The 60,948-nt window shown below is 40.9% G+C and overlaps 1 protein-coding gene and 2 pseudogenes across 2 annotated transcripts; 1 reads left to right on the forward strand and 2 right to left on the reverse strand.

The window, feature by feature from the left end:
• Window positions 1-3,799: 3,799 nt before the first annotated feature.
• On the forward strand, window positions 3,800-60,507 carry Virma (vir like m6A methyltransferase associated). Of its 2 annotated transcripts, none has more exons than XM_005066197.4 (24): window positions 3,800-3,945; window positions 11,637-11,752; window positions 17,745-17,831; window positions 19,694-19,742; window positions 23,741-23,909; window positions 24,929-25,051; window positions 25,834-26,106; window positions 29,001-30,141; window positions 32,631-33,119; window positions 34,704-34,858; window positions 36,242-36,324; window positions 40,332-40,425; window positions 40,568-41,112; window positions 41,615-41,850; window positions 42,501-42,753; window positions 45,060-45,277; window positions 47,690-47,822; window positions 51,606-51,758; window positions 52,166-52,326; window positions 53,705-53,801; window positions 54,764-54,930; window positions 55,509-55,840; window positions 58,423-58,566; window positions 59,365-60,507. In XM_005066197.4, exons 1-24 carry the CDS (start codon window positions 3,883-3,885, stop codon window positions 59,517-59,519), a joined length of 5,436 nt encoding a protein of 1,811 aa, XP_005066254.2. In that variant the 5' UTR covers window positions 3,800-3,882; the 3' UTR covers window positions 59,520-60,507. The 2 variants fall into 2 exon arrangements, with proteins under 2 accessions (XP_005066254.2, XP_012965881.2); XM_013110427.3 differs by having other exon boundaries at window positions 25,834-26,100.
• LOC121139062 lies at window positions 44,446-44,564 on the reverse strand (annotated as a pseudogene).
• On the reverse strand, window positions 49,057-49,151 carry LOC121139043 (annotated as a pseudogene).
• Window positions 60,508-60,948: the final 441 nt, after the last annotated feature.

The raw sequence follows: 60,948 nt of genomic DNA on the forward strand, positions 1-60,948 counted from the left end.
AAAGGGGACTTCTCAGTGCTACATCAAAGGGAAAAATAAGGCTATGTAGTGTGAGATCCAGAGGCTGCTGCTTCCGGTCTCAGGGTGAGCAGTGGGGTGCTCTTACCACTGACCCCCAGTGAGAAGGAATTCCTTTCTCTGGGGCCTATTTGAGGCACCCATTATATAGTCTACATATCGAGATTATACAGCCAAATGAAATCATACTCCTGATTTCCTACAGATACATGTACCCAGTAGATGGAATATATATATATATATATATATATATATATATATTTTTTTTTTTTTTTTTTTTTTTGGTTTTTCGAGACAGGGTTTCTCTGTGGCTTTGGAGGCTGTCCTGGAACTAGCTCTTATAGACCAGGCTGGTCTCGAACTCACAGAGATCCGCCTGTCTCTGCCTCCCAAGTGCTGGGATTAAAGGCATGTGCCACCAACGCCCGGCTGATGGAATATTTTCATGAGATAAACACACAGCAGCCATGGGAATCACCCCAAGCTATTCTCAGAGAAGAGATAAGGTGACTCATGGGAGAAATCACGGACAGGAGAAACTGATCTCTTCAGTCAGGGTACTCCAGGCCTTTGCCAGGCCCTTGACAGCATGCCTGCCTGCTTCCTGACTTGATGGTCATGGACTAACCCTCTGAAAGCAAACCACTCCCAGATTCTTTCTTCTATAAGAGATGCTTCACTCATGGTTCTTCACAGCAATAGAACTAAGACATGGTAAGAACAATCCTTCTAGTCATTGAACTATAAAGAGGAACAATACATTTGTGCTAGTTTTGCATGGCAACTTCAATGACAAGAGGTGCAGTGTAATGTAACAACCTAGTTATGCTGGAAAAGACATTACATTTGTGTGCTTAGATATGCAGAAACACACTGCATGTATATGGTGTATCCACTGGAAATCTTGGAACATTTTCTATGAATCAGAGTGTCAATTCTATGTTTATTCTTTTTGGAACTCACTTTGTAGACCAGGTTGGCCTCGAACTCACAGAGATCCGCCTGCCTCTGCCTCTCAAGTGCTGGGATTAAAGGCGTGTGCCACCACTAGCCCAGTCTCTATGTCTATTCTTACGTTGTTATCACACAGTATTTAAAATTTTTGTTTATTTTACGTGTTTGGATGTTTTGTCTGCATGTATGTTTGTGCATCATATGCATGTCTGGTGCCTAAGGAGGACAGAAGAAGATGTCCCATCCTCTGGGACAGGAGTCACAGTTGTCTGTGAGCCACCATGTGGGTGCTGAGTTATCTCCCCTGATCTGAATGGAGATTTTGAAATTCATGTTGAAGAAGTCTTGGTCAAGGAAAAGAGCATGGTGTAAGCAAGGGAATAGGCATGTGAAATACCTCTTCATGTGGATTCAGTCTGTCTGAGAATGGCTGAAACACTTAGGTGGTGAGACCCTGTCTCAGAAAAAAAGAAACCAAAAACTCAAATCCAAACCCAACCAAAACAAACCAAATTAAAACAAACAAACAAACAAAAAACAAGCAAGCAGACAAAAAAAAACTCCATAAAACTACTAAACTCTGAGAAGATGGGGAGAGCTTGGAATGCGTGTTGCTTAGTGATCAAAGCTAGTCTGCAATGGCAGCCTCCTGAACTGTAAAGGCACACTTAGAAACAGTAGAAATAAGGCCTGAGATGGGCGTGGGACTGCAAACCTTTAAGCCCAGTATTTGGGAGAGAGAAGCAGGTGAATTTCTGTAAGTTTCAGGTCAGCCAGGGTTACAGGGTCTACAAACAAACAAACATTTCTCTTAAGAAGAGTCGAATAAAAGGCTTCTAGATTATTCTATAAGCGATTGTATCAGTGGATACATAGCATTATGTATTTGTCAAAACGGTATAACACTAAGTAGTATCAATATCGGCTGTCTGTTGTAATATATATACAACATTAATGCAAGTTATTAATAGTAGGGGGAAAGAAAAAGTGTGGGATCTATACTGTCTGTGCAATTTCTTGCAAAACTCCTAAAACAAGGCAGCTGGATATGGCACATCTCTGTAATCTGGCGTTGGGAGGGAAGGTAGGAGGATTGCACTTGCTTACGTCAGCTTGGGCTATGTAAGAGTTTAAAAAACTGTGGGTTAGGAATCCAGTCCCCTGCACAGTTCTAATCTTTTCAAGGTCCTAGGTTTGATTCCCAGAGCTGGAGAAAAACCAAGGCGTGTGTGGACATTTTTGAATTTGGAGGCATTTCTTTGGGCATATATTCAGGCTTTTTTTCTAGGTTCGGGAGAAGTATATGTGCACACTCTTGTGGAAGCTAGGCATGGGGAAGGGATGTGGGAGAAGGGACCCCGCAGACAGCTCGAGTCCTGTTTCTTGCTTAGGCAGGCAGTCTGCCAGTGTATTGTAAAATCCCTGGCCCCAGCCTTTAATGTGAATCTCCAGTTTTAAAAAGAAAAAAAAAATGTCCTAAGAGAAAGTCATGAGATCAAATGCAAGACCTTGAACAAACCTAAAAAAAAATGAATATGCAGTGTCTGTTTGAAAGCAATGTTGGCAAACACTGGAAAAAGGAGGCATTTCAAGACTGCTGGACGACACACAGACAGACAGACAGACAGGCAGCCAGACAGTTACATAAAACAGTGAGAGCAGGATTGCCCTGACTCTCAGAGCTGATCTATCTCTCTCTGATGGCCTGTTCCTGCTTTTGCGTATGTTTTTGCTTGCCTGCTACAACTTGGTGAATGGTTTTCTGGAGAGTTCTATAATTGAAGGAAGGTCCCCCAACGCCCTCCCTAGGGCTGCGCATAGTTTTAAGTATCTAACACTTGGCAGACTATTCACGAAATTAAAAGAAACACACTTTTTATTTTGAGATAGGTTCTCACTGAGCAGTCCAGGCTGGCCTCAAGCGTAAACTCCTTTGTCCTTGAGTGCTGGAACTGGCAGGCCTCGTGGCAGCCAGCGACGGACTTACACTCTCTCTTTTGAACTCTTAGTGACATTTTTTTTTTTTTTTTTTGTCTTTACGAGACAGGGTTTCTCTGTATTGTTTTGGAGGCTATCGGTCCAGCCCGGCCTCGAACTCACAGAGATCCGCCTGCCTCTGCCTCCCGAGTGCTGGGATTAAAGGCGTGTGCCACCACCGCCCGGCTCTCTTAATGACATTTTATTTGTATACTTTTTTGGGCTTTGTTACAAATTAGTCCTCACAGTCAGCCCCTGGGTTAGGAATCATTCACCATTTTTTTTTTGCATTTTATAAATACGAAAATATTCCTTTCGTTGACTGAGACAAGAATTTTTTTTTCTCTTTCCCCCGTTGTTTTGCGACACGGTCTCATGTAGGCCAGGTTGACCTCCAACTCACAATACAGTCAAGGCTGGCCTTGAATCCTTAATTCTCCTGCTTCCTCCTCCAGAAAGCGGGCTAACACGTGCCCCAGCTCTTTTGTTCTTTTTTAAAAACACTGTCTTTTTCAGATTCACTCCATTGAATATTTTTGCTTGGAGTTGATGCCTCTTTGGAGGCGTACGGTGCTGCTTGCTGTGTGTACAGACTTGGCACAGTTTCTTCCTATCCTCCATCCTGCCAGAGCTCAACGTCCTGCTTCGCAGCGTCGTGGCTCGGCCGCGCTGGCGAGCGACCGGATTTGGACCGCTACAGACGCCGTAGTCCCCTACCCTCTTTTCTCCGCCCCTTTGGGCTTCCAGAGGGCGCCCTCACCCGCGCTGGAGAGGGCGGGGCCTGCGGCAAGATGTGATGCGATAGGCCGAGGCGGGCGGCGACGGCGGCCTGTTTACCGGAAGTGCCGCCGTGTTTCCCTCGCCCGAGCCTCAGCCCGGGAGGTTGGAGAGCTGCCCCGGAAGTCGTCTCCCCGTCCCCCGCCCGCTGCAAACATGGCGGTGGACTCGTCCATGGAGCTGCTATTTTTGGATACTTTTAAACATCCGAGCGCTGAGGTAAGGCTTCGCGACGCGATTTCGGCACGGCCCCTCAGCTCGGGTAGCCCTGCAGTGGAGTCGGGGGTCGTCGGGACCGTGTCCCCCCGCGGTGGTGCTGGGGAACCCTGTGGTCCACACCCCCTCCCCCAGCCCGGTGCGAGCCCCGTGGCCCTGGGCGGCGGCCCTGCCTTTCCCGGCTTTGCTTCGGGGCCCGCGTCTTCGGGCGAGCCAGCCTGGCTGCTGGCCGTGCTTGTTTCGTCCTGGCAGCGTTGAGTCTCGAGGAGGGTCCTGGGTCTCAGGTTCCCTTCAGGTGGGGTTCAGGCGCGAGCTTGGACTTCTGGCTTTTGACAGCAGTGTCGGGTTCTGATGGCTTCAGTGGAGAAACCACGATCCCGAGGCCTTCTCTTCTCTCTCTCGTCTAACTGCAGGCATGTCGCTCAGTTGGTCATAAGACTTTAATACTTTAGGAAGGGATTCGCTTCTTAGGGCGTGACATGCCTACGGGAGTCTCCTTTGCACGGAGAGTCCTTGCGACGCGGGCGGAGTTGTGATAAAGGCTGTCATCAGAAAGCAAGTCTATTGTTTTCAGGGGGAGAAAGGGCTGTTGAGTGAAGTCTTGTGTACAGACTTTCTTGAGCGTCTCCGAATGGCCTTCAGATACTTAAAATGAATGTACTGAATGGAGCTTATTAACGAAGTTTCCAAGAGCCATACAAAAATGAACTTTAAGGAAGTCCACAGAGAAATTCGGGTTGGACAAGAGCAAATGAGCAGGCCTTATATTCTTTGTCTCACTGCAAACTCAGTCATTTAGAGAACCATGCTTTGGAGTTGTTTTGTTTTTATAGAGTGTGCTCTTGTATGATGTTCCATGAGACTCATGTTCTTTCTCAGTTGTATGTCCAGTTTTTAGGAAAATATAGATTGAATAAATATCTGAATGAAATTGTTTAAAATGTTCTCCCATGAAATAATGAAATGGGTTAGTGGTAAGTTTTTTTCCAATATAATGGTTTATAGGCATGTAAAAACCAAGAGTTGGTGCTTTGGGTTATTGTATTCTACTGACAGTGAATTTATTTATATCCTCACATTTCAAGAGGGTCACACAGCACTGTTTAGTGACTATTGAATTTTAATCCAGCTAGACTTGAAGAAAACTCAAAATGGCAAACAATAGTTGTTAACAGAACAAACCTCTTTGTAGAGTAGAGAACAATAAAATTGGAAGAAAGAACCAGGCATGGTGTTGATTTTTTTTTTCCTGTTGTTTTTGTTTTTCAAGACAAGATTTCTCTGTGTAGCCCTGGCTGGAACTCACTCTGTAGCTAGAACTCACTAAATAGACCACATTGGCCTTGAACTCACAGAGACTCGATTGTTCTGCCAGGCTCTGGTGTTAATGTTTTTAATCCCAGTACTTGGGAAGCAGAGGTAGGTAAATCAAAATTTGTGAGTTTGAGACCACTGAGGTCTCATAGCAAGTTCCAGGTCAGCCAGGTCTATACAGAAAAACTTGTCTTAAAGAAAAAAATTTTTTAAAGAAAAAAGCATACATGCCTAGTACTAATCTAATTTAGGAAAATTGTCATTTCTTCATTCACTGTTTTCTTTCTTTCTTTTTTTTTTTTTTTTTTTTTTTTTTTGGTTTTTCGAGACAGGGTTTCTCTGGCTTTGGAGGCTGTCCTGGAACTCGCTCTGTAGACCAGGCTGGTCTCGAACTCACAGAGATCCGCCTGCCTCTGCCTCCCGAGTGCTGGGATTAAAGGCGTGCGCCACCAACGCCCGGCTAGGCTTTTTTCTTAATAACTATTAGGAAGAAATACACCAGTATACATTTTTCCTGACTCTAAAGTGGCACTGCCCTGTTTTGCAGTGGGACTGTGTAGGAAGAAATACACATATGGCACATTATGCAGGAGGGGGCAATACAAGCTTTGCTTTTAAAGAAATTTGCAGCCGGGCGGTGGTGGCGCATGCCTTTAATCCCAGTACTCAGGAGGCAGAGGCAGGCGGATCTCTGTGAGTTCGAGGCTGGGCTGGACCAATAGCCTCCAAAACAATACAGAGAAACCCTGTCTCGTAAAAACCAAAAAAAAAAAAAAAAAAAAACAAAAAACAAAAAGAAATTTGTTACTTGGTAGAGAAGTTTGATTAAACTTCCACAGAGGAATCCGTAAAGGGATACAGATGGTTCTAGATGAATTACAAATGGTAATTTGAACAGGCTGGAAAGATAGCTCATCAGTTAAGAGCATTTGCTGCTCTTGAGAGGATCCAGGTTCACACAGCTGTCTAACTCCAGTTCCAGGGAATAAGATACTCCCTGTGACCTCTTTGGGCACCAGCACATATGTGATGCCTCGAATGTGATACACATACATATATGCAGGGAAAACACTCATATACGTAAGATAAATATTTAAAAGAAAAAACCTAAACTGTGGTTTGTATTGCTACTTCTTTAAAAATGGGCCTGGAGAAATGGCTCAGTGGTTAAGTACACATAACTGAATTTGGCTGCCAGTTCCCATGTGAGGTACAGAACTGCCTGTAACTCCAGCTCCATGAGATACAACATCTTCTCCTTGTATGTGCAAACACATATGATTAAAACTAAAATAAACCTTAAAAAAGTGTGCACTGCTCTTCCACAGGACCCAAGTTCAGGTCTAGGTGCCTGTAGTCACCAGCACATACTCCCCTCAACACATACAAGTATGTGTAGTTTTAAAAAATAAAAATAAGCTGGGTGGTGGTGGTGGTGCATACGTTTAATCCAAGCACTCAGGGGGCAGAGGCAGGTGGATCTCTGTGAGTTTGAGGCCAGCCTGGTCCACAGAGTTCCAGGACTGCCAGGGCTACACAGAGAAACCCTGTCTCGAGAACAAACAAATCCTTTGGGCTGTAGAGATGGCTCAGTGATTAAGAACAATTGTTGCTCTTGCAGAGGGACCAAAGAAGTTTGGTTCTCAGCACTCACATCAGGCAGTCCACAACTGCCTGCAACTTTAGCTTGAGGAATTAGAGAAATGCCTTCCTCTATCCCCCATTGGCACTGCACATTTAAATTTCATTATAGAGGAATTAGAAAATAGAGTGTCAAATGACTCAGTGGATAAAAGCACAGGGCAGGCGAGCTTTACATCTGAGTTCGATCCTGGAGCCATGTGCAAGAGCTGACTGACTGCAGAGTTCCTTGACTTCCATATGCAGGGCATCTGTGTGCACACGCATGCACACTGAAACTAAAACGCTTAACAAGAAAAAAGTACAGAAGCGCATAAAGTTTCATAGACCCAGCTGCCATTAACAGTCTTTTCTCTTTATCTCCTTGATCTTGCCCACAGTTGCTTCCTCACATGAGCAGTTCTGTTTTTGTAAGTCCAGTTTACCGTTTTCAGACCAGGAACTGTTTGATTACTAGGAAATGATGTTCCAATAACATAACAAAACAATATTGCAAATCAAACTGCAAACTCAGCTGGGCATGGTGGCCTGTGCTGTGAGCCTGGCACTCAGGAGGTGGAGGTATTAGGATCAGGAGTTTTAAAATTATATTTGGCTACATAGAAAGGTTGAGATCATCCAGGACTATATGACACACAAATTCATCCAAACAAATCCAAACAAAAAGCAAGGTAAAACTCTAGTGTGCATGTAATGTATTTCAGAAGAATTGTTTAAAGTTAGTTTGTGCAGACTATTTGGTAAATTAGCTAATGCGTTTTGGTGTGCTAATTTCTTTTATCTGTCTCCCCAACTATTAAAATTAGTATGTACTTTGTATTTTGTAGTTGAATAACAGATTTCTTTATATTAATGTTTTCCAAATTGCCTAATACATATATACTTATGTCTGAATGTATGTACCCCTGTATAAACTCCCCAGTACTGGTTAGTGGTTTCTTTTCACCTAACAGCATATAACAGCAAACGTGAATGAAGGTGAGCTTCATTTAAAGAAAAATTCCTTTTGTATTTGGACTAGGTAACACTTGTATGAGGTACAAATTTAAACTGTACAAAAGGTATCCAGTAAAAAGTGTCTCATCACTTGTGATTTATGCTTCTGACTCTTTATAGAAACTCCAAAGGTGCTAGATTATTCATTTTTTAATTTTTATTTTATGTGCATGTGTGTCTGTGTGAGTGTGCCATATCCCCTTGAACTGGAGTTACAGACAGTTATGAGCTGTCATGGGTCCTCTGGAAAAGTAGCTAACCACTGAGCCATCTCTCCAGCTCCAGAGTATGCATTTTAAAAATTTCTTTAATATTGTCTAAGTGGTTCAAATTCACTGTGAGAGGGGTGGGTGATCTAGAAGGGCTTTTGATTTAGAGCATTGGTTCTCAATCTCCCTAATGGCAACCCTTTAATATGGTGATCCTCCGCCCCCTCCTAACACTCCGAAACTTTAGCACAGTTCCTCATGTTGTGGTGACCCCAACCATAAAATTATTTTTGTTGCTGCTTCATAACTGTAGTTTTGCTACTGTTCTGAATTGTGATGTAAGTCACTGTGTTTTCTGATGGTTTTAGCTGACCCCTGGGAAGGGGATCTCAATCCATAGGTTGAGAACCACTGCTTTAGGGTTTACTTTGGAAGCTACATCATTTATGCACAAAGGACAGCTCAAATGATAGAAGTAGATGAACGAAATTCAGGGCGAGTGTAGAAAGAGAAGGCAGGTAGAGATGGACTGAGGAAGGCAGGCAGGCAGGCAGGCAGGCAGGCAGGCAGACAGCCCCAAATATTCTGATAGTGACTTCCTGTGGATAAGTGGAAAAATACAGTCTTGAAATCTGACCAGTGTATTCATATTCACTTTATGATCATAAACCTTCCCAGAGTTCTCTCAGTCTCAACCTGACTTAGGGTTTATTTTTTTTAGACAGAATCTTATATAGCTAGCAGGCTAGCTGATAGAATTTTAAACTCCTGATCCTTCTTGCCAGTTTCTGTGGTACTGAGAATCAAACCTAGGACTTCCTTGCATGTTTGTTTCAACTGTAGTATCTCCCCTGCCCGGGTTTTTATGTTTAACTCTTTAAAACAAGTTGCCTGTAGGTACCTTAAGTCCTTTCATTAAATGAATATGCCAGATACTGAATTTACAGTAAATCTTGAAACATATGCTCTAATGGGCTGGGACAAAAGAGAGAGACAAATGGGGTTGATAAGGGACTTTGGGCACACCAAGGAGAGGACCTATCCTGACTTGTTTTAGCTTTTGAGAGAAAGTTGGCACCTAAAGAAAGTTGGAGCAGAGGGATTTGAGGGAGTTTGATCAGAGAGAGCAGCATAATTGAGGTCATGGAGTTGAAAAACAGCATGGCATGTCAGGGAAATTCACACATACAGTATTTTGGTTTGAAGTCTAGAGAGGCCAGGTTTCTAAGACCTGGGAGTTTGGCTTTGTTGAAGGAAGGAAGAAACAGGGCTTCATACATGTTTCTATTCTAGAAAGACCATATTATATTCCCAGTAGGAGAATGGGTGGAGCTGAGTAAGAAACATGGAGCCTACTTCTGTAGTGAGGTTATTGTGGACCATGTGCAGAACTGAGGAACAGCAGGAATGAATGGTGGGCGGGGCTGCCACAGCTCGAGAACTGTTCAGACATTCAGTCCTACGACTTGGAAATTAAATAGATGGAAGGTTAGGTGAGAGGACAAGGAGCCAAGTATGACAATGTGTTAGGCATTTTGTGACCAGATTAAGGACTGAGTTCAGTATCTGAAGACATTCAAATGGAGATATCCCTTGGGGTTTAGTGAAGGATCCTAGGTGGAGATACAGACCAGGAGTTGTCTTCTGGCTGTGGGTGGAGATCTCAGTTTTTATAATCCTGTTGGTTGTGCTCTGCTCAGCCCCAGCCCTGTCACCCCCCCCCCCCATTTGCCCTCAAGTCATCATGAACTGTGCTCCTAGTTCTTTGAAACTTGAAGTTGTTTCCTTTCCTCTGATGCATTCCCTTCCCCTTTGTCCAGAAAGCTCTTCTCCCTCATTCACTGGTCCCCCCAAGCCCCTCCTCCCCAGACAGGATCTCACTATGTAGTTCTGGTTGGCCTTGAACCCATTATGTACACTGGGCCAACCTTGAATTTTTTTTTTTTTTTTTTGTTTTTGTTTTTCAAGACAGGGTTTCTCTGTGGCTTTGGAGGCTGTCCTGGAACTCGCTCTGTAGACCAGGCTGGCCTCGAACTCACAGAGATCCGCCTGCCTCTGCCTCCCGAGTGCTGGGATTAAAGGCGTGCGCCACCAACGCCCGGCCCAATCTTGAATTTATAGAAATATGCAATATATTTTTAATACAGGTGGTAACAGAAAGCCAGGTAGTGGTGGTGGTATACTTTAACCCCAGCATTTAGGAGGCAGAGACAGGCCAGCTGGCCTACAGATCGAGTTCCAGGACAGTGAGGGATACACAAGACAGTGAAACCCTGTCGTGTGTGTGTGTGTGTGTGTGTGTGTGTGTGTGTGTGTGTGTGTGTGTGTGTCTGTGTGTCTGTGTGTCTGTGTGTGTCTGTGTCTGTGTCTGTGTGTTGGGGGTGGTGGTGAAGCTAATACAGATTTTCTGCTTATAAGTAGTACATTTTAGGGCTGAGGCGTGGTTTATTTGGTACAGTGCTTGCTTAGCATGTATAAAGCCCTGGGCCTGTCTCTGTCTCTTTCTCTCGTTTGTTTTTGTTTTTTTTAATTTGAGACAGGGTTCTTCTGTGTGGTTTGTAGACCAGACTGGCCTTGAACTCATAGAGATTCACCTGCCTCTACCTCCTGAGTGCTGGGGTTAAAGCTGTGCACCACCACAGCCTGGCATGGGCTCTATCTCATAAAATTAGACCTGGTGGCACGTACCCGTAATTGCAGCACTTAGGAGATAGAGGCAGAAGGTCAAAAGTTCAAGGTTATCCTAATTTAAAGTTGTTCTTTGACAGTTCTGCTCAAGTGTGCATAATAACTGTAAAAAAAAGTTTTTGTTTTGTGTTTTTGGCCTTACATGGAATAGGATTTTCTGTTTAAATAATCTTGGAAAGAATTGAAAATCACCTAGGAATGACATGGCAGTTTTATAGCATTGGGGTTCAGACTCTGTCATCCTTAGAATCTTGCCTATACTGTCCATGGTAGCTCATTTTATCATTTGTGTTCTAGAAAAGCAGCAGAATATTGGAAGAAAGGGTGGAAGGAATGTCAGAACCTTCCTTTTAAGAGCATGGCCCAGGCTTGCCTCCTTCATTTCCATGTTATTCATCAGTGAATATCTGTTTTATGTATCCATACACTGTCATCATAATAAATCCTCAGCTATTTAAAAATATTTACTATTCTGTGAACTATTGGAGGTAGATGCTGGGAACTGAACTCTGGTCCTTTTGGAAAAACAGCAAGTATTCTCAACTGCTGAATTCTCATTCCAGGCCCATCATTAGCTGTTTTTTAGAAAGTGATTTATGCAGCATTGTAATTAATATAAAATTTAATGATGTATTTACTGATATGGACTTTGTTTATTTTCAATGATGGGGGTTCAACCCAGAGTCTTGAAGATGTATGACATGTGCCTTAACTGAGTTATAGCCTCATGCCTGGATTTTAAGATTGTTGCTGTTATTTTAAGCTGAAAACTATATGATAAAAAAGTGTATTTTGAATTGAAAAAGAATGTTTTACTTACAGTATGTTTCATCCTCCTTTTTATAGCAAAGTTCTCATATAGATGTCGTTCGTTTTCCATGCGTGGTTTATATCAATGAAGTCCGAGTTATACCCCCAGGTGTACGAGCCCATAGCGGCTTACCTGACAACAGAGCATATGGGTAAGTCAGCTCTCTGTGGATTTGTTTTTCAAACTTAAATATGGTGTGTGTCTGTGTGCATGTCTTTTGAGTCAGAGTTTCAATGAGAAGCCCTGACTAGCTTGAACATACTATGTAGACGAGGCTGGTTTTGAGCTCATAGATACCTGTCTCTTTCTCCTGGGTGCTTTTATTAAGTTCGTGCACTTCCATATCTTGCCATATGGGTTTTTCTTCTAATATTTTTGGTAGTGCTAAAGTTTAGACCCAGGGTGTATGCTAGGCAATGTATACTTTTGCTTGTTTTTTTTTTTTTTTTTTTTGGTTTTTACCAGACAGGGTTTCTCTGTGTAGTTTTGGAGGCTATCTGTCCAGCCCAGCCTCAAACTCACAGAGATCCGCCTGCCTCTGCCTCCCGAGTGCTGGGATTAAAGGCGTGCGCCACCACCGCCCGGCTCCTTTTGCTTGTTTTAAGGGGTAGTGGGGGTTGACTCAAGACCACTGACCTACTCTCCAGTGTTGTGTCCTCATCCTCACTTCCTGTTTCTTAAAAATTTATTTTGAGACAGTCTCATTGAGTTGTCCAGGCCAATCTTTAATGTAGGATTTTACCCCAGTTTCCTGAGTAGGTGAGACCACAGACGTGAACTGCTGTGCCTAGCTTACACTATACATGTGACTTTGTATGTCTGTGTGTATACCTGCAGGTGCATTTGCCTGCAGAAGTCAGTGTCAGATGTCTTCCTCGTGCTCTCCGCCTGACTTTTTAAGATAGTGCCTCTCACTGAACTGTTCTGCTCCACTGCATGATGAGGAAGCCCCTGGGGTTCTCCCACCTCTGACCCCTGCGCCCAGTGTGGCTATAGACATGCTTGGCTTATATGAGGGCATGGGCGTGTGAGCACAGGTCCCCATGGTTTTGCAACAGGTATTTTATCCATTGACCCAACTCCCCAGACCCTGCACATAATGCCTTTTTATAAATTTGTAGCTTCAAATGAGCCATTGGTTGAATTAGCAAGTGATTATATGTTAATTTCTTTTTCTTGGGTTAGGTGGAAAATAAAATGTAAGACCATTATTCCTGACATTAGCTTTAATAATTGACATAAAAGAGAGGTTTGATTTTTATGTAATGTGAATAATCATTATTTTCTAATTTTAACTGTATAGGTTGGAGATAGAAGTTGAAGTTTGACTGTGAAAACGTGAACATGTATGATAAATGTGGTCTTTTTTTTTGTTTTGTTTTTGTTTTTTCGAGACAGGGTTTCTCTGTGGCTTTGGAGGCTGTCCTGGTACTAGCTCTTGTAGACCAGGCTGGCCTGGAACTCACAGAGATCCGCCTGCCTCTGCCTCCCAAGTGCTGGGATTAAAGGCGTGCGCCACCAACGCCCGGCCTAAATGTGGTCTTTTAAAGAGCTTTAAGCTTATAGCACAGGCACTAGTTTTATATATTGATTATTTCATTTTATTGATACTATTTGTAACTCCATTTCTTTCTTTTTTTTTGTTTTTTGTTTTTAGGGTTTCTCTGTATTGTTTTGGAGGCTGTCGGTTCAGCCTGGCCTTGAACTCATAGAGATCCGCCTGCCTCTGCCTCCCAAGTGCTGGGATTAAAGGCGTGCGCCACCACCGCCCGGCACTCCATTTCTATTATATAAAATAGTTCAACCTGCTACTTCATGGTGAATATTGTGGAACAGATTCAGGGTCAAAGTTCATTTCTTCCAAATTGTGAAAAATTGTTGGTTATTTATAGAAGTAGATATAGCCACACATCTTTAATCCCAGCACTGAGGAGGCAGAGGCAGGCGGATCTCTGAGTTCGAGGCCAGCCTGGTCTACAGAGTGAGTTCTAGGGTATCCAGGACTACACAGATAAATCCTGTCTCAAAAAAATAGGAAAAAAAATTAGGAGTGATAAAGTGAGCTTAGTTGGTAGAAAGCCTGCCTAGCATATATGAAGCCATGGGTTTGATCCCAGCATGGCATAAAATAATGCCTGTGATCCAGTACTGTGGAGGGAGAACCTGGAGGGTTAGAAATTTTAAGACCCAGAAAGGGCTATGTAAAATGTTGTCTGGAAAAACAAGAACAAAAACTAAACTAAAATTTTAACTGTGCGTGGTGGACATGTGTGTATTTCTACAACTTGGGAGAATCAGACATTCAAAGGAATCTTCAGCTACATAGCACTTTGAAGACCAGACTGGGCTACATGAGATGTGACCCCCCCACACACACACACACAAAGGGGGAACTGGTATGGCTCAATTGGTTAAGTGCTTGGTGAACAACTATGAGGACCTGAGTTCAATCCTTAGCACCCATGGATTAAAAAGAAAAGTGGTAGCATGAACCTGTAACCCCAGCACTGAGAACAGGGTTCCAGGGTCTTGCTGGCCAGTCATTCTAGATGAAGTGGCAAGCGCCAGGTTTATAAGAGACTGTCTTAAAAACAGAAGTAAGGTGGAAAGGAAATTGAAGAAGGCACCTGAATTAACCACTTTTAGCCTTTATGCATCCACACACACATCCACACACACCACACAAAAAGAAAGGGAGGGAATTCATTGTTTTCCTATATGCTTCCTCCTGGTTTTCTGAGAAAGGGAGATGCATGTAGAATGGGAAAGGTGGGGTAATGAAGTGTATCCAGCAGTCCTCTGAAATTACATTACTCTTGGTTAAAAACAACCTGTTATTGGGCTGGGTGATGGTGGTGCAATCCTTTAATCCCAGATATAACCAGAGCTACACAAAGAAACCCTGCCTCGAAAAACCTAAAGAAATAGATAAAAGATAGAAGAGTGACCTATTATCTGTTTCTAACAAGTGACTGCAAATTTAACAGTTTAAGCAGTAAATACTGGAAAGGGAATGTAGCCCGGTGGTAGAGTGCTTGTCTTGGGTGTTTGAGGCTTCAGTCCCCAGCACCACACAGACAGATAGATTAGCAGCACAAAACACTTCTTCCTCCCATTGTTTCTGGGGGTCAGGACCTGCCAGTGGCTGAGCTGCTTCAGTGCCTTCATCTTTGTAGTCAAGATGCAGTTGGAATGGCAGTCTCGGGTGAGGGTGGGGCTGGAGGGTTTGCTTGGATGCTTTCTTACATGGCTGCCAGTGGGCAGCTGTAGTTCCTTGGTAGCAGGTATTCTCGGTGGAGATTGATCCTGCTCACATCACTTCCTCTGCAGTGAGTAGTGTGCAAGTGAGTGTCCCTAGGAAGAAGCCTCGGATAGTGTGTTCTGTAATTTACTACAAGTGACACAATTAGTTTTACTATATTCTCTGAGTTACATGTTTTAGTACCATGTAGGAGGGGACTATATGGATTGTGAATATACATCGTGGATGCTGGCCACCACAGCAGGAAAAGTGGATCTCTGCCACTCGCCACAACATTTATTATGTAGAATATTTATGTGTAAAATATTTATTATGTCTTCTCTATACTCCCTGTTTTCTTAGCTGGGGGTGAATGTTTCCTTATGTTGTAATAACTCCAGATATGAAAGTACCAGAAACACTTATACATGGTTAACATGTAGAGTCATAAAATTAAGGATTATTGGAATAGTACAAACATAAGAAGAAACCTGTAGGGAATCTTTAAAAAATTTTTATTACATGCTTATTTATGTGTATATATGTGTCCCTTCATGTGTCATGACGTCATGGGTGGAAGTCAGAAGACATCTGGGAATCAGGTTATCTCCTTCCAGCATGTGGGTTCCAGAGTCTTAGCAGCAATCTTACCTGATGAGCCATCCTGAAGCCTGGAATCTTAAGCTCAAAAGTAATTAAATGATACTCGTGCAACATACTTTATAATTTTTCCCCCCCTCTGTAAAGCTTAGAAATATTTAGGTGTAATGGGCATTCTTCCCACAAGCCTCGTGAACAAGAGGGACACTATACTAATTATGAAGCTGTTGGCCGTTTGCTGTGGTTTCTTGTTGGCTAGCTCTGCCTTCATTATTAACCCATAACTGCTAATCTAAGTATTTCCATGTGGTCTTCTCTATTTATTTATTTGTTTGTTTGTTTATTTATTTATTTATATTACATATACAATTTTCTTTTGTATATTTGCTTGCACATCAGAAGAGGGTACCAGATCTCACAATAGATTGTTGTGAGCCACCATGTGCTTGCTGGGAATTGAACTCAGGATTTCTGGAATAGCAGTCCAGTGTTCTTAACTTCTGAGCCATCTCTCCAACTCCACATGATCTTCTCTTACTAGAGAAAGGGTCCGCACCTCTTATTCCTCTTGTGTCCTACATGTGCCTCCATTTCCCAGAATCCTCCACCTCTTCTATTCCCACCTATCTTGCTTCCCTATTTGCTAGCAGTGCTTTATTTATCAACCAATAAGACAAACATATACACAGAAGGACTTGCCCCATCATATAGGTAAATGCAAAATCCCAGTAATATCTCTGTCCTGAAAGGAGGATCCTAAATTTTATTTACTTAGTTTTTGTTTGGTTTTAATTTTTTGAGACAGGGTTTCTTTGTGTAGCTTGGCTGCCCTAGAACTAACTTCATAGACCAGACTGACCTTGAACTCACAGAGATCTGTCCACCTCTGCCTTGCAAGTGTTTGAATTAAAAGCATGTGCTACCACCGCCTGGATGTATTTTTTAAAGATTTATTTTTATTTTTAATTGTGTCTGTATGTCCCTCCCTCCCTTTGTCCTCCCTCCTTCCTCCCCCTTCCTCCCTTCCTGCCCAGGGTGGGTTACTGGAAACCAAACTTGGGTCATCTGCAAGAAGCAGTACTGCTTTTATCTGAGCCATCTCTCCAGCCCATTTTGTTCATTTCTCACTGCCTTGGTTTTCAGTGTATAGACCAGGCTGGCCTTGAACTTTGAGCAGTTTTCCTGGTTCACCTTTCTAAGTGCTGGGCATACAGGCACATACTACCAAATCTGGCTTTGGATTTTGTTAGTTCTCTTCCTTCCTTCCTTCCCTCCTTCCTTCCTTCCTTCCTTCCTTCCTTCCTTCCTTCCTTCCTTCCTTCCTTCCTTAATTTTTATGGGGAGGATATGTGGGTTTGTGTATGCCATGGTGTGTGTGTGTGTGTATGTATGTATGTGTGAGTGTGTAAATTGGAGGAAAATATTCAGGAGAAAGTTCTCTTCTTCCAATGTATGGGTCCAGTGGATTGAATTAAGGTTATTGAGCTTGGTGGCAGGAGCTTTTACCATGTGAGTCATTTTGCTGGCTCTGTTTGTTTTATAAATGTGTCATCTTGGGCTGGAGAGATGGCTCAGAACTGACTGTTCTTCCAAATGTCCTGAGTTCAATTCCCAGCAACCACATGGTGGCTCACAACCACCTTGAATGAACTCTGATGTCCTCTGCTGGCATGCAGGCAGATGATTGTATACATAGTAAATAAATAAAATATTAAAAAAATAAATATCATCTTACATAAAAAAGTTAACTTTTTAAATCATTACAATTGTGAAAGTCTGGTACAGTCAAATTACCTTAGATTGTGTTTAAGTTTGTGGTGTTGGAGATTGGACCCAGAGCCTTCTACATTCTAGGCAGGAGCTCAGCTCAGTTGCTTAAGGTAGATACCAAGTAGCAGGCAGAAGGATTAAATTTATCTTCCTATCTAACTGATTTTAATGATTGAAGTTCCAGTGTGTGTGTGTGTGTGTGTGTGTGTGTGTGTGTGTGTGTGTGTGTGTGTGTGTTGATTTTTTTTTTTAAGACAGGATTTCAGTGGTGTTGTCTTAGCTGTCCTGGAACTTGCTCTGCAGACCAGGCTGGCCTCGAACTCACAGAGATCTACCTGTCTCTGCCTCCTGAGTGCTGGGATTAAGGGTATGTGCTGCCACTGCCTGGCCATTTGCTTTTTTGTTATTTAAATATGGGGAATGTTTTTTCTGGGTCTTAGAATTGCTCAGGACTTTGTACTTACTGTGTTTTTGTTTTACTATAGGAACTAATTGTTAAAAATGCTATGTTTTGTCCTTGTTTGATTTACAGGGAGACATCTCCACACACATTTCAACTAGACTTGTTCTTCAATAATGTAAGCAAACCAAGTGCTCCAGTATTTGATAGGTTGGGAAGGTATGTATGTACTAGATAACTGTATCAGAAACTTACTGAGTCGAAAGTAAATACTTTAGTTATGTAGATAGAAGGAAGTGTCTGGTGTTAGACACAAGAAGGCAGAGTTTATTTTTCTCTGTGGTCATTGTGAATGAAATCCTGAGAGATCTTAACAAAATAAAAACTTTAGTGTGTGAAATAATAGCCATCTTTTGTTTTTCTTTACTCGTGTGTGCCTGCATCATAAACATGTCACTATGATATGATTTATTACTAACCTGACCTGGAATAGGCAGCTGTTTGATTTTTTTAAAATTCTGTTAGCAGCAAGAACTAGGACTTGGTGGCTGTCTTCTGCACCACTCTGTTGCTCAGCTCCTTCATGGAGGACTGTCAGATGAGACTTAGCATTAGATATGCCCTTTCTAGATTACTTAATACATGTTAGATTCTAAAACTGCATGCTTACAGCCAAAGTAGCTATTGAATGAATTTAATAAGAACTCATCATAACGTGAAAACTATTAAAGGCAGCTTAAAGATGAAAGAATATGTTCCTGTCTCTTGAGTCATAGGAAATTACATTGATAAGTTAACAATTAACAATTAAGTACATGCTGTCTACACTGAGCTGTAGCCCCAACCACACAGTATTTTCTTAAATTTTGATCGCAGATTGCAGAGTACTTTTTGGGAGCAGTGTTAGAGATTGTGCATGTCAAGCAAGCACTCTGTCACAGAATGACATCCTCAGCCCCATGGTGTTTTTGGTTTTTCGAGACAGGGTTTTTCTGTATTGCTTTGGAGGTTGTCCTGGAACTTGCTCTGTAGACCAGGCTAGCCTGGAACTCACAGAGATCTGCCTGCCTCTGCCTCCTGAGTGCTGGGATTAAAGGCGTGAGCCACCAACGCCTGGCACATGGTGTGTATTTTTGTTGTTAGAGTATAATGTGGTTCTCTGTCTGTCTGTATACATTAGATTTATGTGAAGGTGCTTTTAAAATTCTTAATGTGTGTGCTTCACCCAAACCAATTACATCAGAGTCTTTTGTGGCTTGAAAATATTTAGTATTCGACTACACTGAAATATATGAAAGTAGAAAAACTTTTTAAAAGTATTTATTTAGTTTTGTTTATAATACCACTTCATTCTAACCCGGGCACCTCAATATAAAACTAAACACTGCAGAAAACTGTTTTTCTTTCTGAGTTTTCGTTATTGAAAACATGTACAAGTTCTGCCAATAGATCAATACTTGAATAGGTTAAAGTGCCTGATGATTCGTGGTAGACTTCAGACAGTGGACATTCCTAAAACAATCAGTGTGCTGAACTGATGACCGTGGGGCCTGGAAAAGAAGGCTGTAAGATATTCCTCGTGCTTTGATACTCTGTATAGATTACAGGAAATTGTTTACTCCACTTGTAGCCATGTAGGAACAAGAGAAAGAATGTGCTAGTTGTTTTAGTAATGTGAGTTTCGTATACTTTAAAGCATTTCTTGGGTATTACAGAACATGATAGACACAGGATGCTGCCGTACATCGGCTGTAGGCCCAGGTCTATCTGGGAGCTCCCAAGGTCTAACCCCAGGTCTGTCCCTTGCAACTACTGCCCTCAGCACTCTCAACCCAGCCTGGCTGGTCTGGGGCTTAGACCCCAGGACAGAGCCACAGATACTTTCCATAGTGCCTGCCATCTTTATTAGCTTTACATGTACATGCCATTTGAGGGTGTGTAGGTCAGAGCACAACTTTGTAGTTGATTTTCCCCTAATGTGGTAAGTGCCTTTACCAGTGAGCTGTCTTGCCAGCCAAAACTTTCATAACTTGTAAAATTATTATTTGAGCCTTTGTATTTATTCTTACTCCTTTTCACAGCCTGGAATATGATGAGAATACTTCTATCATCTTTAGACCAAACTCAAAGGTAATTATAGATGTTACTTTTTCACCTTGTTTTTTCTGTTCTTCTATTCAGTTTTGAGTTAGTCAGTGTGACAGAACTGGATCCAGTGTTCCAGAATGTTATCTCTTGTCTCCATCTTGCAATTAAAAGCTGTTTTCAAATGCCATTCTTCTCTGTCTAAAGAGCTTGCACAATTTTATGCTGCATATGAAATAAAGTATGGTCTTAAAACAATAAAGTACTGGGGCTGTAGAGATAGCTCAGTGGTTAAAACACTCATTGGTTCCACAGAGGACCTGGGTTTGGTTCCACTCACATGAAGGGTCACAACCTTCTGTAACTCCAGTTCCAGAGGTCCTGACGACGTCTTCTGAACTCCATTGACAGCAGGCACACATGTGGTACACATGCATATACCCGGATAAAACACCCATGCACAAAAAATAAACAAGTCTAAAAATAAAGAGCTTAGAGACCTCATTTAGTCTTCTCTCTTATTTGGGTAGACAAGTTCATAGCATTCAGGCCAATAGATTACTACTGGATACTGCTATGTTCTGTTAAAGGTGTTTTTTTTTTCTAAAGAGATTAAAAAAATTACTCATGTATCTGTATGTGGGTATGTATATGTGGGTGTTTCTAGGTTCCCTGTGGAGCTAAACTCACAGACAGTTTTGAACTATGTGATGTGGGTCTGGGAATAAAAATCCGGTCCTCTATAAGAATAGTACTTGCTCTTCTGAACCATCTCTAGACCCATATACAGTTTTCATATTCTTTCACACCAGTAATTGCTTTATTTCTGTATGTACCAGACATCATTCTAGACTCATGTAATGGAAGATCTGAAATACAGAAACAGTGTTCATCCACTTAGCTTGAGAATTGACTTTGGGGTATATATATTTAATCCTTTGCATCCTATTATACAAATTTATCTTCATCTGTTTATCTTCTTTCCAATGGGATTCCTCTTTTGCTGTTTTATATTTACTTAAAAGGATTTATCTTTATTTTTGGCTGTTGAAGAGATGGCTCAGTGTCTTAAGAGTATGTACTCCTCTTGTAGGGGACCTGAGTTCAATCCCAGCATGTGAGGTGGCTCACAGCCCACTGTAACTCCAACTTCAGAGGGATTAATCTATTGCCTCTGACCTACAAGAGCCTTGTGCTTGTGCACATGTACAAGCAGACTCACTAATTAAAATAAAATATCTTTAAAATTATTATGTTGTGTGTGTCTGTGTTGTATCTGTATATCTGTGTGCATGTGTGCTGTCCATGAATGTGTTGGTAGCTGTGTAGGTCAGAGGAGGGTACTGGATCCTCTGGAGCTGAAGTTACAGGTGTTTGTGCATCAGTCTATGGGTCCTGGGATCCAACCTTGGGTGTTGTGGAAGAACAGTAAATGCTAAACACTGAGCCGTTTCTCCAGCCTAGTTTTTATTTTTTAAGCAGAGTCTCATGTAGCCCAGGATAATCTCAGGATTACTAAATAGCCAGTGCTGGCCTTTCAATTCCTGGTCTTCCTGCCTAGTTTCTCAAGTGCTGGGATTACAGGGGGGCACCACACCCAGCTTTGCAGGGGAACATCTGCTCAGAGTTGATAATCAGTCACTGGGTATAGTCTTTGAACCTTTCTCCAATTTCCTTTGAGAGTCTATCCAGGACTTAATGATTGCTTTCATCCTGTGGTGCCTCCAAGGGCTTCAGTGACTCATTCTATTTCATCTTTACCAGGAAGGTGGACTGGGAAGAGAATTTAGAAGTCAAGGGCTTTGGTTTCTAGGATAGGTTGTTCCTTTTTTTTCTTTAATGTAAAAAAGCAAACAACAACAACTTTATTATTAAAAAAAATTGGAGTCAGGCAGTGGTGGTACACACCTTTAATCTCAGGATAGGAGGTAGAGGCAGGTGAATCTCTGTGAGTTCAAGGCCAGCCTGATCTACAAAGCAAGTTCCAGGACAGCCAGAGCTACACAGAGAAACCCTGTCTCAAAAAAAAAAAAAAAAAAAAAAATCACACATCCGCCGGGCAGTGGTGGCGCACGCCTTTAATCCCAGCACTCGGGAGGCAGAGGCAGGTGGATCTCTGTGAGTTCGAGGCCGGGCTGGACCAACAGCCTCCAAAACAATACAGCGAAACCCTGTCTCGTAAAAACCATAAAAAAAAAAAAATCACACACCCAAATTAAATAGACCCAAAGTCTCCATGTCCCATTGAACTTCAACAGTTAGAACAGGAGTTGTGGAACTGCACATCAAATTTTATACTTTCAGTATTAAATATGCTTTGTGTACTAATCCACCACCAAAACAAACAAAAATCCATGACAGAATTAGAACTGAAAAAACAATCAGCTTTACATCTCTTTCATAATTGCTGTCCATTATCTTGGTTTTTACTGTCTGTGTGAGGCAGTGTGGCGGCTCACTGCAGCCCCTGTTAGCCTTGCTGCCCTTGTGTCTCAGCCTCTCTCAAGCACACATTGCCATGCCTAGCTGCCGTGCAGGCTGCTCCCACACTCAGCTAAGGGAGTGCTGTGACCACCCTTTATGGCTAATGAATGGAGCTAGTGATGAAGTTCTGAAAAAAATGCAACTTACTATGCTTATTTAGTTTATAAGGAAATATCGAAGACCAATGGTATTGGTAGTCTTTGACCTTTCGGGAAGAAAAAAGTTTTTTTTTTTAAAGAAAGATAAGTTTGCTAAGCAGTGGTGGTGCACACCTGTAATCCCAGCATCTGGGAGGCAGAAGGAGCTAGATCTCTGTGAGTTTCAGGCCAGCCTGGTTTACAGAGTGAGTTCCAGGACAGCCAAGGCTACACAGAGAAATCCTGTCTTGAAGAAACGACCCCCTCCCTCCTGCAAAAAGACAAGTTTATTGAGTAATGTGAGGGTAGGGATGGGGTCAGTGTGCTAGATAGTAACCTGAGTATCACAGCAGCTGAAAGTTTACTTGTGAGAATAAATTCACTTCATGGCTGGGTATTTGTTAGCATGTAACATATACCCTCAGTTTTGATGTGAGAATTGCTAGACACTATGGGCCTTTATTATTATGGAGACTGGACATACTTTGGGCTATTTATCTCTGTGACTCTTACCTAATTCTTCTCAGTTTTCTTCCCTTGCTTAGTAGCTTGTCCATGCACTTTGAACACAGTTGACATGAACTACAGACATGGAAAGATTTAGTTTTAGCATAGGTTTAGGTGCAGAAATCTAAGGACCATATAAAATCTATGCCTCTGGGTAACTTTCACCAATATTGGCCTTTTACATTTTCAGGAAGACTTGTATTTATTTTTGCTTATTTTAATTAAGAAATGCATATTTTTACCTGGGCAGTGGTGGTGTACACCTTTAATCGCAGTGCTTGGGAGGCAGAGGCAGGCAGATCTCTATGAGTTCAAGGCTAGTCTGGTCTACAGAGCTAGTTGCAGGATAGTTGAGGCTACACAAAGAAACCCTGTCTTAAAAAAACAAAAACAAAAACAAATTTATGCATCTGAGTCTTTTACCTGAATGCATGTCTGTATACTATATGTATGCAGTAACCACAAAGACCAGAAACAGGCATCAGATACCCTAGAACTGTAGTTACAGGTAATTGTGAGATGACTTGTGTGCTGGGAATAGAATCAGGGTCTTAACTGCTGAGCCATCTCTGCAGCCTGTATTTTTGTTTTTAAAAAAGATTTTATTTTTAATTATGTGTATATGTGTGTATCAGTGTATGGGTATATGCACTTAAAGCTTAATTGTGGTGCCTGTGGAGACCAGATGGGGGCACTAGACCCACCCAGAAGCTAGAGTTACTAGTAGTTGTGGTGGTAACTCAACTTAGGTGTTCTGGAAAAGCTGCAAATACTTTTAACTACTGAGTCAAACCTCCAGTTCCTTCAGTAGTGCTTTAAAGATTTTAGCTGAACCAAAATCTAATTTAATATCACTTTGCTTTTGGCATATTAAAACATTAACTTGAGATTTTTTTCACCATCCCCCCAAATCAGGTTAATACTGATGGTCTGGTGCTAAGAGGCTGGTACAACTGTCTGACCTTGGCAATCTATGGATCAGTAGATAGAGTGATAAGCCATGACAGAGACTCTCCACCGCCTCCTCCACCACCTCCACCTCCTCCCCAGCCACAGCCAACTTTGAAAAGGAATCCAAAGCATGGTGAGAAGTTCAGTTTGCTTTCCCTAGTGAAACTGTTACGTTCTGTTAGAGCAAGAAGAGCTGATCCAAAGACCATTTCTACTTTTTTCTCTACATTTGACATGGTGTTTGTTAGTCTCCTATTCTTGTCAGTAAGAGCTTATTTTTTTTTTCTTTTGCTATTTTTCTGAAGAGCTAACTTGCTTGCTGCTTTTCAGACAGCATCTTAGTGTGTAGTGCTGGTTGGTTTAGAACTCACAGAGATCTGCCTGCTTGAGTGCTGAGACTAAAGGTGTATACCACCATACCTGATCCTGGGAGCATTTTAGATAGTCCCAAGGCTGGCTGGCTTGTTCCTGCCTCCTCCTCCTCCCCTGCCTCCCTGCCTCCTCCTCCTCCTGCCTCCTGCCTCCCTGCCTCCCTGCCTCCCTGCCTCCCTGTCTCCCTCCCTCCCTCCTACCCTCACTTCCTGTCTTTCTTATTGGCCCTATTTAAAAATAATGCAATCGCAGTAGTTAATTTCTCTCCTCCCTCCCTGTCTCTCTGTCTCTCTTTCCCTGTGTGTGTGTGTGTGTGTGTGTGTGTGTGTGTGTGTGTGATGTGTGTGTGAGGGTGCACTGACTTTTTGAGGTGTTGGGGTTCACACCCAGGATCTTGTTATAACTGAGCATATGCTTTGTCCCTGAGTTTCACCCTCAGTCCACACCACAGTTTTTTTAACCTTTCATCCACTGAAAGACATTTAGTCATTTCTAATTTTCAGCTATTAAAATGAAGTAGAACATTTGTCTGTACTTTCCTGTCTGAAAATAATTCTTCATATTTCTAGGGTGTTGCCCTAGACTCTATTGTTCTTTTGGTGTGTGGACAGTTAGAAATTCTAGATTTCTAGATCAGGTGACAGCATTATTTTGATTCTCCAGGTAGGAAAAGTTCGTATTATTGTTTAATTCTGAGGATAAGTCCAGATGATAAAACTTTTTTCATGAATTCATTTCAGTATATTTTAATAATTTGAACATGCTGTTTCCCATATATAGCTGATGGAGAGAAAGAAGATCAATTTAATGGAAGTCCTCCAAGACCCCAGCCACGTGGACCAAGAACTCCTCCAGGACCTCCCCCACCTGATGATGACGAGGATGACCCTATGTCTTTGCCAGGTGTAAAATCTCTGCTAGGCTCTCCTCCGGCCCACTGCTGATACGTGGTTTATAGTCCTGGCTGTCCAGGAACTCACTCTCTAGACTAGGCTGGCCTCGAAGTTGGAGATTCACCTGTCTCTACTTTCTGAGTTCTGGGATTAAAGGTGTGCTCCACCATGCCCAGCTTAAGTGGTACTTATTAAAGAAAAACATGAGGTGATCAATTCTTGATGATTGCCTCTTCTTCCCAAACTTCCTCATCCTGTCTGGTATTTTTTGTGTTTTTCCTATTGACAGAGCAACTTGTTCATAAAGTAAGCTAATTTGAAGCTATAGCAACAGTGCTTTGAAAGTAGAGTATTGATATAATACTATAATATATAGCAGATAGAAATAAATAGTATGTATTGGTTAAAAAACTTACTAATTAAAAAACTAAAAAGAAAAGAATCATGTATACTGCAGAGCATAAATACTATAAAATAGTGTATGTTATTAATTGTCAGTAAATGAAGGTATGTAATATATACTCTGAGTGGGACTTATTTTTATTTTGAGTCAGGGTTTCACATAGTCTGTGCTGGCCTCAGATTTGTTATGGAGCTGAGACTGTCCTTCAACTCCTTTCCCAAGTTCTAGGAAGCATACATCACCATAATAGTCTTAAGTTAATAACCTACCATCTTTTAAAAAGGGCATTTGTGAGATAAATCATCCAACATGCATTATGCGCCTGTAGGCCTGCTGCCTTGTGATACCTAAACAGTGACTAATCTGCTTTCAATCTCAATTCTTTTCAGGGTCTGGTGACAAAGAGGAGGATGTTCCCCATAGAGACGATTACTTTGAGCCCATTTCTCCTGATCGGAACTCCATTCCCCAGGAAGGGCAGTATTCTGATGAAGGAGAAGTGGAAGAGGAACAGCAAGAAGAGGGAGAGGATGATGAAGATGATGTGGATGTAGAGGAAGAAGAAGATGAAGATGAGGATGACTGCCATACAGTAGACAGCATCCCTGATGAGGAGGAGGAAGATGAAGAGGAGGAAGGTGAAGAGGATGAAGAAGGTGAAGGTGGGAATTAGCTAGGACTTTTGATTTTATGTACTAGACACTAACTGCATGTTGCTTTGAACATTGCAAGTTTACAGTAGCTGTAAATGGGTTGAAGCTCTGCCAGTCATGTAGCTTGGCCTTAAGACATGATAGCAAATGAGGTTTCTATCTCCCATTCTTTGTCTACTAATCTATTTATGCTACAGTGTTACCCTCCTCTTTAACTTGCCCAAAGTACCTGACTGTCATTTCCCCAGGGAGGTGATTAATTTGACTTATGCATGAATTGCTACTTAGTGTCGTCAGTATTAGTCTGGGAAGCAGGATCTAAAAGCAGGCTATTTTTAAAGTAAGCAATGATGTATCATAAGCTGGGCCAACTTTCTAAAGATAGATGCTGTGGTAATTTTAGAAATTTGTCTTAGTAACTCATAAGTACATGTGGCTGAATGGTGCGATCCTTTGATTAGGTTTGAATTTTGCTTTCATTTGAGTTATAGGTAAGTGGTTGTTAGCCCCCTTATATGGGTACTACTAGGAACTGAATTCTGGTCCTCTGGAAAGATATACGAGCATCAGCCCCCAACACTATTTTCTCTTGAAAATAGTTGGTCTTGTAATTACAGTGTTCTCTTTCCTCTTTCCTTTTCCTTTTTATGTTTGCATGTATGTGTATATATGTTGTGTGTTTGAGGATAGGTGTGTGTGTGGTTGTCATAGGACAAGCTTAGGTGTCAGTTCTAGTCTTCTACTTTGAGACGGGCTTGCTCTTGTTGTTGACAGCTTTATATACTCCAGGCCAACTCACCCATACATGTCAGGGATTCTTGTGTGTTTGCTTCCCATCCTGATGAAGGAGCCCTGAGGTCCTGCCTCATGTGGGTTCTGGTGTTTATTCCTAACTCAGGTTCTGAGGCTTGAATGGCAAGTGCTTTACCCACTGACCCACCCTCCCTCGGGTGCGTGCGTGCACATAGTGAGCATGTGGAGGCCAGAAGTTAACCTGTTTGGGTGTCTTCCCCTGTCACTTCCTCACTTTATTCTTTAAACATGGCCTCTGAGTAAACCTAGGCCCACTGTTTGGCTAATGCTGACTGCCTAGCTACCCCTGGGATCCACTCGTCTTTGCCTTCCTTTTCCTCAGTGTTGGGTTATAGATGCACGTGACTGCATCCTTACATTTACATGGGTTCTGGGTACCCAAACTTTGGTGCTCATGCTTCGTGAACCATCTCCCCATCCTTTAGTCTTTGGTTTTTTTCATGGGGGCTGAGTTGATTCTTGTGCTGAGTGGCAGGCGCTTTTCCAACTGAGCCATCTCCTCAGGGTCCCTCCCCTCTTTCAGGATATAGTCTTTTATGAAAAGTATTTTTATAGGTATTTTGCCTACATGCATGTTTGTATACCACATGCATACGGTGTCCACAGAGGGCAGAAGGTATAGATCACTTGGAACTGAATGGTTGTGAGCCACCATGTGGGCACTGGAAATGGAACTTGGACACACTGGTAGAGCAGCAAGTCATATCTCCAGCCTGAGACAGTGTTGACTGTCACCCAGGCTTGCCTGCTACTCCCAGCAGGCCTCTTGCCTTTTAAGTACTAGGATTACAGGCACGGAGTACCATGCCTGGCTTGTAATGTTCTTACTTAATTTTACCACTAATTTGTTTGTTTGTTTGTTTTCCAAGACAGAGTTTCTCTGTGTAACAACCCTGGCTGTCCTGGCACTCACTGTGTAGATCAGACTGGCCTTGAACTGATAGAGATCCGCCTGCCTCTGCCTCCCCTAGTGCTGGAATTAAAGGCATGCACCACCACCGCCCAATTTGTTTTTTAAAATACTAAAAATAACCTTGGACTGGACATGGTGGCACACATCTTTAATCCTAGCAAAGCAGAGGTAGACAGATCTCTGAATTCCAGGTCAGCCTGATGTACATAATGAGGCTTTAAGGCTTTATCTCAAATAAACAAATATAAATAAATAATTGAATAAAATTAAATTAAATCTTGGGCTTGCAAGATGGCTCAGCAAGTAAAGGCATTTACTGCCTAACTTGATGCCCTGAGTTCCTTCCCCAAGTAGGAGAGAACTGCCTCATGCCAGCTGTCCTCTTGTCTCCCACATGTGCTGTGACACATGATCCCCAATCCCAGTCAGTAAGTAAGTGTACTTTTGAAAACTTCTGAAGAGGCCTGAGAGATGGCTCAGTAACCGGTTAATAGCATGAACTGTTCTTGCAGAGGACCCAGGTTCAGTTCCCAAAATCCCCATTGGGCAGCTCAGAACAGTCTGAAACTCCAGCCCAGCTCTATCTGACACCTGTGACCTCCTTGGGCTGCATGTACACATACCCATACATAGACACATGCAAAATTAAAGATAACTTTAAAAAGTTCAGTGTTTCAGGATGGCAAGCTTAATCTCTTACCTTCTAAAACAGGCATTTTTGTTATTTCCAGTTTATAATTTTATTTCTGTCAGAAAAAGTTGCCATCACAGAATTAGTTGATACAGCTTAGCAGACATAATGGAGGAACTTGTTAACAATCTTATTAATAATTATCCTATTACAGATTATAAATATCAGTTCTTGTTATGAGTGGGAGCAAAAGTTGAGGTTTTTTTTTTTTTAAGTTAGAAACAAGTTGGTTTCACATGTCAATTCCAGCTCCCTTTCCCTCCCCTCCCAAGGGGATGAGGTTTTTCTTTTCTTTTTTCTTTTTTAAGGAAATTGGTCTTTTAGAATGTTTGGTTTACCATGAAACAAGGTTATTGATGATCATTCAGAGTTTCCACAGTAATGAGAATGATGCAGTATTTAAATACTGTCTAAACTGTCTAATCAGTGTTTATGCAATAAATGAGAATGATGTAGTACTTAAATGCTGCTTAAACTTATTTTTAGGGGATGATGGTTATGAACAGATCTCTAGTGATGAAGATGGGATTGCTGACTTGGAACGGGAAACTTTTAAGTATCCAAACTTCGATGTTGAATACACTCCAGAAGACCTGGCATCTGTTCCTCCTATGACATATGACCCGTATGACAGGGAGCTAGTGCCACTCTTGTATTTCAGCTGCCCATACAAGACAACTTTTGAAATTGAAATCAGCAGAATGAAGGATCAGGGTCCAGATAAAGAAAATTCAGGGGCAATAGAAGCCTCAGTGAAGTTAACTGAACTGCTAGATCTGTATCGCGAAGACAGGGGTGCAAAATGGGTAACGGCTCTAGAGGAAATCCCAAGTTTAATTATAAAAGGATTAAGCTACTTGCAGTTGAAAAACACAAAACAGGACTCCCTTGGTCAGTTGATAGACTGGACAATGCAAGCTTTAAATTTACAAGTAGCTCTCCGCCAGCCCATAGCCTTAAATGTCCGACAGCTCAAAGCTGGGACCAAGCTCGTGTCTTCGTTAGTGGAGTGTGGGGCTCCCGGGGTCACAGAGTTGCTACAAGCAGGAGTGATCAGTGCATTGTTTGATCTCCTGTTCGCTGATTATGTCTCATCTACCCTTAAGTTAAATGCTTTTAAAGCTTTGGACAGTGTCATTAGCATGACAGAAGGGATGGAGGCTTTATTAAGAGGAACCCAGAGTGAGAAGAGTGGCTATCAGAAACTTCTGGAACTCATACTTCTAGATCAGACTGTGAGGGTTGTCACCGCTGGCTCAGCTATTCTTCAGAAATGCCATTTCTATGAAATCTTGTCAGAGATTAAAAGACTTGGTGACCATATAGCAGAGAAGACTTCATCTGTTCCTAACCACAGTGAACCTGATCAAGACACAGATGCTGGACTTGAGCGAGCAAACCCAGATTATGAGAATGACGTGGAAGCCTCTATGGACATGGACCTTTTGGAATCTTCAAATATAAGTGAGGGTGAAATAGAGAAGCTTATTAGTCTCTTAGAGGAGGTTTTTCATTTAATGGAAACTGCACCTCATACAATGATCCAGCCGCCTGCTAAGTCTTTCCCAACAGTAGCACGAATTGCTGGACCTCCAGAGAGGGATGACCCATACCCTGTTCTCTTCAGGTAAGATATACTTCTTCTTGGGAAAGATACTTCACAAATCTCTGCAGGTAATTTTATGTGGTGATTTTGTTTCTTTTTCTGTTCATGTGCTGTACATAACTGTGAGGATATTTGGTATTTCAGAATAGGTACTCAGTAGCAAACTCAGACATACATTAGTTTGAATAAGTCTGCAAGCATTCCTGTAAGCAGAATACCAGGGACATGGCAGAAGAGGACGACATGGGAAGGAGAGACCCTTCTCTGTAAAACCCTTTTTGCTTTACTACTCCTGTACATTGTAAGTTAATATGGGTGTTACCAATGTCATTCTGTGCTCCTGATAACATATTTCTGATGTTTATCACTCGTTTCTGTCAAATGTCTTTCAAATTAGGTGATAATATAATTTTGCCATTGTTGGTATTCCATACAGTGATCCAACCACTAATGGTTTTTACTTTGTTTTAATGTTTGAAATGTTGTCTTCTGGCATTTTGCTTATAATTTTTGAGCTAACAACAAATGAAAAGACAGACCTTTTATTATTTCTGTGACTGGTTTTTGTTTTGCTTTGGAACAAGTGCATTGGTAGTAAGTGGTTACTTGTCTGCTCCAGCATCTGTACCTGGCCATTCCTGGTTTTAGCTGAAGTTGTCTAAACATCTTATTTGCCCTGAAACAAAGCCTCGTCTTGTGTGTAGGCTCTGGTCTGAGAGCTTATCTTGGGAAGCGTAAGATACAGAGAGGAAAAAGGCAAGTGTTGGGATACATTTTATTGTAGATAAACAGAGCTCATTCTACTGTGTATACTCCGAGGAGCTGGCTAAAGTGTGTCCCCTCCTTAATCCACTGAATGATGCTCTCCTCCTAAGATGACGTACACTGGGGCTGGAGAGCTGTCTCAGCGTCTGAGATCACACACTGTCCTTTCAGATTCCCAGCACCATGTTTGTTGGTTGCTCACGGATGCCAGTAACTCCATCTCCCAGGGGATCCAATGGCTCTGGCCACCTCAGGTCACACATAGACTCATAATTAAAATGAAAATAAATCTTTAAAAAACTGTTATGTTTACTAAGAATAATTCTGGGCCTGGCAAGATGACTTGGTGGGTAAAGTCCCTTGCCACCAAGCCTGAAGACTTCATTTTGATCCTCAGAACCCATATAATGGAAGGAGAGAACCAACTCTCTCAGGTTGTCCTCTGACTTCAACACACACACACACACAAACAGTCTCTCTCTCTCTCTCTCTCTCTCTCTCTCTCTCTCTCTCTCTCTCTCTCTCTCTCTCTCTCTCTCTCTCTCTCCCTCCCTCCCTCCCTCCCTCCCTCCCTCTCTCTCCTCTCTCTCTCTCTCTCTCTCTCTCCCTCTCTCCTCTCTCCTCTCTCCTCTCCCTCTCCCTCTCCCTCTCCCTCTCCCTCTCCCTCTCTCCTCTCCTCTCTCCCTCTCCTCTCTCCCTCTCCCTCTCCTCTCTCCCTCTCCCTCTCCCTCTCCCTCTCCCTCTCCCTCTCCCTCTCTCTCTCTCTCTCTCTCTCTCTCTCTCTCTCTCTCTCTCTCTCTCTCTCTCTCTCTCTCTCTCTCTCTCCCTCTCCCTCTCCCTCTCCTCTCTCCCTCTCCCTCCCTCCCTCCCTCTCTCTCTCTCCCTCTCCCTCTCCCTCTCTCTCTCTCTCTCTCTCCCTCTCTCCCTCTCTCTCTCTCTCTCTCTCTCTCTCTCTCTCTCCCTCCCTCCCTCCCTCCCTCCCTCCCTCCCTCCCTCCCTCTCTCTCTCTCTCTCTCTCTCTCTCTCTCTCTCTCTCTCTCTCCCCTCTCCCCTCTCCCCTCTCCCTCTCCCTCTCTCTCTCTCTCTGTGACTGGCATCCATAATTCCGTCACTTGGTTGGGCAGAAGGATTGCCGTGAATTTAAAGTTAGTTTGGGCTGTTAAGTGAGTTTGAGCCAACCTGAGACCTTGAGTCAAAATAAAAAAGAAATAGTTCTTAGATTTGGAGTACAAAACAAAACCAAAAGTCTATGTTTAGTAGTAACTACTTACAGGCTGCAATTTATAATTTGTAATATTTTTCTCTGGGGATACTAAGTCATACCTATAGTAAATCTAAATCCACGAAATGTTTCTGTACTGTATAGACGGTATATTCCCTGGATACACTAATTCATACAGACTGGTGTTCTGCGAAGTAGAGTGAGACTGTAGTGGAAAAGGAGCATTTGGTAGATGGCTTAGAAACAGGAATCAGAACTAGTGATGATTAAGTAAAAGGAGAGAAAACCTGTTGTCAGTCATTTCTTGAGGGTCTGTGGAATGTTCAGAACTTTTGCTTTCATTTGACACCGCAGAGGAGAGTTGGTGCTCACATTGAAATACTTGTTTCTATTTAGGGGGAAAACTGCATTTCTGAGGGTGAGGATTAAAGCCATCCACATGCTTACTTTATCCAGTCTGGTGGTTTTGAGTTAATGAAGAATGCTTTGCAGCTGCCTGAAATGTCTCACTTGACTTCCACAGGTATCTTCACAGTCATCACTTCTTGGAGTTGGTTACGTTGCTCCTGTCAATTCCAATAACAAGTGCCCATCCTGGTGTACTGCAGGCCACAAAGGATGTGTTAAAGTTTCTCACACAGTCACAAAAGGGCCTTCTCTTTTTCATGTCAGAGTATGAAGCAACAAACTTGTTGATCCGAGCTCTGTGCCACCTCTATGACCAAGATGAAGAGGAAGGCCTTCAGTCTGATGGGGCTGATGATGCCTTTGCCTTGTGGCTGCAGGACTCAACGCAGACTCTGCAGTGCATCACAGAGCTCTTCAGCCACTTCCAGCGTTGTACAGCCAGTGAAGAAACTGACCATTCAGATCTCCTGAGCACCCTCCACAATCTTTACTTGATCACTTTTAATCCTGTGGGAAGATCAGCTGTCAGCCATGTTTTCAGCCTTGACAAAAACCTTCAAAGTCTCATTACTCTAATGGAGTACTATTCCAAAGAAGCCCTCGGGTAATTTTCTACTTACTCCTTAAAATCTCGATTACATTAGAAAAATGAGATCACTAATGGGGTAGTTTTGTCACAAAAGATGTCTCTTGTGGCATATATATTTAGATACATATATCTGCATATATCTTTTATCATAACATATTATGCTAATTAAGAAGTAGACTATCAGGAACCTCTGTGATGTGACTAGTAAGCAATGCTGTGGACTTTTCCTAGCTTCTTTCTGTTACCTCCCGAAAGATAATATCCCTTTGAATTGTGCAGAAGGGAATCTTAAAATCCAGAATTATATGACCTAAGTGTAATGTATGTACTCACTTACTGTCTGTTTTCTAAACTGTTCATGGTGCTTGGATTTCAGAATTGCTTTGGTTAAATGGGGACTTGAGGAAGGTAATGATATTAAGAGGTGCGCACTAGAGCAAAGGATTTTAACATATGAGAAGAGAGACCTGCTTTCCTAGCTTATGTCATGGAAAAACATACAAGATGGAGCATGTTGAGGGTGGCATGGCCAGTGTCATGCAAAACAGTAACATAGAGGCAACTGCCTTCCCAATGGGAACTTAATTTAACTCGTTGTGATTATGAAAGCTAAACTACAGTGACTTCTCTGCCTAGCTGTAGTATATCTTAGTAATTCTGTACTGGAAGACTGAGGGTCGTAGATGATTACATTTTTTTCCTATTTTTCGAAGTTGGATGAAGATTTTAAAAGAGATCAATGAAACATACTTTCCAGTAGTCATTGTAAATGAAATATGCTTGTTAGTATTTCATTGTTCATTTGTTCTTTTTAATTTTACTTTCCACTGTAATTTTTTTGAGTTTGTTTTTATATCCAGTTGTCTCTCCTTACCTATGGGTTCTGTTTCTGTATATTAAACTGACAATGAATCAAAAATATTTAGATTGCTTGGACATTTTGGAGCATACCTGTAAATTTGAGGGCACCTTCGTCTAAAGAACGAGACCCTATCTGAAGTAAAAAAAAAAAAAAAAAAAAAAAAGGCTTGGGAGAAATGTATCTGAGCCTGGCATGGTGGTACATGCCTGTAATCCCAGTACTTGGGAGGCAGAGGAAAGATGATTGTGAATTTGAAGCCATCCTTTGCTACACAATGAATTTCAGGCCAGCATGGATCATATAGTGAGACTGTCTGTACTGAATATGTACAAACTCTTTTTCTTGTCTTTATTCTGTAAGCAATGCAACAGCTATTCACATTTTGTTAAGTATCCCAAGTAGTCTGGAGTTGATTTAAGAGTAGATGGGAAGATATGCACATATTATGTGATTCTGTACCACGTTATAGGAGTGACTGGTAGCTCCATGGATTTTGGTATCTGTGGATCCTGGAACCAGCATTCCATAGGTACTGAGGGACAACTGTTAATACTCTTTTCAGGTGACTCAAAAGTGAAGTGTAAAATCTGATTCTTTATTTTCAGGATGTTATATGTTGATAATGTTGGATTGCAAATTTCCTTGATCTCTTTAAAACAACATACCAAAAAATGTATAAAATTATTCCTGAAAAAGTATTTTCATACCCCACACTTAAAAACCTTATTTTATTTCAGTGATTCCAAGTCTAAGAAGTCAGTAGCTTATAACTATGCATGCATACTTATTTTGGTGGTGGTTCAGTCTTCCAGTGATGTCCAGATGCTAGAACAGCATGCAGCATCTCTCTTGAAGCTTTGTAAAGCAGATGAAAATAATGCTAAATTGCAAGGTATGGTACCTGGAATTATTTTAAACACTTGTGATATATGAAGAGAAAAGGCTGAATTCTTGTAACCCTTGCTTTATCATATTTGTGTGTATGTTCATGTGTGGGCATGGTGTGGGTGTGTGTGCATGGGTGTGCATACATAGGTCTTGAGGCTAGAAGATGACATCAGATGTCTTTCTTAACTGCACCAGATCTCATTACAGACTGTTGTGAACCACCATGTGGTTGCTGGGAATTGAACTCAGGATCTTTGGAAGAGCAGCCAGTGCTCTTAACCACTGAGCCATCTCTCCAGCCTTATCTACTTTTCTTGAGACAAGGTCTCTCACTGAACCTGGAGCTTGCGATTTTAACTGCACTGGCTGGCTTGCAAGCCCATGAGATACATCTTTCTGCCATACCAGTACTGGTGTTACAAGTGTTTGACATCTGTTTACACCATGCTTGGCTTTCACATGAGTGTCAGAGATCTGAACCGAGATCCTCATGCTTTGCACAGCAGGCACCTTGCCCACTGAGCCATTTCTCCAACCCCTGATTCTAATGTCTTGAGTTGCCTTTCAGGAAAAGGCTTTATAAAACTTAAGGGTTCGTTAAAGGTTTTAGGATATAAATGAAAAGGTTTGAAAGTGCCTAATAGGGATCTAGCTAAAGATAGACAAGGCAGTGAAAATGGACAGGAGAAATTGCAAGTTTAGTTTTTGCTCTAGTTTTGTTTCTGCATGGTTTGCTATACTTAGACATTTGCACTCTTCTGAGTCGACTTACAAGGCTACTACTGATTAGCACATTGTACTACTTTAAAAAGTAGTTAATTTTAAAATGGCAAGTTAAGAAGTTGACAAAATTGGGCTAGTGATACAGCTTAATGTTCAGGTATTTCTCTAGCATGCATGACAACCCAGGTTTAATCTAACCTAGTAACATACAAAAAAAGAAAATTTCCTGTTTAAGGAAGAGGGGTTACTCAACTAAATGTCTCTTCATACCTTGATTATATTAGAAGTTAGGCAGACTGGATGAACACTCAGATAAGTAACAGTCATCACTAAATTTTGAGTCAGCAGAGTAGGGCTTTATTTTCATTTTATTTAAAGTACATATAAAGAATTATATGCAGAAAGTGGGCATGGTGCAACACACCTGTAATCTTAGCTGTTGGGAGGTTGAGGCAGGAAGATCATGAGTTTGAGACCAAATTGGGGCATAATACGCATGAGACCTCACTTACAACAAAAAAAGAATTAGACACCAGAGTTCATCCTTTTGTAAAATCTAGATGGTTGAAATGATTGTAGATGTGACGTTTCCCTTTGGGGAAAAAGGTTTTGTTATAAAGACTTCCATTTAAAAATGTTATAGATTATTCTTTTTGTTTCTAAGAACTTGGCAAGTGGCTTGAACCTCTGAAAAACCTCAGATTTGAAATTAACTGCATCCCAAATCTAATTGAATATGTTAAACAGGTAAGTAAAAGTTAAAAGGGCTTTGATTGTTGGGAAACTGATGATACATAGTGATAATATTGAAGTTACTGTCTAGATAATGTAGAAGTCACAGCCTTGATTGGCTCCTTTAACTTTGTACCACAATGTTTGATATGTAGATGTAGATAATCATGTACTTGAACACACATGCATGTGATGCTCTGTTTAAATTATGTGTTACTCCATGCATGGAGGTCAGAAGACAGCTTGTGGGACTTGGTTCTCTCTTCTACCATGTGGGGTCCAGGGATGGAACTAAAGACATCAGCTTCTTAGAAAGCACTTTTGTCTGCTGAGCTGTCTGTCTCCTAGGCCCTACAAAAACAAAGTCAAATGCTAATGATATCTTAACTTCCGTTCATGAGATAATTTAACTCAGAATGTTTTAACTCAATGTTTAGGTGCAAATTGTTATAGCCAATTCCAGATAATTCCAGTATGGACAAGTTCTCTCTGTTATGACTCATAGTAGTAATATTAAAAATTCATCTATATTTCATAATGAAAAAAATCAGTACATTCATCATTAATCTTGAAAGTTTTTTCTTTCTTTTTCTTGTTTTTTAGACTGAATTATCTCCTACTATTTAGCTGATGAGCACTGTGTGTTTGTGTATGTGAGAGGGAAAAGCACATTGGTTTTGGAGTTGTAGTGTATGTAGTGGAGTTATTAAAGTAATTTATGTATGTTGACGGTTTGTTGCTATTTGAAGTAATAATAAGGTATTATTTAGAGTTACCTGCCTCAGATCTTGCTGCTTCAGTCATTCCTTCTTTTTTTTTTAATGTATTTATTTGTTTATTATGAATACAACATCCTGCCTCCGTGTCTGCCTGCACGCTAGAAGAGGGCACCAGAACTCATTACAGATGGTTGCGAGCCACCACGTGGTTGCTGGGAATTGAACTCCATGACCTCTGGAAGAGCAGTCGGTTCTCTTAACCTCTGAGCCATCTCTCCAGCCCCTAGTCATTCCTTCTTGTGTTTTTTTCTTTCTGTGTCTCTTAAGACTTTTTTGTTTTTGTTTTTGTTTTTGATTGGTTGGCTGAGTTCTTGAATTTTTTTTTCCTTTTTAAATAGACAAGGTTTCACTGTGTAGCCAGCCCTTGCTGGCCTGTATTCACTGTAGATCCAGTCAGCCTGGAATTTACAGTGATTGACTTGCCTCTGCCTCCTGAGTGCTGTGATTAAAGGTGTGCACCACCTTGCCTGGCTCTTGGGAATATTTTTATCTGCTTTGATGCCATTGTGTTCTTAACAGTGTTGCAAATGGCATGTGAAACTTTTCTGTTTTGTCTTTTTTTAAAATTAGTAATTCATACCCTGTAAACTCAGATCAATTGTGTTTACGTGGACATGGTAGTGATTTTTGGTGGACTTCGAGTGCAGTAAATGTAAAGTGATTTGAGTTAAAGTATTTAACTATTAAGAAATGCAGTTCTAGAGATTGAATTACATGAGCCTTTTGTACATGCCTGTAATCCAAGCACCCCACAAGCGAGGGCAGAAGGAAGGATCAGGAGTTAAAGTCATACTCTGCTAATTAGCAATTCAAGCAGCGTAGGCAACTTGAGATCCTGTCTTAAGAAGGAAAAAGAAAGAAAAGAAATTGAATTATGTTCTGTAATTTAAAATTTTAGATTGAACGTGGTGATGCATACTTGTAATCTTAGCACTGGGTTGGCTGAGGCAGAAGGATTGAAGGCTTGAAGTCAGCAGAGACTACATAGAAAAGCCCTGCCTCAAAAACAAAATGGTGCTGGGGAGGCGGCTCAGTCAAGAGTGTTTGCCTGGAATATTCTGGCTTCCATTCCCAGCACCATGTACACAGGCTGTGGTGGTCTACACCTGTAAGGGTCAGGTTTGGGCTGTCTGCAGCTGCATGGTGAGTTTGAGACCAGCCTGGGCTACATGAGACCCTATCTCAAAAAGCAAATCAACAAAAACACAATTTTGATTTTTACATAACCTTATATTTATTTATTTGGCTTTTGTTTTGAGATAGGATCTAGTTCTAGAACCTCTGCTGGTCTCTACATGAGTACCAAGATTAGTCATGCACCACCACATCCTGCTCAGATAATTGTCTTGTTAACTTTGATATTATAAGTAATTCTTTTCTAAGACACACTAAACACAGTTGTTTCAGTGTTGAAACTTAGGATTTCTTGTTGACTCAGTCATTTGTGGAACTGAAGAAAAAAGTTGAGGGAAAAGAACAGTGGGAAATGGAAGCATCTGAGGGAGCATGGATCTTTGTTTCTAAGGCTTTTACCCTGAGGCTGGAATACTTAAATCATTTAATGTGATTATTTTCAAGTTATAAATTTATTTATAGTGTTAGTTTGCGAAAGCTACAAATGTAAACAAAACTTTGGTGCTTGCAGACAAAACATAGTCAGCTGTTAAATACAGCTGAAAAGAAAGCAGTTATATTTCTTGTCCTCTCTCTTTGGTGATTTCATTTTTAAAAAATGATTGCTATTTAGTCTATATATGTTCCAAGATTTCCTCCTAAGTCTCGAAAAAGATTTGGTAGCCGTTGACTTTTTCAATAAAGTCTGGTACAATAGCTGTAATTCTAGCCACTTATGAGGCTGAGGGAGCAGAATTCAAGTTCATGGCTAATCTAGGCATCTTAGTGAGACCTGAACTCAACACAATACAGCAAAACCCCCAGAACACAAAAGCCCAGTTGTCAGTATTGTCATTGCTTCATTTCTGAGAGAAGATAATGTAAAATGGCTATACAAAAAAAGGAGTTAGAGTTATTTCAAGCTGTTTAGTTTAGTTTTGTACTTTTGTTTTTTGAGACAATGTCTCTTAATAGACTGGCTGTCCTGGAACTCACTCTGTAGACCAGGCTGGCCTCAAATTCACAGAGATCCACCTACCTCTGCCTCCGGAGTCCTGGGATTAAAGGTGTGCACCACCACTGCCCAGTTTATTTTTAAATTCTTAATACAAAGAATCATAGGTTTCTATTTCCTGTCTTTGTTTTTGTATTATAAATATGCAAATATATTATATTTGTTTTTCTCTACATAATATTGTACAGTACAAAGTGTATCTATGATGGGGCTGGAGAGGTCAGGGATTAAAGAACACTGGCTGTTCTTCCAGAGGACCTAGGTTCAGTCCTAAGCACCTACATGGCAGCTCACAACTGTCTGTAGCTCCAGTTCTAGCTCTTATGAACACATACATGCAAGCTAAACCCCAGTGCACATAAAATAAGAATAAATCATTACTTTTTTGTTTGTTTTGTTTTTTGAGATAGGGTTTCTCTTTGTAGCCTCGGAAACTGTCCTGGAACTAGCTCTTGTAGACCAGACTGGTCTTGAACTCAGAGATCCCCCTACCTCTGCCTCCCAAGTGCTGGGATTAAAGGTGTGCACCTCCACCGCCTGACTGATTAAAAATTAAAAAAAAAAAAGAAATTTTTATAAGAAATAAATGTACCCCAGATGAAATAATTTATTATATAATTTTTTTTTTAGTACTAGGGTTTTTCTTATTTGCTGTCTGCTGTCTCTTTTTTGCTGCCTGCATGTGTCCCTTCAGGCCAGAAGCAGGCACCAGATCTCGTTACAGATGGTTGTGAGCCACCATGTAGATGCTGGGAATTGAACTCAGGGCCTCTGGAAGGCCAGTGTTCTTAGCCTCTGAGCCATCTCTCTAGACCTGTTCATGTATTTTTTGAGACAGGATATTGTATCTAACCCTGGCTGCCTAGGAACTCACTATGTAACCCAAGGCTGGCCTCAGACTCACCACTGTCATCCTTGCTCAGCCTCCTGAGTGCTGGCATTGCCTGTATGCATCACCACACCCAGCCTTTCATGCTTAAAACATGCTAACGTGAAAATGGTGTGCCTTTCTACTGAGGGTTAAATCTGGGGTCTTGCACATGCAAGTACATATACTATCTCTAGAAGCTCATAGTTTTGACTAACTTAAACCTTTCTGCTTTTATTTTTTAAAGAATATTGATAGCTTGATGACTGCTGAAGGAGTTGGCCTTACCACTGCTTTACGTGTTCTCTGTAATGTGGCATGTCCACCACCTCCTGTTGAAGGTAGTATAATTAATATACTTTGAGAACTGCCATACTTTAAGCCTAGTATAAATATCATTATTAAATAGTCAAAATATTCTTGATTGATAATTAGCATGTAAGTAATTAGTTTTTCCTTATTTCTTCCCTATTCTACCTAAAGGTCAACAGAAAGACCTGAAATGGAACCTTGCTGTTATTCAGCTTTTTTCTGCTGAAGGAATGGACACCTTTATTCGGGTTCTGCAAAAATTGAACACTATTTTGACGCAGCCTTGGAGGCTCCATGTGAACATGGGGACTACCCTTCACAGAGTTACCACCATTTCAATGGCTCGCTGCACGCTCACTCTTCTTAAAACTATGCTGATGGAGCTCCTGAGAGGTGGATCCTTTGAGTTCAAGGACATGCGTGTTCCTTCAGCACTTGTCACTTTACACATGCTCCTGTGCTCTATCCCTCTCTCAGGTCGTTTGGATGGGGATGAGCAGAAAATTCAGAACGATATCATTGATATCTTACTGACTTTTACACAAGGAGTTAACGAAAAGCTCACCATCTCTGAAGAGACCCTGGCCAATAATACTTGGTCTTTAATGTTAAAGGAAGTTCTCTCTTCCATCTTGAAGGTTCCGGAAGGCTTCTTCTCTGGACTCGTACTCCTTTCAGAGCTGCTGCCTCTTCCCTTGCCCATGCAGACCACGCAGGTATCACTTCCATATCCCATGCATCTTGTAATGACTGCAGTAGCTCCTTAGATAAAGCCAGGGATGCTGGTCAGATCCAAGCAAGTCTTCATCCTCCTTCTCAAAGACAGAGTAACTGAGTTGAGGGTGAGATGACACTGAAGCAAGTTGGAAATGTTGGGTAACATTTTAAATACCTTTTGTCAAAGTGAGTTTTATTATGTTGTTATGTATACTTGTACTTTTTCCTGTTATTTCAAATCTTTTTTCTCCCTTTTTATCATGTTTTAGAAATTGCCAGTTAGATTGCTTCACCAGTGGACTCTGCTCAACTGACTGCCAATCTGAGAACAATGTTCTTTTAGACCTGTTGGATTCAAACAATTGTTTGATTGTGTAATAGCAAATTATATTTTAAGCATGCAGTAAAAGTGTTCTTTTTATAGCAGTTCTTCCTGAACAGTTTTGCGACTATAATAAATATTAAAAATCTATGTACACACACGTTATACTTTTTTAACAGGTTATTGAGCCACATGATATATCAGTGGCACTCAACACCCGAAAATTATGGAGCATGCACCTTCATGTTCAAGCAAAGTTGCTCCAAGAAATAGTTCGTTCTTTCTCTGGCACAACCTGCCAGCCCATTCAACATATGTTACGGCGTATTTGTGTTCAATTGTGTGACCTTGCATCTCCAACTGCTCTTCTGATCATGAGAACTGTGTTGGATTTGATTGTAGAAGACTTGCAAAGGTATTTTCATTACACCTTAAGAAGTTTTCCTCAAGTTGCTCTTGACACAGATACCCTCCTTTACATAATTTGAAAACTAGGGTTCAGTAAGCTCAGATAACATATGGATGTGTAAATATATACACATACACACATGTGTGCTTAAGCTAATGTATGTCAATTTTTTTCTTTAGAAGACTACCTCCTCTTATTTACTGGTCATGCTGGTCTTTATTTGGGACTTTTGTTTTTCTTACTTCATAATTATTGTGTAATACGTACATGTGTGCATATACGTGCTCATGTGTGTGTGGTCAGGACAAGTTTATATAGTTGCTTTTCTTTTTCCTTCTTTACATGGGTTCTGGGGGTTGAACTCAGGTCCTTAGGGTTTTTCAGAGGTGCCTTTATGTGCTGAGTCACCTTCTTGCCCCAGTTACTCAATTTTAAAAGGTGAGGTATAAAGAACCCCCCCTGGCTTGAAGTATATTATTACAGACCTGAATTTATAGATTTTTACAGTGACTGTAAAATTCCAGAAAAAATATCATTATATCAAAGGAATGAGATATGTTTTATGCCATATTTGTGTGAATTGATACATAAAAAATGCTAAATAATGCTTTTAAAATCAAGAAACTTGTTTACTGAATGTATTAATTTTATTTCAGCACTTCAGAAGATAAAGAAAAACAGTATACTAGCCAAACCACCAGGTTGCTTGCTCTTCTCGATGCTCTGGCTTCACACAAAGCCTGTAAATTAGCTATTTTGCATCTAATTAATGGAACTATTAAAGGCGATGAAAGATATGCAGAGATATTCCAGGATCTTTTAGCTTTGGTACGGTCTCCTGGGGACAGTGTTACTCGCCAGCAGTGTGTGGAATATGTCACGTCCATTTTGCAGTCTCTCTGTGACCAGGTATTCAGTTTTTTATAGTCTGTGTGTTGATGTGTGCTTGAGTGCTTGTCATGATGTAAATCTTGGCTGGAAGCAAAGACTTTGCCCATTCTATAATAGCTCCTGGGCTATTATCAAGCTGATTTGGTGCATCATAGTTCTTTGTGGCTTAGCTTTTGGGCCTCTGACATTTTTCCTATTTAGTAGTATTGCCACCCAGGTAATTGCTTTTGTACCAATTTTCAATATTTTTTATGGCTAATTAATACTTACTGTATTACTTTACTTCCTAATTATATTAATATGTACCAAGGCATTCTTCAGTTTTATAACTTTGATATTGGTTGAGTTAATGTGAGGTTGACTTCTTTGTGTGGTTAATCTTTTGAGACATGGTCATTTGTAGCTCCAACTGGCCTCAAACTTTCTGTGTAGCCATGGCTAACCTTGAATTACTATTTTCCTCCTCCATTGCCCAAGTGCTGGGATAGCAATGTGCACTACATACCTGTTCCAGGAGGACAGCTTGTGAAGCAGCAAGAGTCACTACAGTTGTGGTGTATTCTGACTGATGTTACAGCTGCTCTTGAACACTAGTGTTTCTCCTGCTGTCTGTATTATTGACTTGTTTATAGTTTCATGAGACAGGAGTTCTATCTGTTTCCATTGTTTGGGATCTTTAAAGAACATTCCCATATGTCATTACATTTTAGCTAGTCGGAATGCTTGTGCCAACTAGTCAACAGATGTGATTCTTTTTTTCAGACAGAATATTTTTAGTAAAAGCATATGTTGGATGATAAAGTTCGGTTTGGTTACATCGAAGACTTAGGACCTGCGTGTGACTTGTTTTCAGAAGTGGTAGACTGTAATTGTGAACCTAGTTGAAAAGTTTAAGGCCTCTGTGATTGGTGTTAATTATTAAGTACTCACATTGAGTCACATGACTGCTGAGTAAGGCTATGACCCTTTGCTTCTGTTTCCACTTAGACATCATTACATTTTCTTTCTGATACAAGTCTGTGTTTGCATGCCCCTGGAAGCCCAGCTGACTTCCATAGTGAGTAGTGGGTGTTTCTTTAGGTGTAATTAGCACGACTTGCTTAATATTGGAAAGCTTGAATTTTAAAAGTATAAAAGGTAGAGGGAAACATTGTGCCTAAAGTCTGTTTGCTCTATCCATCCCTTTTTATGAAGCTTTAAGTTCCAATATAGTCTCTTTAATTGTGTTTGAGAATTTCAAACACACATACACTGTTATGATCTTGTCCACTCCTCACCCTCATCCCTTTCTCTCCAGTACACCCCATTTCTTCCTCGTCTCCTCACCAGTATTATCTCCCAATTTTATGTGCTCCTTTTTTTTTTCTAATCCGCTGAGTCTACGTAGTGCCCCCAGCATATAGATGGCCCAGAGCATGGGCAGCAGGTAGAGGCCACATCCCTAAAGAAGACTGAATGGCAGGAGCAGATTGCACTTTCCTGCATACTGTGTTTGTGCCCTTTGCATTCGTCTGTGCTCCAGCTTCACTTCCTGTAGCATTATGCTCCCCAGTCCTCTTCCTTAAAGCCGCTTTCCCTCCCAGTCCCTTTTCTAGTTTCATGATCTGTACCACACTCAATCCCACACAAGTAACATGAAAATGAGAAGTAACATAGGCATCCACCTATGATCAAGGACAATGATGGTATTTGTCTTTCTGAGTCTGAGATTTAAACAACTAGTTAGATGCCAGAAAGTAGCTGATAATGCCTTATATGCATTTGTGTTGTTAGGCCCAAGTGAGCTTTCTATCAAAGTCACTGCTAAACTTTTTTCTTTCATGTAAATGGAAAGTCAATTTTAAATGGTCTTTTAAAGGTGAAAAATAGTATAAAGGAAGATACTGTGTCTATTTCCTTAGGTATACATACATTCTTACCTTACCTTTGTAAAAGAGCATTTGTTGTTTATCTGTTTGAATCTTCATTTGGGATGGGACCATAACAATAATTTTCAAAAGTTTTATTTATTTTTATGGTTGTTTTGTGTACATGTATATCTGTATCACACATGCATACCCACTGCGTGCAGAGGCCAGAACAGGGCATCAGATCCCCTGGAACTGGAGTTTCATATAGTTGTGACCTGCCATGTGGGTGCTTATAATTGAATCCAAACGTTTGGAATAGCAACTCAGTGCTCTTAACCACTGAGTTATATCTCCAGCCCCCAACAATAATATTTTAATAAGATTGTTACAAAGTGTTAATTTGGTGTGTTCAGAAATAACAGCCAGGAGTGATGGTGATAATCATTTCAAAATGTTTCTCCCTGCCCTGCTCAGGACATTGCACTTATCTTGCCAAGCCCTTCTGAAGGTCCTGTCTCCGAGCTTGAGCAGCTCTCCAATTCCCTGCCAAGTAAAGAGTTGATGACTGCAATCTGTGACTGTCTGCTGGTGACTCTAACTAATTCAGAAAGCAGTTACAACTGTCTGCTGACTTGTGTCCGCACAATGATGTTTCTTGTAGAGCATGACTATGGATTTTTTCACTTAAAAAGGTAGGCTTTGCAGAATTCAATAAACTGACCTCTGCCAGTTACTTAATTCATATTATTATGGAAGGTTGAAAGTATGAATTTTTTTGGCTTTTCGAGACAGGGATTCTTTGTAGCTTTGGAGGCTGTCCTGGAACTTGGTGTGTAGACCAGGCTGGCCTCCAACTCACAGAGATCCACCTGCCTCTGCTTCCCAAGTGCTGGGATTAAAGGCATGTGCCACTACCGCCCAGCGAAAGTATGAATTCTTGTAGGAAAAATTTTGTTTATGGTAGAGTTTCGTTGGCAGTTAGTAATGAAATTAAAATCTTTTCTAACTGAGTTGATTCTGTTTTCTGGAATGTATGAATGGCACTGTTGTAAGCCTGTATAAGGCTAGCTTCTGTGGGTACCTGAAAACATTCCTTTTGAATACCTAGGTTATGAGACAAGTGACTTGTTTAACCCAGGCAAATGCTGTTTCCGAAGCGTTATCTCCTGGTTGCTTTCCATCAGCACCATATTAGAGTCCCCTGGCTCCTTAGCCTCACCAGAACATCCTACTCTGGGTCATTTTGTCTCTTGACCTGGACCAGCCTTCTTACTTTGCTTACGTTGGCCTTAGACTCCTGGGCTTCAGTCCGCCAGCCTCAGCCTCCAGAATAGTTAGGATGAGAGACATGTACCACCATGCCCTGGTTTTGCCAGTTTTTTGTTTGTTTGTTTTCATAAAAGATATTTTAATAGATATATTAGCTGTAAATTTTTGTTGTTGTTGTTGTTTAGAGTTGCTTGTTTGAAACAGGGTCTTACTCTGTAGCCCAGGATGGCCTGGAACATACGATCCTCCTGCCTCAGTCACTAGAACGCTAGGTAGGATTATAGCCACGAATCGAATGCTCTGTACAGACCTTAGTTTTTAATAGAACATGCACAAGTATAACTCATTTCCTTAAGGTTTTATGTAGTCACTAGTAATTGTGACAGCCTGTTATTTTTCCCATTATTGTCTTTTTCTTTAGGTATGATTTCATTCCTGTTTGTTAAGCCTTTCTATCTGTGTTAAAAGTTCCCAAGGGAAGCAGGCTGATCTCCGTTTTACATTGCTTTACTGTAGTCTTATCAGTGGCATTTCACAACTTGACCATTTGGTAAATGGGAGCACTGCTTGTTCAGTGATAATGTCATACTTATTTCTATTTGACTGATTACGTAGTAGCTTAAAAGACAACCGAGTATTGAAATGGATTAGCCTTGAAATTCTGTTGAAACTAAGAACCGTGTAAGTGCTCAGGATTTTAGACATACACCAAAGAGTTTGTCATGCAAAAGTCTTTTGTGTTGAGCTTGGCAACCTGGACTGTAAGCTGAGTCCAGTTTTCTGTAGTTACTGCAAATAAATCATTGTGGACCACAGGCATCATGTGTGCATTCCAACACCACTTCCCACTATGCCATGGTCTGCAGTAGGAACACCTGAGTGGTATATAGCCCGCAAAGCCTAAATATTTACCAGATGGGTCTTAAGCAGAAGTTCCTTGACCTCTGCTCTAAACCCTTGATTTTCTTGTCCTTTGTAACTCTTAAGTTAGGCTTCCCCAGTTGATCTCTGAGATAATAATGTGAACTCTCTGATGCTAGAGAAACGCTCACACCATGCAAAGAAGTTAAAATAGGGAACTAGCAAGTGGCTTGTGATAGATTTGAAAGTTGATTATTTGACCTAATTTTTTTACTAGGTGCCAGGCATGGGACACATACCTGTAATCATAGCACCTGGAAAACTGAGGCAGGGGGATTGTGAGTCTGAGATTAGCCATTCCTGCATAGTGAGAGCTTGTCTAATAAAAAGAAAGGAAAAAGAAAAGAGATTTAATGGAAGATTAAAATGAGCTGATTTTTTTATTGTTTGTGAACAGAGACACCTAAGCATGTCTTTGTTTTTTTGAATGGTAAAAAAAATTGTACTGTGAATTTAGTTATTTCTCATACTAATCTTATATACTTAACATTTTGACATAGTCTTTCTGTTTTGTATTGTTTCCTTTCAAGACAAAGAGAGCCTCATCATGAAACCCTGGTTGGCCTAGAGCAGTAATTCTCAACCTGTGGGTCACAACCCCTTTGGGCAACAGACAACCTTCTGATAGGGGTCACATACCAGATATCCTGTATACCAGATATTTGCATTACAATTCATAACGGTAGCAAAATTACAGCTATGAAGTGGTAACAAAATAATTTTGTAGTTGGAGTCACCACACCATGAGGAACTGTATTAAAGGGCTGAAGTATTGGGAAGGTTGAGACAGTGCTCCACGGCGTTCCTCATTTCTACCCCCTGAGACAGGGAGTGCAGGTGTGCGCCACCATGCCTGCCTACCTCTTTATTTTCGTTACTGTTCTTAATGTCTCTCCTGTTGTCTTTAATTTCAGTTCTTTAAGGAAAAACAGTAGTGCTCTGCATAGTTTGCTGAAGCGAGTGGTCAGCACGTTCAGTAAGGACACAGGTGAGCTTGCATCCTCATTTCTGGAGTTCATGAGACAGATCCTCAACTCTGATGCAATGGTAAGTGTACATATTATGTTATATGATTTCTTTAAAACATTACAAATGTCTCAGGCTAAAAAAACCTACTTCAATTAAAAACAATATCTTGGAACATAGAGTTACCTTTTTCATCTAACTGTAAAGTGAAATGCTGTCCAAAAGACAGGACGGCTGTGTTGCTCATGCGTGTTCAGATTTGATTCAGACTCTTCTGTAGTTGTTTCCTAAGTCATAGTGTATTGCTTTCCTTATTCCAGAAGCCTCTGCCTTAAGATGTACTTAGGGCTAAATAAGTTTGGCAGTGTTTTCCCTGTGGAGCTTTATTATACATATTAGTATGTTTTCAAGAGGTTGGAGTTCCTGCATATTTTATTGTACAATGATCTAGCTTTGCATAAAAATACTGACTAGGAAGTGTATGCCTCCAAGCATGTGTGCACATGTGTGTGCTGTGTGCGTGCATGTGTGTGCAAGTACACGTCTTGCATAAAAATATCGACGAGGAAGTTGTGTGTGCATGCCTGTACATATCTTTTCAATGTTAATTAAGAAATTCAGCTCACATGTAGGATTACTGTTTAGAGAAAGTTGTAAAGGATCTTTTACTCAGGGTTACAAAATAAAAGATTCCATGAGGAAATGTAAGTTTACTAGCTAGTGTGTTTACCTTATTCATGTAAACTGTCTAAAGCTCTTTGGTGACCTTCTGGTCTACATGTCATCCTCCAATTGCGTTGGCTAATTTTTTGCTGTTCTTGGTGGTTCATGCTCTTGATCCTGGCACTCAGAGGCAGAGAAAGGAGGAATGACATTAGTTTAAGGCTAGCCTAGTCTGTCTATATAGTGAGTTTCAGGCTAGCCAGGGCTACATAATTACGGGTTTATATCTTGGAAAGTTGTTGAATTTTGCCAATGCTTTTTATGATTTTATTGTGGTAAAAATAAGGGTTTTCTCCATATTATTTTGAGTGGATTTTTTTTTTTGATTGTTGAACCAGCATTGTTTTCCTGGGATTAGTGCAATTGAATCCAGTTTGTCCTATTTAGTGAGTATTTTTTATGTGTGTATTCATAAAGGATCTTGGTCTGTAACTGTCTTATCTGGTGATGTTTTGACTTCCTTGAGTAAGCTGAAGAGGTTTCATTCTTAGGTTTTGGAAGTTTGTGAAAGATTATTGTTTGATGCACTTCATTAATGAATCCATTTGGGGTCTGATCTTTTTTTTCTATGGGAAAGTTTTATTTTGTGTGTAACAGAATGTTTTACAGATTAGTGTGTCACCTTGTGCTGGGGCCATGCTTATCTCCTCTGTGTGGTTCTAATTTTAGAGACTTCTGCTGACATGAGCTCCTTTTTTCTTTAACATACTCATTTACTTAGTATACTAATTTAATCAAGGGTATTCAGATTTTTCTAAGCCTAAGCTTCTTTTCATCCTTTTAGGAATATATTTCTCTGGGTTCACCTTCAGTTTCTAGTGGCATATAATTGTCCTTAGTATTTTCTTATACACTCAGAAACTTCTGGTAAGCTGTCTGCCTTTTTGTTCCTGTTTTATAGTTGGAGTCCTTCCTCTTTGTGTGGTACTTGACATTGAACCTGGGGGCCTCACTTGCTAGGCAAAGTACTCTCTGTATCCCTTCCTTTTTCTAAGTCTGGATAAATGCTTGTCAGTTTTGTTGTCCTTATGATTTTGTTTTGTAAAGATTTAATTAATCTCATTCGCCCATGGTCCCAACAGTACATAATTCTAAAAATAAATAATTTGTCTGTTTTATAACGAGCACGTTTGTGTTACCACACTTAATCTGTCTTGCTCCATCCTGCAACACAGGAGTCATCTTGATGTCCACTACAGTGTGTACTGTTCTGTTAGTCATTTAATAGCCACCTGGGCGGTCATATTGGCTCTTTGGTAGTTTCTTGGAAGTGTAGATAATTGTATTTCATAAACCAATCTCTGTCTCTCTCTGTCTCTGTCTTTCTGTCTCTGTCTGTCTGTCTCTGTCTCTCTGTCTCTCTCAATAAAATACCATGTGGAGCCTCCTGTTAGTGGTGCACGTCTTTAATCCCAGCACTTGGGAGGCAGAGGCAGGCGGATCTCTGAGTTTGAAGCTAGCCTGGTCTACAGAGCAAGTTCCTAGACAGGCTTCAAAACAGTACAGAGAAACCCTGTCTCAAAAAACCTAAAAATAAAAACAAAATACATATGAAAAATGCCACTTGGAAGTCAAAGGACAACAACTTCTGGGAGTTCATTCTCCCCTTCCACCGTGTGAGTCCCTGGGATTGATATCTGGTCTGGTGTAGGCCGCTTCACCCACTGAGCTGCTTCTGGCCCTTCTTTTGGATGCTTCAGTTAGTCTTTTAATGATTTTGTTGATGTCCCAGAGATCGCTGAGACTGTGTTTCTGGTGTTTCATTATTTTTTGTGTTTCTTCTTCTTTTTGAAATTGTGTGTGTTGCTAGAGATTGAGCTCAGCTCAGGCCTAGCACGTGCTGGGCAAGTGATCTGCCACTGAGCAGAACATCTCAATCCTTTTTCCTCTTTCAGTTTGAGGTAGGGTGTCATTGAGTGGTGGAGGCTGTCCTTGAACTTGCTGTGAGCCCACACTTAACTTGCTATCTTCCCACCTCTGCTTGGATTGTATTACATTTGGCTTGTATTAAACAGTTTAATAGATAAAATGTTTGATGAATGAAATTTATGATAGCTTTACACACACATGTAGTAAAATGTCCATTTTCTTGAAACAACTCAGGAGTTCAGTTTGTAAAACGCTTAAGAATAGTTACTACTTACCATCATATTGTATATACAGAAAACTTGTGTATAAGTTAATTTGACCCTCCATTTTCTTTCTTTCTTTTTCTTTTTTCTTGCTTTTTTGAGCAGGGTTTCCCTGTGTTCCAGTACAGCCAGGACTACAGGAGACCTCCTCCTCAGTGATAATTTTCATTTAGCTTTTGACATTTGAGTGTTTATAGGACAAATGTTATGAACTCCAAATAAAAGTACTAAATCTTTAGGGTTAGAGAGAGGACTCAGTGGTTAAGAGTCTATACTACTCTTATAGAGGACTTGGTACCCACACTAGGCAACTCAACTGCCTGTGACTCAAATTTTAATAAGGAAGCTGACACCCTCTTCTTGCCCTCATGGGTTCCTGTACGCACATGGTATACATATATTTATGAAAACTGACATAAAAATATTAAATCCTGCACCAAGATTAGAGGGGACACTATTATTTTGGGACTTTATTCCTGGCAGAGCATAATTCATTTTGTGTCATTTAAAATAAAAGATGTTAGACTAGCAACTACTGTTTGGCATGTACATAACTATCTAATATGTGTGTTTTTTCATGTGTAGTAGTGTGTATGATTTTAAGGTAGAAAATACCTGTTTTTCTGTCTGGCAGATCTTACATATGATAGTTGCTGTTTTTATTGCCTATTTTGTCTTCAGAGATATAATTCAATTTCCTCAGTTCTCTGTTCTTGTAGGGATTTTCCTGGTTTGAACATACATCAGTTATCTGTCTTAACCAAGTGCTTGCATAAATGTACTAATACTTAGGGCTATAAAATATTTTTTGAGAAATGTGCCAGTAATTTAAATGTGTGTTTACCTATTTTATTAATCTTACTCAAAACATTTCATTTTCAGTAAACTAAATCCTTCTTAAAACTAGCCATTTGTTGAGTGGTAAAAGTTTTAACATCATAATAAATCATAATAAATGGCTGAAATAGTTTCCCTGTTCTCAAATTTACCTTGTGTGTGACGTTTACAGGGCTGTTGTGGAGACGATAGTGGTCTCATGGAGGTAGATGGAGCTCACCCAGCCCGGACGATGAGTATTAACGCTGCAGAGTTAAAACAGCTTCTACAGAGCAAAGACGAGAGCCCAGAGAGTCTGCTCCTTCAGCTAGAGAAGCTTGTTTTGGTAAAAAGAAAAGTAGAAAATCTAGCAATAAGTCAGCCTTCCTTCTCAGTGTAACTAGCACTTCTGGTGACCTTAGCTGGGTGTTTATACCGCCAGGCAATGTCTTGAATTAATAATTTGGAGTACTCTTCTCCATCTTGTTATGAGTCTAATGCGTAAACAAAAGGAGTGTTGCTTCAATTGTTTGCTTTTGAATGCAGAGTGCCTCTGTTGCCATTGTTCAGAAATAAAATGACAAGTGTTTTTGACGTTTGTTTTACTTTAGTATGCTTAATGTTTAGTTGATGACTTCTGGATGGTGTTCGAGCTTAGCGTGAGTTAATTTACCCCTTTGGCTACAATCAGTAGATTAGGAGTGCTGAGGTTTTATTTGCTGGAGTCTTCTCATTGCTTTTATTTGTGTCTAGGAACATTCAAAAGATGATGACAATCTGGATTCTTTGTTGGACAATGTAGTTGGCCTGAAGCAGATGCTGGAGTCGTCTGGTGACCCTTTGCCTCTTAGTGACCAGGATGTAGAGCCAGTGCTTTCAGCCCCTGAGTCTCTGCAGAATCTATTCAACAACAGGTAAAGTTAGCAGGGGTTGGAGGCTTACATTATTTACATTACGGCTGCTGAAGTATAGGTTGGGTCAACAAACTTTTTTTTATAAAGAATGAGATAATAAAAATTCCAGTGTTTGTAGGCTACTATACCCTCTTGCATATTTTATAGTTTTGTTGTTGTTGTTGTTGTTGTTGTTATTGTTTGTTTTGCTTTTTAAGGAAAAAATACACATACTATGCCAGGCATAGAGTGTGTGTAAAACAGGCTGGCAGAACAAAGTTGATTGATCCCGAGCTTAGACATTGTAGAACTTTTTTGTAGTTGTTTGTTTGAAAACAGGATCTTCCTGTAGCTTAGGCTGTTTTGGAATTTGTGATTCTCCTGTCTCAGCCTTCTGACTGCGAGAATGGTAAGTTTGACCACTGCACTCAGCTGAGGATATCAATCTCTTAACTCTTGGAGCACTGTAGCCTTATTGACCTCCAGTGTGGCAGTCTCTATATTCAGACATTTTAGATACTAGCTGTTTCTGTTTAAATTGGTACAGTGCCATCAATTTGCCCTTTTGGAAATAAAGCCAGGCTCTGTTGGGTTTACTGAAAGTCCCAAGCCTGTTACAGCAGGATTTGTTTTTGTTAATTTTTATTCATTCTCTCATATAGTACATCCTGACTGCAGCTTCCTCCAATCCTCCCAGTTTCCCCACCAACCTCTCCTCCCCTCAGATTCCACTGCAACCCTCTCCCCCTCTGAAAAGAGCAGGCCTCTCAGGGACATCAGCCAAACACAGCACAAGAAGATACAATAGCACTAGGCATAAACCCTCACATCATGGCTGGACGAGGCAACCCAGTAGGAGGTAAAACAGGTGAAAGAGTTAGAGACACCACCGCTCCCACCGTCAGGAGTCCCCCACAAACCAAACCAGCCACCATAACATATGCCGAGGGCCTAGCACAGACACACGCAGGCTGCTCTGTGACAGTCTCTGAGTCCTTTGGCAGTATTTTTATGATGTCCTTGACCCTTTTGGCTTCCACAGTTGCTCTTTCCCATCTTTATTGGGGTTCCCCAAGCTCCCAGGGGAGAGACCTGCAGCCTGGGTTTTCTCTCCACCTAATGTTTGGTTGTGGGTCTCCCGTCAGGTGCCAGAGGAAGTCTCTGATGATGACTGGACTAGGCACTGGTCTATGAGTATAGCAGAACATCATTAGGAATCACCCCCAGCAAGATTATTTTTGAAGGTTTGGTTTTTAAGGATGCCTGATTCTTGAATAGTTTTTGGATGGATTAAGGTCTAATCTTACTAACCCTCTGGAGAATAATCCTTTTAATTATGTCTTCTATAGATTTTACTTAGGTAAACCTAAGTAAATCAAATTCTTTTTTCATATTCTAGGACTGCGTATGTGCTAGCTGATGTCATGGATGACCAGTTAAAGTCTATGTGGTTCACTCCATTTCAGGCTGAAGAGATCGATACAGATCTAGATTTGGTATGAAGAATTTTATTACTAGCTTTTAGAAAAAGTTGATCTTTCTGTTTGCTTCTTTTTGTGTTGGCAGCATTCTAATATTTTTTATAATGTCCTCTTAAGGTCCATTTGAGAGCAAATTCATGTTATCTCTATGACAGTTGCCCACTTACTGAAATCTTGAACTCATTTTCTTCATACTGTCTGTTTTGCTTCAGACTAGTTAGTAATTTGTATTTTGAGATTGTGATGAGGGAAAAACATTACATTCTTGCACGCGTCCTCTGAAGCATATGGTCTTTTTGTGCTGCTAGGGCAGACACAGCTGTTTGTTCTTTATTGGGTTCAAGGAGAGAATGGTTTGTTCTCTCCTGGGAAGTGGTAGAGTGTATTATAGTATGAATGTCATTGATATTCTTAATGTTGAAGGTTCAAGAGTGTAGACTGTTTGATGCTTCTCGAGGTGTATTTCTGTAGAATTTTACTGCACTTGTATATTGGTTATTTTCTTTACCAAAGGAATCTCTTTGGATATTCCCTTGTCCAAAAGATACTAGTGTTCATCCTGAGTAATGGAACTGAAAGAATGGAGCAATTTGTATTTAAGATATGTTTAGTGTAATGAGAGCTGCTTTTTCCTTTAAGAAAAAAATGTATATTGTAACTAAAAGTGCACTAAAGAATTTGTTTTTAGTATAATTTGTTGTTTGTTTGTTTTAGTGATCATTAGAACTGTGCTGTTCAGTAAACTCTGTACAGGGGTGGAAATGTTCTGTGCTTTTCCAGCTTTGGTATAGTACCCAGTAGCTTTTTGTGACTGTTGGAAAATTAAAATTTAGTAATATGACTGAAACACTGAATTTTAGTTAGATGTGGTGGCTTACCATGAGAAGGAAATAAAGTTTTTAGGTAATGGCAGTTTCTATAGTGAAAGTTCCAGGAGCTTAAATTTAATGTATTTTATTTTATTTTTATGGCTGCAGGTAAAGGTTGACTTGATTGAGCTCTCTGAAAAGTGCTGTAGTGACTTTGATTTGCACTCAGAATTAGAGCGCTCATTTTTGTCAGAGCCGTCATCTCCAGGAAGAACCAAGACTACTAAGGGATTTAAACTTGGGAAGCATAAGCATGAGACGTTCATAACTTCAAGGTAAAGTTCATTTCCTGGCAGACGTTATTTTAAGATAGATGTATATCTGTAGCCTCCCTCCTCTTTTTTCTGAAACAGGGTCTCTCTATTATGCAGCTCTCTGGCTGTCCTAGAACTTACTCTGTAGACCAGGCTGTCCTGGAACTCGAAGAGATCTGCCTCTTTGAGTGCTGGGATTAAATGCATGTGCTGACATAATTGTAACCGGAGTTTTTAAAGTGAGTAATTTGTCGGGGCATGACTAGTACATTCTGTTGTTCTATTGTTGCTGCTGTTGCTGGGGTCTGAATGCAGGACATTGTACTTCCTGATGGCACTGAGCTATCCTGAGCCCTCATTGCACTGTTCTTCCTTTGAGCAAGAAGCAGACTGCCTGGATTGTTTAAAACATGGTGTTAGTCTTACCAACAATCATACTTACTTTGTTATATTATCACAGAAAGTAATATTGCTGCAACAGTTCCTATAAATGGAGGCAGCAAATGATGAAATTCCATTTTTAGTATTGTAAAGATGGTCGCTTTCACCGGAAAACTGAAAAAGGAGCATTTTCCCATAGAGTGCTTTTGTCTTCACAGTGGAAAATCTGAATACGTCGAGCCTGCCAAACGTGCTCATGTTGTGCCACCACCACGGGGCCGGGGCCGGGGAGGATTTGGACAGGGCATCCGGCCCCATGATATTTTTCGTCAGAGGAAGCAGAACACGAGTAGACCCCCGTCCATGCACGTGGACGACTTTGTTGCAGCTGAAAGCAAAGAAGTGGTCCCTCAAGATGGAATACCGCCACCGAAACGGCCACTCAAAGTGTCACAGAAGATCTCCTCCCGAGGTGGATTTTCAGGCAGTCGAGGAGGACGGGGTGCTTTCCACAGTCAGAACAGGTTTTTCACACCGCCTGCTTCAAAAGGTAACCGCCTGTGTGTGTCTCCTGTCGGGCTGGAGGGATGGGGTAGTAAACACATGACCCAGATAGAAGAGGACATTTCTCTCTTCCTACAGTTAAGCTGCCTGTCACTGATGAGTAGGGGAAAAATAAAACAATAGACATCTCTCTTCTTTACTTCCCTTTGATATGCCATACTTTTAGTTATGAGGAGTCGCCCTCTCTCTCTCTCTCTCTCTCTCTCTCTCTCTCTCTCTCTCTCTCTCTCTCTCTCTCTCTCTCTCTCTCTCTCTCTCTCTCTCTCTCTTCTCCTCTTTCTCTCTCTGTCTCTGTCTCTCTGTCTCTCTCTGTCTCTCTCTCTGTCCTCTCCCCATCTCTCTTTCTCTCCTTCTCTCCTTTGTTTGTCTTTCTTTCTTCTCCCTCCAGACATGGTTTCTCTGTGCAGCCATGACTGTCCTGGAACTCACTCTGTAGACCAGGCTGGCCTCAAACTCACAGAGATCTACTTGCCTTGGCCTCCTGAGTGATGGGATTAAAAGTGTGCACTACTAGCACGTGGCTCACCCCCCCTTCTTTTCTTTTTATAGTTTCCTTTTTACATTGGAAACAAAAAAATTATTTTTGAGACAGTGTCTGAAAGTCACGGTGTAGACCAGGTTTGTCTCAAACTCAGAAATCTCCTGAATCCTGGGATTAAAGGCATGTATCACCACATCAACTTGCAAATTTTTTAATATATTTTATTTGTGTGGGTGTTTTGCTTGCATGTGTGTCTATATTACCACATGTGTGCCCCTTGTCCAAAGAGGCCAGAAGAGGGCATTGGGCCCCCTGAAACCAACCATTAAAGCTCTGGGAATTGAATTCTGCCTTCTACAAGAGCAGCCTGTGCATTTGAATCTGAGCTTCTTACAATGAAAATTTTATAGCTCCTTCCTGAGTAATGCATATTCATCATTTTCATAATTATATCTCAACATTTTCTTAAGATTGCCCTTCTTAACTGTTTTCCTGTCTTTTCTGATTTCCATGCATTTGTGGTGTGTGTGGGTTCGTGTGTGTGGATGAGTTGCCTTCCTCAAATGTTCTCCACCTTCTTATGTATTGACACAGAACCTTTCACTTGACTCTGGGACTTGCTGACTCAGGTCGTCTAGCTAGCCAGCATGGCCAAGGGATCCCCTGCCACTGCCTATCAAGTGCTCAAATTACAAGTGGACACCTTTGCTTGCCCAACATTTCTGAGCATGTTAGGATTCCAGACTCAGTCCCTCATGCTTTTGTAGCCTGTGTCTCCCTGGCTCTCTGCGTTCTTCCTGAGACAGGTTGTTGCTGTGTAGTACGAGGTAGCCTGGAACTCAGAGTTCCGCTGCCTTCCTCTTCCCAGTGCTGACCTTGCATAGTGCTGGGCATGCATCACCATGCATGCTTTATGTGTTTTCCTCCCTTTTCAAAACAGGGGTGTGTGTGTGTGTGTGTGTGTGTGTACATGTACATGCACATATATGTATATGCATGCTTACAGAGTCCAAACTAGGTGGGCATTTGGATCCCTTGGAACTAGAGTTAGAGGTGTTTATGAGCTGCCCAACATGGGTGCTGGTATTTGAAGTCTGATCCTCATGATTGAATGACAAGTGCTTTTATTTGCTGAGCCATCTCTCCAGCCCCTATATTTTCTTTTAATGTTGTATTTGGTTTAATTTGTCTTGAGTTTTTGAAAATGACTCTACATATATATGTAATATATACACGTACATATATTACTCCTTTGTCATTGTTTTTTTTTCTTTTTGTACAAAGTGTTGCTATTTAGCAAGATTCATCCCAAACTTGTGACCCTCTTGCTTCAGCAAGTACTGAAATTGCAGGCATATGCCGCTACACCGGCTTCAGAGATCAGTCTAGTCTCTCCCTCTTCCCACTCCCTCCCCCTCTGTTTCTCTCTTCACTTCCTTCTTTCTTTCACATGCTATTTTATTTGAGACAGGGTCTTATGTATCCTTTATGTATTGTCTATAAGGAGGCTGGCTTCAAAATCACTATGTAGTCAAGGAAATCTTGTCTTTTTTACCTCATGACTGCTGGGATGACAGGCATGTGTCACCACAACCCAGCCAGGTTCTTTACTGGCGAACTGATGACATGTATTCGTATCTGCTGAGTTAGGAGACTGTGAATGAAGAGGAATCAGAGTTTGCACTATAGCAATCATGTATACATAGAATATCAGCAACTGTTCTCAGAACTTCATCTGGTACTCTTGCATCAACCCTGAGGTGTAGTTCTGTTAGTCCCTACTTCATAGAAGAGAATGTAAGGCTCTTAACCACTGTGAGATGTTGTTCAGTGTACAGACTTTCAGCTTCTGTTTCATCACTTTTGAAGACTTAGAAAAGCATATGAGATTTTCTTTAATCCAATTGGATGGTAGGGTGAGATACTGAGGAACCTGTAACCTCCGCACTGAGGAGATGGAAGGCAGGAAGATGGCAGACTTTAGGCTGGTTTGGACTATGACATGGCAAAACCCTTTCCCAGAAATCTCCAAGCAAGAGAATCAATCCAAGTATGAAATTGGTTTTGATTGCATTGTTTGTGTTTAGGAAACTACAGTCGTCGGGAAGGAACCAGAGGCTCTAGTTGGAGTGCTCAGAATACTCCTCGAGGAAATTATAATGAAAGTCGTGGAGGCCAGAGCAATTTTAACAGGGGTCCTCTTCCACCGTTACGACCACTTAGTTCTACAGGTACACGTTCCTCCCCATTTGTTCCCGCTGAGATTTTTTTCTTTTCAAATTGTGAATGTCATTTACTTTTGTTTTGGGAGAGACTATTTTATGTTGATTTATTTTAGAGTTAATGTAAGTAATGCCTCATAATGATAGGCTATATTTAAAATCAAGCCAGTTGGTTTTTTGTTTGTTTATTTTTTCCGAGGTAGGGTTTCCCTGTGGCTTTGGAGGCTGTCCTGGAACTAGCTCTTTACATTACTACCTCAAGTTTAGGATTCTTGTCAGAAGTAGTTTGGTTTTAAATGAGCATTCTAAAAAGGAGTTCTTTCTAAAAAAGATTGTGTTTGTGTAGGTGTGGATATAGGTGTGTGTGTGTGGTTATAGGGGTGTATTTGTGTGGGTATAGGTGTGGGGTATAGGGGTGTGTATGTTTAGGTATGGTATAGGTGTAGGTGTGTGGGTATAGGTTGTGTGTGTATGTGTAGGTGTGTGGGTATAGGTTGTGTGTGTGTGTGTAGGTGTGGGTATAGAGTTGTGGGTGTGTTTGCTTATGCGTGCAGGTGCCTGAGGATGGCAGAAGAAGTCACTGGATTCCTGGAACTGGAGTTACCTGACAGGTGCTAGGAAGGCGGGCCAGTCCTCTGAAAGAGCAGCAAATGTTCCTAACAACTGAACTATCTCTACAGCTCTAAAAATAAGTTTTACTTGGGATATAGTTCTCAAAAGACACAGCTCACCTATTTAAAAGTCTATGCACTTTTACAAGAGGAAAGGAAAGGGGCTTGAACTAAAACTGGTCTTTTTGTTCTCTAGGTTACCGCCCAAGTCCTCGGGATCGTGCTTCGAGAGGCCGTGGGGGGCTTGGACCTTCCTGGGCTAGCACCAATAGCGGCAGTGGAGGCTCAAGAGGAAAGTTTGTTAGTGGAGGCAGTGGGAGAGGTCGACATGTACGGTCTTTTACTCGATAGACTTGGGAATACCCCAAATAAATGGACATTTCATGAGGACAAAAAAAAAAAAAAAAAAGACATTGAAGGACCAATTTAGATTTAGCTGTTATATCTGGAGACATCTGAGAGAATATTTTTATCTGAAGAAAGCAGATTTGTTTGATACTTAACGAGATTTCAATAAAAATCCAAACTTTGTATGTATGTTTGTATATATTTTTCCCATTTTTATATGGTATTTATTTAGAAAATTTCTAGGTAGAAAGAGAAAAACTAAATTGACTTGTTTTGTATTTTTCTTGCTTATACTACAGATATTCCCAAACTTTCTTAACCTGTCACCCTTTCGTGTGTCTCAGTAATTTTTTCTCAGTGTCCCTAGCCAGAGGCAAACTTAATACTTCTGTTTATTAAACAGTTAGGTCCAAGCAACTGAAGACTACACAACCACCACTAGTCCCTGGACACTGCTCAATGCCTCACCTTTGGAAACAGCAGCCTTTCCTGCCCAGGTTTCTCAAGCAGTACTGTTTTCTCAAACTGCTGAACGTTTGTTACAGATGTGTGCTGTCATGGAAAGTCATGTGATGTTATCCAATGCTGAAAATGTGAACTACCTCAAATTAGTAGTTTGTGTGGTGTCCAGCAGATGTTCCTGTTTCCTTAAAAGTTTAAAACATTCTGTGGCACTCATGCTTTTTTCTAAGGTGCCCACCACACAGTTTAGGAACCATAGATGTACCAGAAGAAGATACTTCTTTATGTTAGAGAAAAGTACAAACGTTGCTTCAGCTTTGGACCTACTGTTGCTATTTTATTATACAGCTATTTAAAGCCTAAAGTTTGGCATATCCTAATGTGGTTATTTTGGGAATCAGAAGCATCTACTTTATATTCAGAAATAAAACTTCTAACTTTGACAAAGGAGCCATATTTCCCCTAAGGTATGTCTTAATTCATTGAGCCTATACAAATGGCATAAAATACAGAGTTCTCTTAAACAAAATAAGCGTGTGAGTCTCATTGCATCCTAGCAGTCTTTGTTTGGGGAGTTGCTTGTGTGTGACTTTAGTATCTGTTTCTTAGGATAAGGGCCTTGAAAAGCTCAGCTTTAGAGGTGAGGGAATAGCTTATTGGTAGGAGTGCTTGCCTAACACATGTGATTAATCACTAGTGGTGTGTGTCTGTGTGCATGTGTCTCTCTGTGTGCTTGTGCACAAAAGTTCAGATGTTAAGATTCTGATGCTTAAGTGCAAGATGGTGAAAATCTTAATTTATAGTCTGGAACAACCCAATCTCTAAGTCTGCTCAGGCTGCTAAAATAACATACAATAGACCAGATGGCCTAAATAATAAAAATCTCACAGTTCTTGAAAGACCAAGGTCAGGCTTTGATATAACTGGGATCTGCTGAAGCTCTCCTTGCAGATTTTCACACGGTTTTTCC

The sequence above is a fragment of the Mesocricetus auratus genome, unplaced genomic scaffold (genome assembly GCF_017639785.1).
Source record: "Mesocricetus auratus isolate SY011 unplaced genomic scaffold, BCM_Maur_2.0 Super-Scaffold_6730, whole genome shotgun sequence".
Classification (NCBI taxonomy): domain Eukaryota; kingdom Metazoa; phylum Chordata; class Mammalia; order Rodentia; family Cricetidae; genus Mesocricetus; species Mesocricetus auratus.

Coding starts and splice junctions, on each gene's coding strand:
- Virma (XM_005066197.4), top strand. CDS start 3,883: ATGGCGGTGGACTCGTCCATGGAGCTGCTATTTTTGGATACTTTTAAA. Junction 33,120..34,703: donor TATTCCAAAGAAGCCCTCGG/GTAATTTTCTAC, acceptor ATTTTATTTCAG/TGATTCCAAGTCTAAGAAGT. Junction 41,851..42,500: donor ATTGTAGAAGACTTGCAAAG/GTATTTTCATTA, acceptor ATTTTATTTCAG/CACTTCAGAAGATAAAGAAA.